Source organism: Salvelinus alpinus, chromosome 6 (genome assembly GCF_045679555.1).
Source record: "Salvelinus alpinus chromosome 6, SLU_Salpinus.1, whole genome shotgun sequence".
Lineage (NCBI taxonomy): Eukaryota > Metazoa > Chordata > Actinopteri > Salmoniformes > Salmonidae > Salvelinus > Salvelinus alpinus.
Genome location: NC_092091.1, coordinates 43,205,988 through 43,278,076, shown reverse-complemented (window position 1 = coordinate 43,278,076; position 72,089 = coordinate 43,205,988). Strand labels below are relative to the sequence as shown.

The following is a 72,089-nucleotide window of genomic DNA, read 5'->3' as shown; positions in this document are numbered from 1 at the left end:
AAGCAAGTCAGCCATATCAGCTCTGTTTTTTAAAAGGCAGTAAATTAGGCTGAATGAACTGTTTCACTGCCAGACAAGGCTACGCTGATAGCCAGGTGTAGCAGTGGTAAGATGTTGGGACTGCTGTTGGGACAGCTTTATGTAGGCCGTTTGTGGGCACCGTCTGTCACCATTATAGTGCAATTAATGTATTGTGTTGTGTAGTGGCTTTGCTGGCATACATCGCACTTATTTTATGTTTTTGCCCCACCAAGATTTACATGCTGAAATCGCACTGCTGACTTTACAATAATATTTTATCTAATTTTACAATTTTGGGCCTCTACAGTCATTATTAACTGCGTTAGTTCATAAAAACAATGGTGATCTAACATCACCATGCACCTAAAACAAAACTACACATGATATTTCTGTCTAGGCATTTTCCAGGTAAGGAATACTAGGCTCATCATATTTTTTATAAAGCAACAACAAATTGTTGGCAACAGTACAGTATGGAAATGTAATTGGAAGTGATTGAAATGTTGCCGAATTGTTTCCATAATTGCAACAGCATCAGAAGTCTAACTAACTCATCGTCAGAAGGGATGTAGCTCCTTCTATTTTCTGAGGCTTTAGTGGCTGTTTCATGCAGGCCCCCTTGACACCATGTACCCTTCAACAGTCGATCACGGCGCACACTTTCAGATCCAAAGATTTTCCCTCATCGTCCCCAATCCGGATAATTTGGTTTTGGAGCCAGGAGAATCCGGGTAAAATATGGCATATGTATGCATCAATAGACAAGAGGAGACTGAGTTCAAGGGTCAGTAAAAGTCTAATGACGAATATGCTAAATTCATGCTAAAGAATGACAGTTTCCTTTAAACGGATCCTTCGGGATTTTGGTAATGGGACCCTCTATCCACTTCACCAGAGTTAGATGAACTTGTGGATACCATGTCTCTGTGTCCAGTATGAAGGAAGTTAGAGGTAGTTTCAAGAGCTAATGCTAGTAGATACCCATAGACTTCCAGTCATTGCGCTAACGCTAGTTAGCATTGGCCCGCAAAACGACCTATAACTTCGTTCATTCTGGACATAGAGACATAAACATGGTATCCACAATTTCATCTATCTGACTATGGGGAAGTAGATAATAGTGATTGTAGAGACATTGTCTCAAATGCAAACATTAAAATGGGCTGGACATATGCTACCCTATTGCATGCTGTCCATCTCATTCGATATAAATATCCAAGTGGGGTTATGGATTTGTGTTGGTATATTCCATTTCTCATGTTGCGATCACCCCATGTATAAATGTAATCAGATTAGTATAGCCCTATTCACTGCAATGGGATAGCCAAAAATGTTATATCAAAACGACACCACTAACCCAATAAATACCAAACTTCCACATAAACCTAAAAATGTGTGACCATGGCCAACTTGTATTTTATTTCCATGATTTAATTATTATTTTGACCTTTTGTATATCATTTTTTGGACAATTTAAAGAAATAGGCTATTTGTTGCCAAGAGGATTTTGTATTTGGTAATGATTTATGTTGCATGTGAAATATTATTGGTCATTTCCAATGAATGGTTTTCTCCCAAAGATCATACAGTCCAAAACGGCATGCCTGCATTTCAATATTAGATACATGGCTGGCTGTCTTTCATTTTTATGCAAATAATTGTCTGTTGAAAACTTCGATTTCAATGTAGTGTTTTTGAGTTACAATATCCATCTACAGATCTATTCTATGTAGCTGTCACGCCCTGACCAGAGTTTGCTTTGTATGTTTTATGTTTTGTTTGGTCAGGGTGTGATCTGTGTGGGCATTCTATGTTGTTTGTCTGGTTTGTCTATTTCTGTGTTTGGCCTGATATGGTTCTCAATCAGAGACAGGTGTTTTGCGTTGTCTCTGATTGGGAACCATATTTAGGTAGCCTGTTTTGTATTGTGGGTTGTGGGTTATTGTCTATGTGTAGTGTCTAGTGTCAGCACTATTTGTTATATAGCTTCACGTTCGTTTGTTGTTTTGTATAGTTCGTCAAGTGTTCTTCGTCTTCGTTAATTAAATTAAGTATGTATTCAAACAACGCTGCGTTTTGGTCCGATCCTTACTCCTCCTCAGACGAGGAGGATTACGACGAACGTGACAGTAGCTGCGCTCCTATCCAAGGTGGTGCGAAATGTGATTAATCATATTGCGTAGCCTATTAGGCTTACACCGGTAATTTGTGGTGTTTACAACCTAAACCATGGTACTCAAATAACACGTTCTGGTCGTGCTAATGTGCAACTTCAGCCCTCATCTAAATGGCAATAAAACCTAGAAACCGGGTGCGCATTGCACATACTTAATAAGACACATTGGCATGTTAATCCAGCTCACATTTAGCAGGAGGTGTCAATTTCCCACCGAGCCTCAATGGGGAACTCCGTGGGCACCCGCACAGAGCACTTTCGAGGACAGTGAGACTGGAAACATTCCGTTGGTTGTATTCTATTATAAACTGGGTGGTTTGAGACCTGAATGCTGATTGGCTGTATACCGTGGGTACGACAAAACATTTATTTGAACTGCTCTAATTATGTTGGTAACCAGTTTATAATAGCAGTAAGGCACCTCGGGGGTTTGTGATATATGGCCAATATACCACGGCTAAGGGCAGTGTCCAGGCACTCCGCGGAGCCCTTAGCCGTGGTACATTGGCCATATACCACACCCACTCGGCCTTATTGCTTAAGTAGCTATCTTGGAAATGTAAAGATAAAACAAAAGCTAATGCGTTATGAAAACAAAACAACAAGATTTCAATAATTTAAGCTATTTTTGGGGGGGTTGAACACATTATTTAGATACAAGATGGACCTAACCGTAATAGAATAGCCTAATGTCGACGCAAAGTTATTTATAATGGATGTAATGCGTGAATTGCAAGGTTTATCATAGGCCTACTGTTTTTCTCAAAATATGCCTACTAATGAATAACAACCTCACTTGAAATATCAAAACAGATTTCACTGAAATATGTCATGCATAGGCTTCAGTTACTGTATTGTTTTTAGCCTAATTGTTTCTATGAGTTAGCTAGCTAGTCTGTCTGGACGCAGACACTGTTACTTTAGGTAGCTAGCTAGATGCATAGTGAAATGAAAGGAGAGTCTCAGGTTGACATTTATTGTCATGATCCTGGAGGCAGAACTGAGCGATTGCCCCCCTTAGATAGGCCAGCTGCAAAGTCAGAATTGTCTATATTGTACAAATTTATGAAAACAAACATTTGCTTGTTTTGTCATAATTTAAGGTTAGGGTTATTAGTGTGGTTAAGGTAAGATTTAAAATCTGATTTTGACTATAGTTATGCCAGCTAGTGGCCAGTCTGCAGAGCAGCCTCCAGAAAGAGATTCATGACGAAAAACTCTAACCTGCGTCTCAATTGTGCAGGCTATCCATTTTGACTTTCCACTTAAACATTGTGTTTTTGTCCGCCAGATAGCCTACTAAATGCGGCATGAGAGTGCTTCTCCCACCACTAGTGTACCAAGTGCAGGTAGGACATATTGAAATAAAAGTAGTCTCTCAAATGTTTCTGAATTTTGACTGTCCCCTAAAACATTGTTAAATTTTTTAAATGTTCTTAGAACAGAAGTGAGAATGTCGCCTGTCCCTGGGAGAGTTTATTTTTAAGTTGTAGGGAGGTTCTTATTTTTTGTTTAAATATATATATATATATATATATATATATATATTTAAGCGTCAATTTACAGTACAGTAATTCTTCATAGATGCAGTGGTGATTTTAGCATGTAAATCTTGGTGGGGCAAACTCAACATTCTTTTTTTAGATGCATGCCAGCAAAGCCACAACACAACACTAAACAATACATTAGTTGCACTATAAAGGTGACAAACGGTGCCCACAAACTGTTAGGGCCTACATAAAGCTGTCCCAACAGCAGAGCTTTCTTTTCAGCACCATGGAGTGAATCCTTACTACCGCTACACCTGGCGATCAGTGTAGCCTTGTCTGGCAGCAAAACAGTTAATTCAGCCTAATTTACTGCCGTTAAAAAAAACATAGCTGATATGGCTGACTTGCTTAAACAAATGTGGTGTCTACTGACAGTTGAGATGTACAAACTATGACATAAGTGAACGATGAGCGGATAAGAGGCGATCCGTAATTTCTTTCAAGATATTAATGAGAGAGCTAAGACCGACGTAGTCAATATATCTATTTGTTCAGCACTTTTGAAATCTACAGCGGCATAATTCAGAACATGGACCGTTCTTACAGTATTCCCCCTGTACACTAAGTCAGAACCATAGGATAAATAAAAAGGGCATATAAACAGACAATGAAAGCTCTTACAATACTCAATGACATTTCTCTAAAACAGGCTATAGGCTACATGTGCACCACCAAGTCAGGGGAGGGTTTGCACCACTGGGTTAGGGGAGGGTTTGCACCACTGGGTTAGGGGAGGGTTTGGCCGGCAGGGATGTCCTTGTCCCATCGCGCACTAGTGACTCCTGTGGCGGGCCGGGCACAGTGCACGCTGTCCAGGTCGCCAGGTGCACGGTGTTTCCTCCGACACATTGGTGCGGCTGGCTTCCGGGTTACTGGGCATTGTGTCAAGAAGCAGTGCGGCTTGATTGGGTTGTGTTTCGGAGGACGCACGACTCTCGACCTTCGCCTCTCCCGAGGCCGTACGGGAGTTGCAGCGATGAGATAGGACTGTAACAACCAATTGGATACCACGAAGTTGGGGAGAAAAAGGGCAACAACAACAAAAAAAGAACGGTGGGCTAAGTTATGAGTAGAAAAGTGACCAAATGATTAGGGTGAGGCACATGGGCCACTAACCGCTTACTACACAACATACACTTAGTATTACTTTCTTAGCTACAGTATACATATCTCTCTGGCAGTGGCGATTTTAGCATGTAAATCTTGGTGGGGCAAAAAAATGTATGCATTCCAGCAAAGCCACTACACAACACAACACTAAACAATACATTAATTACACTATAACGGTGACAAACTGTGCCCACAAACTGTTAGGGTCTACATAAAGCTGTCCCAACAGCAGAGCTTTCTTTTCAGCACCATGGATTGAATCCTTACCACCACTACACCTGGCGATCAGCAGAGCCTTGTCTGGCAGCGAAACAATTCATTCAACCTCGTTTACTGCCTTTGTAAAAAAACATAGCTGATATGGCTGACCATATCTCTCTGGCATATTGCATCATTTATGCAGCAGCATATAAGACATTTTTGGACTCACCTTGTTTTGAGCAGCGGGCCTTCGTTGACAAAGTATGTAATCAAAGCAAAAGATTTACAATTCCGAGTTGGATGACCATTCAAAACGTATTTTCCCAGTCTGACTTCCAAGTTGAAATGCTTGTGGTTAGCCACTGTCACGATTTCCAATTTGTTGTGTTATGTTTATGTCCAATGGCCGATGAGCACCGATACATTTTATCTATAATTTATCTTCATTATTTCTCTTCATATGACAAGGATTAAAAATGATTTGCCAGTAGATTTACTTGGTTTATGATGATGACTGCTAACTAATATTTTGAAAGATAGATGTTGACATCAGTCCAATCAAAGCTACTGTAGATATAATGTGATTTGACGTAATTTTATCTGTGGCAAATGACCTTGAGCCTTCTTGGAAGGGAACTTCTAATGTAACTCTATGGCAGCACCCAAAGGGCTCACATTCTTGATGTCTACCCTTACTAAAGGTGGGTGACGTAGTGTCCCCATGAGTGACAGAATACTGAGCCAATCACGGTGCAATGCTGAGCCAATCACGGTGCAATGCTCCTATTTTCTGCTGGCTTGCCCAACCACAACAGAAAGCACTGAGCTAGGCTGAAACACCTACATTTTGGAGCTGCCTGTTTGTATGAGGCTTTATTAACTCAATTATATATATTTTTTTTTACATTGTTCACAAACTGATATGTGACACGTATTAATGCCAAAATAACATGCAAAATAGGCAAGCCCCCCCCCCCAAAAAAAAAAAATTGGGGTTGATATATTTATTTATTTATTGAAAAATAATTATCTCTGCCCCACTTGAACAGGAAGGTGGCGCGGCTGTCCTTGTGGGTACATTTTGTCATCAAACTTTGTCATCAAAGTCTGGCTTTCTCTGGATTTATGGTGCATTCAAGACAATTGGGAACTCTGAAAAAAACAAGGTCGAACCATGACGTGATCTTCAGGTCGGAGCTCTAGAAAGAGGCCCGAGTTCCCGACTTGGAATTCAGAGTTGGATGACTGTTCAAAATGTATTTTCCCAGTCGGAGCTCAACTTTTTGGGAGTTCCCAGTTGTCTCACTGAAGTCTGAGATTTCCCAGTTCCGAGATTCCAGTTGTTTTGAACACGGCAGAAGTCATGTTGGATTGACAGCATGCCCAATGTATTCAACCTTTTCTGGCCCATGGTGTTGCGTGTGAATGTTTATCCTTTTAAGCTTGGGAAAGAGACCCTTAAACCCAGACTTGAACCACAACCCTCTCCACCGAATACCAGGGGAAGCAAAATAGTGATTGTTTTGCAAAAATAGTGATTGCTTTGCAATGCTTAAAGTTAGCCACTGATTTCTTCCAAACCACGCATTGTTGAATTTGTGATTTCCAACTTGTTGTGTTATGGTTATGTACAATGGCTGATGAGCACGAATAACGTTTTATCTATCATTTCTCTTCACATGACAAGGATTGAAAAGGATTTGCCAGTAGATTGTCGACATGATTCATGATGACTGCTTGTCTAGCTTGCTAGCTGAGATTTTGAAAGTATGATGTTGACATCAGTCCAATCAAAGCTACGGTAGATATAACTTGATTTGACATCATTTTATCTGTGGCCAATGACCTTGAGCCTTCTTGGATGGGCACTTCTAATGTAAATCTATGGCAGCACCCAAGGGGGTTTGAACTTTCTAGCTCTCCCTGTAGATTTTGCAGTAACGTAGTGTCCCCATGAGGGACAGAACACTGAGCCATTCATGGCGCAACTAGAGATTACCAACCCCTACGCTCTGTATTTTCTGCTCGCTGCCCCTCCACCACAGAAAGCACTGAGCTAGGCTGAAACACCTGCATTTTGGAGCTGCCTTACTCAAGAAAGCAAAAAAGAGATTGTTTGCAAACTGATAAGTGACCCCGTATTAATGCCAAATTAACATCCAAAACATGTTGGGCTTAAAAACAGGTGGGGCTCTGTCCCATCTGTCCTGAATGACGGGTTGCCAGTGCATAGAGGTAGTGGAAACATCCTTATTAGTATCATCATTATTATTGTCCAGTTCGCCTACCCATTCCCCAAACTACCTTGAGTCAGTATGTGTGATCTCCAACAGCAGTGGGTCTGTTCAAACCCCCCCTGCAGTGAGGTTCTGAGAACGTTTTACTCTGGCTCCTTTAAAGTTTTCCTGTAAGGTTTTATTAATGCTATGAGAACGGAAATTAGGTTTTTATTTTGAGGTGTTTTTTTTATAACTTCCTTAACTTTCCCTCACTGTTTCAATCAAACGTTTTATTAACACTGCTAGCTTATTTGGGGTTAACTTTTTTTTAAACTCCAAGCACAGATAGGACACATGGAAATTAATTTCCTTAGGCATTACTCATGCAAACACATTTTTTTTAATTTATTGTGACATGTCATCAGTGAGATTCGACCCTATAATCTTTTGCTGTAATTAATCCACTAAGCCACCAAGATGATGCTAGCATGCCATGTTTTTTTTTACACATATAAAGCTGTTAATTTTAGTCTATTCAAACAGACCCCATTTCAAAGGAAACAAGTACTCATTAAGATCAGGTGTGGTCAATTAGTGGGCGTGGCCAACACACCTGAACACACTTAACAAGATAGAGGATAGAGAGAGTTTTGTTGATGAGAACGGAATGTATATGTTTTAAAATAACATTCTTAGATGTTCTCTGAATGTTACCAAAGTTTTCTAGTGTTTTTTTATGGAAAGTTTTCTTTAAATATTCGGGACAATTTGGGAATATGATCCTATAGGACCATCGCATGTTCAGGGCCTGGTTTCACAGAGCCTTCGTAGCGTTAAGAATGTCATTAGAATCTTCGGCAACACTTTCCTTGACATAACACGTTATGACATATTCATAACCATGTCATAATATGTCATAACAGCTGACATAACTTCTCATAATATGGTCATAACATTTTCATGACCCATATATTTACAACTGTTGCGACATATATTGCGTTATTTCATGGCTGGTTATGCAGCCCAGCCTCACATTCAATTCGCGCATATATGTACAAAATGTATTTCAGCAGATTTCGTGCGTTTTTGTGCATTTTTGGGGTGGTTCAAAAATTTGAAAATACACGAATTTCTGTGCTACTTAATTCGTGCGAAAATACACGAATTTCTGTGCTACTTAATTCGTACGAAAAGACACGAATTTCTGTGCTACTTAATTCGTGCGAAAAGACACGAATTTAACCAGTAGGCGACACACAAGCCGTTGCAACAACCATAGACGCGATCGCCTGTATTTATTTATTTTACGTTATGAATATATAGATTGTCTTTTTTTAACCATTTAACCATAAGAGGTTATATATATATTGTCTTTATTTAATCCCTATTAAAACATTGTGGTTTTATGCCTATATGTACTGTTTTCGATTTTTCTGAACAGACTTTTCAGGATAGAATGAATGTAAGCAATGCATGATGGTTAATGGTGTTTTATTCGGTTGTAGTTCCATGTATTTCTTAAAAAATAAACGTGTAAACCATTTTTATTGAACAGAATGTAACTGAAAATACAATGGCAGCCTTGCCATTGTCCATCAATAACAAAACTTTTTTTTTTTCGTATAACATTTGGGGAAACGTATGCAGTCATTGTAGTCTTACATTTTGTTGGCCAACCAAAATTACCAAAACGTTAACCCGTAATAAGGCTAGGGTGGCTGAGTGTAAATACATGGCTCTGAGTGTAAGCACCTTTTCACTAGAAACGTTCTTGTGTTAAAATTACCGTCAGTGCGAAATAGCTAGAAAGCTTTCGTATTTCCACTTGGCTACACCTACGGTTACGATAACGATAAATCAAGTGCAATACCTGCGTCGACCTGTGTCGAGCAGCAAAACACCGGAAAGCTTCTAGCCTACCGGAAAGTTACAAGAAGAACAAGAATAGTTACCTCATCCGGTCATGTGACACTCTGGATGCCCCCTAAAAGCAATTTCAACCGTTTTGAAAAATGACGCCTGGTAACCCCAAAAAAATACCAGGTGCATGAAAAGTTTGGACTTAGAATATTTTTTGAAAACCTCCATAAATCACTCAGGCCAGCACCCATTGATTTGGGGCGGTAGTATAGCGCTCCCAGAGCGGGTATGGAAGTCTGGATCCCCCCTAAAAGCATTTAAGGCTCTGTGTGTCTTTAAGCACCATACTTTTTCACTCCATCCTTGCTGTGTGTGTGTGTGTGTGAGCTTTTCTTTGACATCTGTTTAGCGAAATTACTGATTTACAGTTCATGAGGGTTGACCGATTCACACATTTAAAGTTTTGGAAAGATCTGACTTTTTTAAACCTTCGAAACAGCACCTATTACCCCATTTTAAGGCACTTCCGGTTGGCACAGGAAGCTATAAGTAAATACATATCCTGATCGGGGTATGCGTTTACAGAATCCTGAGTTAAGTCTATACGTTAAGAACTGACTGATTTACACAGGGTTGAATGCACTATATATCACAAGCTGCTGGTTGGGTATGGCAAAACACTTTTAGGGTGATTTTATCACTTCCGGTTGCTCCAGGAAGCTTAGAATCAACACAGGTAGACCTCATAGTGGCTTGATGGATTGTCATTGAAGACAGGTTCATAAGACATTCATAACCCACATAGGCTTCAGGTTGAATTTAGGGGTGCAGGCAATGTGTTCCTATGGGGTGAGATGTCATTGTAAACTGTTTGATGTAAACACCTTCTTTTAATTGTTAAGGGTTAATGCCACACGGTCAATGTTAGGCTTGCACAGAGACCTTAGGAACGTTCCTGAGGTCAAATTGTGCTTCTAAACCTTAACAGTTCTCTCTCTGTCTCCCAAAAGCAAAAGACTTGAAATGTAGGTCAAGGGTCATCTTCTTGTCACTGTCGCTGCGCTCAGACCGAGCAAGCTACGGTCAAGCGGGGCATCTCGTTGAACTCGGCACGGCTATGGTGATGTCATTTTTAGTGGTGATTTCAGAATGCTATTTTGGTGGTTTTTCACTGTTGAAACATATTGCAAATGCACAAAAGTCAACTAGCAAGTCAGTGTCCATCAGCCAATTAGATATTTTCAGACACCAAACTGATACCATCTGACTCCAAACTCACTTTTTACAACTCGTTTAGATGCCAACTATCACATATTTCAGAGCAAGCCCAAAATTCACAGCGCCTTCCATTTAAACCATAATAAAACAAATAATACGTAGTTATGTTCTAGCTGCGGGTCCAGTTTTCACATTATGTTTAGCCCTATGTGAGGCGACCTCGAATCCCAAGTTCCGGCTCGATAGGTCATTTGGTGCCCGAGCAAAACCTTAATTGGTGCTGAAATTCCACTTTTTTCCATGCCTTGCTACGGGGTCCTTGAATGAGCCATCGGACAGAAATGTCGGGGTCCGTCTCTATGGGCCGAGCCGGTTTCAATGCACCTAGTCTTGCAACTCTGGGACTTTTCTAAATGTCACCATTTTGTAATGCTCAAAATGAATTGAAGTCAATGCAAATGCACCGAGGCTTTTTATCGGTCCGAGAACCTTCTAGAGCCACATAACTCACCGTGCTTAATCGACCTGAGCTCTAGAACAGGTTTGTAAAGTTTCAGAACTCTAGGTCTGACGGTTCTTTAAAAGTTCAAACAAAAGTAACTATTGCAGGCACTGTCTGCCTCTAAGCCCCTCAGTGTGTCACTCCATCCTTTCTGTGTGGGTGTGTAAATTTTTCCTTGAAATCTGATGGGATGAATGACTGATTTACAGTTCATGAGGGTTGCCTATTCACATATATTAAGTTTTGGAAAGATTTGACTTTTTTTAACCCTTCGAAACAGCCCTTTTGACACCAATTATGGCACTTCCGGTTGGCACAGGAAGCTGAAAGTAAACACATATCCTCATTGGAGTGGGCTTTTACAGAATCCTGAGTTAAGTCTATACGTTAAGAACTCACTGATTTACATAGGGTTGAATGCACTATTTCTCTCAAACTGCAGGTTGGGTATGGCAAACACCTTTAGGGTGATTTAACCACTTCCGGTTGCTCCAGGAAGCTTAGAATCGACACAGGTAGACCTCATAGTGGCCTGATGGATTGTCATCGAAGACAGGTTCATAAGGCATTATTAACCCACATAGGCTTCAGGTTGAATTTAGGGGAGCACGCAATGTATTCCTATGGGGAGACATGTCATTGTAAACTGTTTGATGTAAACACCTTCTTTTAACTATTAAGGGTTAATGCCACACGGTCAATGTTAGGCTTGCACAGATCGGGAGGACCTTAGGAACGTTCCTGAGGTCAAATTGTGCTTCTAACCTTAACGGTTCTCTCTCTGTTTACCAAAAGCAAAAAAATATGAAATTGAGGTCAAAGGGTCATTTGGGTCCTTCTTCTTGTCACTGTCGCTGCACTCAGACCGAGCTAGCTACGGTCAAGCGGGGCATCTCGTTGAACTCGGCACGGCCTGGAGATAATGGCAATGCCATTGCAGGCTTTGTGTGTCTTTAAGCACCGTACTTTTTCACTCCATCCTTTTATCCCCTTTTCTTCGTGGTATCCAATCGCTAGTAATTACTATCTTGTCTCATCGCTACAACTCCCGTATGGGCTCAGGAGAGACGAAGGTCGAAAGCCACGCGTCCTCCGAAGCACAACCCAACCAAGCCGCACTGCTTCTTAACACAGCGCGCCTCCAACCCGGAAGCCAGCCACACCAATGTGTCGGAGGAAACACCGTGCACATGGCCCCCTTGGCTAGCGCGCACTGCCCCCGGCCCACCACAGGAGTCGCTGGAGCGCGATGAGACAAGGATATCCCTACCGGCCAAACCCTCCCTAACCCGGACGACGCTAGGCCAACGGACCTCCCGGTCGCGGCCGGCTGCGGCAGAGCCTGGGCGCGAACCCAGAGACTCTGGTGGCGCAGCTAGCACTGCGATGCAGTGGCAGAGCTTCGAGACCCACTTAAAAAATGTTCGTCTGAACACACTGCAACTGGATCTGTAACTTTTTCATTTTTTTTTACTCCTTTTTGTGAACATGACCAATTTGTCAATGTACGATTTCTCTTAAATTACGATAGATAAATGGCTGGTTCTTTTTTTCCTGACACCGTATGCTTATGTACTTTGACGTGAAGCGGTCAAATTAGCACCCTACTTTACGTTTTTGACCTTTAATCCCAGAAAAATGGCCATAACTCAAAAAGCGTTGAGGCCTCGACGCCATCTTGTTCGGGGCCAACTGTCCATTACGTCTTCGAAATATTTTCCGTTTAGGAGAAAAGGCCACATGCATTTGCAATGTGCTTGTGCATTTGCAATATTATTTATTTTCCCTCTGGTGGGAATTTCCTAGACTGCGGAAAAATGACCAAAATGTGTTATTTTTATAAAACGGAAACCGAACGTCCGAGAGATTTAGTTTGATGACTTCCTGAAAGATCTCCCCCGCACACGGCCCGACGCCGTCTGCGAATTTTAGAAACGTTGCAGGACGTCTAGTAAGGGACCTTACATTTGCAATGTGGCGTTACTCACTAACCATATGGCGAGTGCTAAAATGTTCCCTTAAGGTATGGAAAGGCCATAAGTGTAAGCCAACATAATTCATTATTTTACATTAACATGTAATACATGCATTATGAAGAAAATTGTGTAATTTAGGCTCCACGAAATATGAAATGGGTTATGAAGAAAATCGTGTATGGTTGCCTACATGACAAAAAGGCGTTCTGATTACAAGTGCACCAGTATCCAAAGTATTAAGCGAAATCAAGCACAGAAAACAGCATTGGCATTAATAAAACAATATTTCCCACGAATTAAGTCGCAGGTAAATGTGCGTCTTTTCTCAAATTCTGTTCAGCAAGTCTAAAACAGTACATATAGGCATACAACGACACATTTTAAAACATGGTTAAACAAAGACAACATTTCTGTATATTCATGACGTTGAATTAACCATTAAGAAGAACAAAAATGAAATACAAATTACCGCGTCTACATGGTTGTTGCAACGGCTTGTGTTTCACCTACTGGTTAAATTTGTGTCTTTTCGCACGAATTAAGTAGCACAGAAATTCGTGTATTTTCAAACGAATTGAACCACCCCAAAACACCCCAAAAATGCACAAAAACGCACGAAATCTGCTGAAATACATTTTGTACATATATGCGCGAATTGAATGTGAGACTGTGTTGGGTTATGACACCTATGTAAGTATCAAAACCCACATTTATTCAAATTAGTTTTGTCCCTGCCAAGAAGTTTCCTATTGTTTAAAAGTTTGTTTCTTAAATCCTTTGATGTTTTAATGAATTCTTTACAGTCATGTTTTTTCATCATATTTTAAATAACTTGTAGAAAAGATACTTTACGACACTGTCATGAAGCATTATTACCATCCTGTTTCACTTTACTTGGACTAAGAAAATACATTTTAAGACACTGTCAAGAGGCATTATAAATGTCTTAATCATATAAGCCAGATAGGCATATCACGTACATGCCCATATATCAGTCATCTGTCAAAAATTGGGTGTCTTGTCCTGAAATGTGCTCCTGCATTCATCCCAGTCATCAGCAACAGAGCATCGGAGTAGGTACATGTCTGACATTAATGTGTGCGCAACTACAATGATCATTTATTAGGGTCAATTAAATATATACAATGCATTCAGAAAGTATTCAGACCCCTTCACTTTTTCCACATTTTGTTACGTTACAGCCTTATCCTAAAATGGATTAAATAAAAAATGGTCCTCATCAATTTACACACAGTACCCCATAATGACAAAGTGAAAACAGGTTTTTAGAAATGTTTCCAAATGTATTAAAAATAAAAAACAGAAATACCTTATTTACATAAGTATTCAGAACCTTTGCTTATGAGACTCAAAAAATGAGCTCAGGTGCATCCTGTTTCCATTGATCATCCTTGAGATGTTTCTACAACTTGATTGGAGTCCACCTGTGATGAATTCAATTAATTGGACATGATTTGGAAAGGCACACACCTGTCTAAATAAGGTCCCACAGTTGACAGTGCATGTCAGAGCAAAAACCAAGCCTGAAGTCGAAGGAATTGTCCATAGAGCCCCGAGACAGGATTGTGTCGAGGCACAGATCTGGGGAAGGGTACCAAAACATTTCTGAAGCATTGAAGGTCCCCAAGAATACAGTGGCCTCCATCATTCTTAAATGGAAAAAGTTTGGAACCACCAAGACTCCTCCTAGAGCATAATGCACTCCGCCAGACCAAACTGAGCAATCAGGTGAGAAGGGCCTTGGTCAGGGAGTTGACCAAGAACCTGATTGTCACTCTGACAGAGGGCCAGAGTTCCTCTGTGGAGATGCGAGAACCTTCCAGAAGGACAAGCATCTCTGCAGAACTCCACCCATTAGAGCTTTATGGTAGAGTGGCCAGACAGAAGCCACTCCTCAGTAAAAGGCACATGACAGCCCGCTTGGAGTTTGCCATGTAACCAAGATTGAACTCTTTCGCCTGAATGCCAAGCGTCACGTCTGGAGGAAACCTTGCACCATCCCCCTACGGTGAAGCATGGTGGTGGCAGCATCATGCTGTGGGATGTTTTTCAGAGGCAGGGACTGGGAGACTAGTCAGGATCGAGGGAAAGATGAATGTAGCAAAGTACAGAAAGATCCTTGATGAAAACCTGCTCCAGAGCGCTCAGCACCTCAGACTAGGGGCGAAGGTTCACCTTTCAACAGGACAATGACCCTAACCACACAGCCAAGACAATGCAGCAGTAGCTGCTTCGGGACAAGTCTCTGAATGTCCTTGAGTGGCCCAGCCAGAGCAAGGACTTGAACCCGATCTAACATCTCTGGAGAGACCTGAAAATAGCTGTGCAGTGACCCATATAACCTGATCGAGCTTGAGAGGATCTGCAGAGAAGAATGGGAGAAACTCCCCAAACATAGGTGTGCCAAGCTTGTAGCGTCATACCCAAGAAGACTTGAGGCTGAATTCGCTGCCCAAAGGTGCTTCAACAAAGTACTGAGTAAAGGGTCTGAATACTTATGTAAATATACTATTTCAGTTCATTATTTTTTATACATTTGCAAAAAAAAAAAAAAAGTTTTGCTTTGTCTAATGGGTCTGGATACTTTCCAAATGCACTGTATATATACAGTACCAGTCAAAAGTTTCGACACACCTACTCATTCCAGGGTTTCCTTTATTTTTACTATTTTCTACATTGTAGAATAATAGTGAAGACATCAAAACTATGAAATAACACATTGGTCTTTTACCAAATAGGGCTATCTTCTGTATACCACCCTTACCTTGTCACAACACAACTGATTGGCTTAAACACATTAAGAATGAGATAAATTCCACAAATGAACTTTGAACAAGGCACACCTGTTCATTTAAATGCATTCCAGGTGACTATCTCATGAAGCTGGTTGAGAGAATGCCAAGAATGTGCAAAGCTGTCATCAAGGCAAAGGGTGGCTACTTTGCAGAATCTAACATCTAAAATATATTTTGATTTGTTGAACACTTTTCTGGTTATTACATGATTCGATGTGTTATTTCATAGTTTTGATGTCTTCACTATTATTCTGCAATGTCGAAAATAGTACAAATAAAGAAAAACCCTGGGATGAATAGGTGTGTCCAAACTTTTGACTGGTACTGTGTATATATAACATAAACATACTGTTGACACCTTTAGACTATGGTGTAATGGAATGTTTTGCCTTGTGTGGTAGGTTTTGTTGGTTTTGGCGCTCTTATGTAGGTGTCATAACCAGCTATAAAATAACTACCTGGTAGGTTGTGTGGTATTTTACGCTCTTATGTAGCTGTCACAACAAGCCATAAAGTAATGCAATATATGTCACAACAGACGCTGAATGTCAAGTAAAGTGTTACCGAATCTTATTTTGATGTATCTTTAGTAGCCGAGGTGTTTCCCAGAGTCTTCGTTAGTAACGTGCATGGCTCTTAAAAACCTTTGCACATCTATGAGTGATCCAGACCACTCCTAGAGCAGCCGAAGTGCAGAACCTCAATACATGCTTTTTTTTGCCTTCATTCATAGATGATCTCTCAGCTAAACATCTTGATTCTATCTGTCCGATTGTGACTGCCGATCATTTCAGAACGAAGTTGCCTACAGATACAAAAGTTGCCAAAGTATTTGCAACAGTTACAAACAAGTGAAGGGTAAAATTATGCTTCAAATGAAAACCGAAATGACTACATTAAAAGATACATAGCCTATACATGCCCATGTAGCCTATTTCAATCATATTGAAGTCAATTTCATGTTCAATCAATTGAGTTGCATTGTGTAACTAGGCTACTGTCTGTAATTTTTGCCTCTGTGTTTCATGATGTCTGATAAAATGTGCACAATGATGTGCACAATGATGTGCCCAATCTGTGATTTAGTGCGTTATTATTGGGTGAGCGTAATAATCAGCCTCAATAGCCTATTTGTAGTCATATGTGGTAGGCCTAATATCTCTCTAGGAGCTGATCCGTCGACAGTAGGCTTATTGTGGAATAATTCTAGGTAAGATTTGAATGGAGACAGCTGATCTGAGAGCAGCGCTGCTTTTCCTTTTGATCCTATAAATATCGACACATGGTATAACGACGCACCTAGCGAATGTTCACTCTACTTGCTTGTTTGGGAAACAAAGTTGGCTTGTAAATAACGATGCACCTGGTACGATTATCACAATGCTTAAGTTACAATGACCCTGGGAAAAGAGGCCCTGAGCAGTAGGAAAGGCCACAATTTGCGTGTGTGCGTGCGCGCAGGCTTGCGCAAAAGTGTTGTGTGTCTTGATTATTGTTCAACATGCTGTAATCAGATTCTCTAATCGCTGGTTTGAAACCAACATGCCTGAATATCTCCACCAGGCGACCAGAAAAATTAGAGACCAAAACTAGAGGTCTTCTCAGGTCCAAAAAAATGTACCTGGACCAGAACGGATCAGGACCCGAAGATCAGATCAGGACCCGAAGATCAGATCAGGACCCGAAGATCAGATCAGGACCCGAACAGACCTGATATTTTTTTTAAAGGGGGACCTGAATCCAAACGGACCCGAGAACAATAAGACCCAAACCCAAATGGACCCGAGGACGACCCGACCTGTACCCTACAGACCCGATGGGAACCGAGTGAATTATCTTTATGAGCCAAGTTGCTCTTCTGGTTAACGACTAGGTCTTTATGTGTTGGCTAGGTCTTCTATAAGTGAAAAAATGCACCTTATTAGTGTAAAATAAATATGATATGGGCTATGCAGAGCCATGGTCGGGGCCATTAGGGTCCACTCAGGTTGATCAGCTGTAGTTAAATAGACCCATGACCCCATGACAATCAAACAGGACCCAACCCACCCCTGAGGGACAGGTTTTAATTTTGGACCCAGACCGGCTCAGGTCCCAGGTCGGTTTTCGGGTATTCGGGTTCGGGTGTACCGTGAAGACCTCTAACCCCAACCGTTCATTCTGACTCCCGGGGACAATCGCTACTACTCCCTGGCATTCACCATCATGAATGGGCAGGCTCTGGAGCAGAAGACGTTATGTTTCTTTGTTGTTTTACATAAATGAAAGTGTTTACTTTTCTTCAGCCCCATTCCTCAGCTTTAATTGGCAGGGCTACTGTGATTTTAAATTATGAATTGTGCTTCTACATTTTTTGTTAATTTGTGTGTTCCTTATTTGTTGTTTATCTTTTGCATGACTTCAGTTTGTAGCTGGAAATGAATAACTGAAAATGTAAATTTTTGTGTTTTAGCTACAATTTGTCATGATTGGCCATATGTCATTAGAAGAAATTCATAGACTGTGTAGTAACGTTGCAACATTGTTATTGCTAGAAGTAGTTGTACTTTTACAAATGATCAGGTTCTGTAATAGAGAGAATGTAGAAAAATATAACCCAGCAAGAGAGTAAGAAATTACCCACTGCTGGGTAAATAAAAATAAAATAATGATTACCCAGAAAATGAAGTCAAAAATAACCAACTGCTGCGTCAAAAATGAATAATAATAACCTTGAGTACACTGAGTGTACAAAACATCAGGACCACCTGATTTCAATGACAGACTGACCAGGTGAATCCAGGTGAAAGCTGTGATCCCTTATTAATGTCACCTGTTAAATCCACTTCAGTCAGTGTAGATGAAGGGGAGGAGACAAAATATAGGATTTTATGCCTCGAGACAATTGAGACATGGATTGTGTGTGTGTGTGTGTGTGTGTGTGTGTGTGCCATTCAGAGGGTGAATGGGCAAGACAAAATATTGAAGTGCCTTTGAAAGTGGTATGGTTTGTGTCAAGAACTTCAATGCTGCTGGGTTTTTCACGCTCAATAGTTTCCCGTGTGAATCAAGAATGGTCCACCACCCAAAAGGATATCCAGCCAACATGACACAACTGTGGGAAGGATTGGAGTGAAGACGGGGCATTATCCCTGGGGAACGCTTTCAAAACCTTGTAGAGTCCACGCACCGATGAATTGAGGCTGTTCTGAGGGCAAAAGGGGGTGCAACTCAATATTAGGAAGGTGCTCCTAATGTTTTGTACACTCAGTGTATATTTCGTTACAAAAATCTGTCAATGGATTTGTCAAATGTTGAGGATAAAACGAAAAACGACACTCAAATGTCCTATTTCAATGCACACAAATTGAGTGAAATTAACTTAAATTTCAGACAATATTGAATAAATAACTGAAAATATGATGCAACTTAAAATTGTTATTTTAGGGACCAGGAGGACATTATCTATCAAACGGTATGGAAGAAGAGCAATATGGAGCAAATTCATGCATCGAAAGTGAAGGCCTAGAATCATATTGTTATGTGTGATATTATCATGATCAATTGATCATGTGTCCATAGCAAATCCATTTCATATCCATCACCAATGCTGCCAGCTTTACATTTAAGGTGTTCTAACTCATGTGTCCATTCGATAAATCAGCCATAGACCAGTTTACAGGCCGTGATATTACAGATTGTCCATGTTGTTTCCTCTTGGCTTTTAACAGTATCATCCTGTCATTTTGTATTTTGTATAGGCCTACCAAAGCAATTTTGTCGTTATCATTCCGGCGCATCTGCAGAGCGCGACACACATTCTCTGTTTTGGCCACTTTAATGCATTGTTATGACGGTGCGAGGCTCTGCGATGATTCTACAGAAGGGACGGTTAAAAATGGGCTACATCATATTGTTTGACAGAAAGTTGCAGCTTGATAGAGTGGATTCTTCAAGGGGGTGAAAATGGCGAATTCCCCCCAAAAAGGAACGGCTGAGATCCTGCCTTCTGGTGGGTAGCCTATAGCCTTGAGGGAATCACGGTGTCTACCGTGACAAATCTAATTTGAGATTGCGTTTAAATTAAAAGTATATTTTTTTCACTCAAGTAGCCTATAACATGACACCTCCCATGGCACCTTCCTTTTTCCTTTTCCTAGATGAAAAGAACAGTTTTCCAGAGAGTGGCACGCGACGAACTGATCATTCGGCAGTGATGTAAAATAATTAACATAATAGCCGTAATTAAAAGCCCGCTAACAATGGCATTAATTTATCATACCGTTTTACTCGCTTGCTGCCCCCAACTGCTCTCCGATAATTAATTAAATCAGTTGCCTTTCAAAAATCTGTTTTTCAGGAGCAGCTCTTTGCACACGTGAACAAATTCTAACTTCGCATTTTTGCTGTCATCTTCCTCATTATAAAAAGGGTTATTTCCTGCACCTTTTGTTTACCCATTGAACACCTACATCCTTGTGGTATCACACTCTGACAAAAGGCCCCTCATGTTATTAGCGAAATGGACCCATTTTTATAAATATAAGATCAGTGGCCTAGTCAAACTGCACAAATCGTTAAATGAACCTTATCGACAATACACTGCTATATCAACCAGAACACCAACTGGAAATATTTTCAAACCAGTCGTTGGGCCAAACCAACATTTTCACGTCAGATTGATGTATAAAACCATCTTGATTAGAGTGGTTACAATAATCTCAACCTTAGATTTAAAAAAAATCTCAAAATACAGTCTGAAACGCTGAAACGAAACGTGCTGAACGCCAAACAGACTCACAAGCATCAGATACCAGGAGCCATAGACATTAATCTGCGGCAGCTCCAGCTCCACATTTTACTGGAAGGGAAGGCGTTTAAACAGAGGAGAGAGCATCCTTTGATGCTGCAGCCACCACTAAAGCCATTATGCACAGCTCACCAAGAACGCGCGGAGTCTTCTGATTATTTTTCCTCTGCAGACAATAACACATTATTCGATGTTTAGGATGTTTTAATTGTGTATGATATTAATTAATAGTGGAAATAATGTAGCATTATGGCGTATACAAGTACAGTGCAGAAATATATGGCTGTGCGTAATTAAATATGTAGCCGTGCGTAACTGTTACGCGCCGTTCTTGCTTCAAGTGCAGCCTTCTACAGCCCTTCCCGTTTCCATTCTAGGAATGTATTTTTCTTCAGAGCACACATTCTCTCGCTCTCTCCCTCTCTCTGCCACACCTTTCAATTTCATCCTTATCTTTTTTATTTAAGCAATTTAATTAGGCAGAAATTCTATACGGTTTTGCCGTATAGGGTGGTATTTGTTTCTGACCTTGCTTGGTAATCACATTGCAACGCAGCGACGCGGCGACTGTACACGGTCTGTCAACTGCTATCTGCTATCGCTGCTGCGTCCTCTAATGGTTCATAGTGAGAGAGTTAGCGTATTATTCTAAAAGGTTTTGTCGGGCTAAGCCGTGCATGTGCTTAAATGTAGGCTACATTTTATTATTAAACTGCGAAGGTATAAAAGCGGATTTATGAGGCTTCGAAAGATCACAGCGAGGAGGGGTTTGAACCCCTTTTGGTGTAATATCGTAATAACCCATTTACGCTGCCTGTCTTTCACAACATGCTGCACCTCGGATTTTAGAAAAAGGAGCGATTTAGGATAGCCTATACCTGTCTCTAAATGTTTCTGAGATGCCCAAATCTAGTCAATAATGCACAAATAAAAAGAAAAGCACCCCCCCCCAAAAAAAAAAAAAAATGATATAAACATAAAAACGACCTAGTGAAAAGGGAAACAAACATGTTACGCAAATAGTTGTGTGGTGTCATTGTTAGCTAGATAGGCTATAGAAATGAGTTGGTGTGCTGTAGCAGCTCAGTATTGATAGACTACACATCACACAGGTCACCGGATGCTTGCAAGAGCAAGAGATTAGCTGAATGCATGTCTAATCGGAGGGCCTTGTCCCTTTTCACTATGACACAATTATTAACGATATGATTGAATTAATCCGAGTTTTATTCAACAGAAGGAGCAGCCGCGTCATAGGTGCAGCACTAGGCACGAGCCCCACGTGCCAGGGAGAATGCCAGGGAGAATTAAAGGATAGAGAGAAGACCGAGGTCGCGGCAGCGAGGCGCCTGTTTTCAAGATTAAATATCATCCAAACCCTCGATAACAAAATACAGGCTCGGGAATGAGGAATCTAATGATGCCAGAAATTATGTAGCCTAATATTAGACCCTCAAATTGTAGAATAGGTTTCCTTTATGCCTTGGTAAATGTCTATTTTCGATTTACGTATAAGAGCATATTGTTTGAAATAAAATAATTTGGACGGTTTCTCGACAAAAAAATTAAAATATAGCCTATAAATATAATGGTTATAATATTGTAATAATATTGCAAAATTATAACGTTAAAATAATAATTAGGTATATTATTATTAACAATAGGCCTAATTGAGTATTAATAATAGTTTCATTTTAAGACCTAAATAAAGATGATGTACTCTACATAATAGTGTTTTATAAGCAAATAATCAAAGTATTAGGGTTATGTGCTGTCTGAGGGAGTTGCAACGCCAATGTGCACAGATTGCTGTTTAGCTTTTCAATGGAGGCCAGACGAGGTTCTTTGAACTGAGCGAAATAGACCTTGTCATGGTTAACTGCTACTCCGTTCCCATCGTAAAGTAATTTACACATTTTTGTTAGTTCTAATGGAGGGGTGGTAAGAATAATTGATTCTGTTGTCAATTAAATATATTTTCATTAAGGCAGGAGGTGGGTTTCAGACCGAATCAATAGGACTTTATATTGCTTGTGCACATAGAACATGTAAGATAGGAAGACTCTCCTTTTAAATTTCTTCTAAACAAACCATGCAACGGCAGACCTACTAATAAATGAGCAATGGACCATTCCTCTTTTGAATAGATAAACAGTGCTATTTGTCCGACCATCATCAGGCTGTTTGCACGCTATTATCAGAACATGGATGGTAATGATACAGACTTCTCCTGATCAGCCCCATCCGCTCGCTACAATGACATAGGGCAATATTTTCTCATAAGACGCCGGAAACTTCTCTATTCGTTTCTACATTCTTTCATGAGAACAGCCCACATATATGGCGCATCTTCATGGTTGTAAATGGAACTTTTGCGTTCACCCGGTCCCGTATTTCCTACTTATTCATATGCTAACACTTACAATGATTAGGTCGTTAACACCTCTGGCAAAATCTGCTAACAATTCTTTATTTATTATTTTCCATTGTTGTTGCCTAATACCCTTCTCACCTTTGACAAATCCACTGAATTAATCGACTGAATATTTGCCATACATTATCTGGTTCTATTTGCAAAATCCAGCGTGAAAGTGGAACTTGATATTTTTTGTAGGCCTATAATAGTTTTTCTTATAGACAGTAAAATAAGTATGTATTTGACCAAATTAGTCTTATGCCTAAAGTAATATTTATGCGTAAAGTAATGTAAGTACTGAGCAAGAAATGATAGACTAGCCTATAGCCTATTTCCCAATGAAATAACATTATTATATTCAATGCAGACACAACAATAACTAGAAGAGATTCAATTAACTTAGCTGTCGACGTTTTCATTCGGCAGCTTTCAACACAAGCTATTTGTTTTAAGCAAAATTGAGATTTGGATTTAGCGCAGCCCGGAGTTAATGCGCATCAGATTTTTCAATCACGCAGGCAAATTTTATTTTTTTCTTCCCCCAGCTACGGTTAAATTGTCTATGACGGACGAACACAGCCAGAAAGTGGAAAGCAGCATTACTGTTGTCCCTTTGTTGACAAATCCATGAAACAACTTCAGTTTGCATGGCTTAGCAGGGGGACGTCTGACGTCACCCAATCACGTGGCAGGACTGATAGTATATCTTAAACTGAAAAAGTAATCTTTCAGACAGTCCTTAACATAGGCTTTAAAAGCACTTGTCATCTAAACTTCGCACTCAAAAAATCACTCTTACTATGAAATAGCGGTTGAAGGACATCGTGGCGTGAAGCGCACCCACACCAAAACCCTAAAGAAGACGCTTCGTAGCCTAGTAGACTGGATAAATATTTTCAGAAGTTTAAGTTTCTCTGGCAGGCCGGTCTGACCTGCATTTAGAATCCGGCGACATCTGATCTAACCGCTACGTGCCGCGTGCGCACCCACGCACCTAGATCCCTGGTTGTTTCTCCGTAAAGTAAGTTGTGATGACCCTGTCTGGTGGCAACAGTGCCAACGACATGTCCGGTCAGACAGTGCTCACTGCCGAGGATGTGGATATCGACGTGGTCGGCGAATGCGATGAGGGAATGGAGCGGGACAGCGACTGCGACAGCCAGGGGGGCATGCACGACCGCTCGGAGGAGGTGGAGGAGATAGAAGTGAAGGAGAGGTCCGGGAGTCCATGTGAGAGCGCCGGGGAGGGAGAGACCAAAGCAGACAGCACGGAAAGCGCGTCGGGTTCCATAAGCAGCAAGCCAAAAAACAGCCTGGTGAAGCCACCCTACTCCTACATCGCGCTCATCACCATGTCTATACTCCAGAGCCCGCAGAAAAAACTCACACTCAGCGGGATCTGCGAGTTTATCAGTAGCCGGTTCCCGTATTACCGGGAGAAGTTTCCAGCCTGGCAGAACTCCATCCGCCACAACCTGTCGCTGAACGACTGTTTCGTGAAAATCCCCCGGGAGCCGGGCAACCCTGGCAAAGGCAACTACTGGACCCTGGACCCACAATCGGAAGATATGTTTGACAATGGCAGCTTCCTCCGGAGGAGGAAACGTTTCAAGAGGCACCAGCCAGATATTCTCAGGGACCAGACAGCCCTCATGATGCAAAGTTTTGGGGCTTACAGTATTGGGAATCCTTACGGACGTCACTATGGAATTCACCCAGCCTACACCCATCCAGCAGGGATGTACCCGTACATGCACCCGGTAGGTCCCATGCTCCCCCCGACTGTCCCTCTTTTGTCCTCCGCTGAGCTGAACAGAAAAGCCTTCAACTCCCAGCTCAGCCCCAGCCTTCAGATGCAGCTTAACAGCCTTAGCACAGCGTCTATGATCAAGTCCGAGCCCTCCCTTAGACCGTCTTTCAGTATAGAAAACATCATCGGGGTATCCACTTCCTCGAGTGCACAGACTTTCATGCGGCCTCCGGTGACTGTTCAGTCTGCGTTGTTGAGCGCACATGGCCTAACCAGGACAACAGCAGCTATTGCACCGATTCTTAGCATGCCATCTAATATCATGTCGGGACAGTTTTTACCCTCAGTAACGTCAGCAGTGTCCAAATGGCCTTCTCAATAAAATACTTATATTTTTCTAGAGACTTGGAGGGACTGTACGCAGCACGAAATAAGCTGACTCTGGACTCTGACGTCCGCCAGTCTGTAGCCATGTAAAAACAACAAAAAAAGAGAGAAAAGGAATGCTTTTTTGTACAGGTAATATTTGTACATATTTGTAAAAAATAAAGAATTTGACTTGTTTGATCTTTACCTATTTTATCTTTGGTGTTTGAACTGTACAACAGTTGTAGTTATACGAGTTTTCCTGATATTATTTTCTATTTTCTTTTGTATGGGAGCTCACTGTTAGTTCAAAAGAATCAACTATTTTGCTTTGATTTTTCATACAAGATACAACATGCTCTTATTCTAAGTCTGGACAAATAGTCTGTTTATAAATTCAAATATATGTATTCTATGTAGCTCTATTGTGTTGTAAAATGGATTCATTTGTTAATAAATCCCCCCAAAAAGAAGCATTAGCAGTATTCATTTTCTTTATGTAGTTTTTGAATTATCTGATATAGATCTGCTGTGTGACAATTACTATTGAAACGTCTCTAATTGAAACCATTTTAATAGTTGGAAATAATCTGAAAGTAGACTTGGATATGAAGAACTATCAGTATGGATTTGTAAGCAAATAGCCTAGATAAAAATGTAAAAATATTTAACAATTAAAACAGATTGGAAACCGGTGCATTTAATTTAAGGCCAATAATAAAGGTAGGCCTCTATCCTTTCAATATTTCTATTGGCATGCTTATGATAATTAGGTGAGAGTGTAGTGACGTGTTTATTACCTCGAGCAAGTAATAAATTAGTAACTTAAAACACAGGTAATTTCCTAAAGTTAAAATGTAATATCGATATAAAATATGCCTATTGATATTACAAATTAGGAAATCTTTCATTTAATTTAATATCCCTTCATTATCAATATCAATTTACAGTTAGGCCTAAATTCATCTGTCTTTAAAAGTAGTTTGTGGTTTGTTTATTATGATATCATCTTATAATTTGGCATGACAATAACTATATCATTATAGCCTATTTGTGCTAGTGCCTTATGATGGCTTATTTACAGATGTGAAAACAATTAAATATATTTGAACAGGAATAGAATATAGGCCTAAACACAAATCAGAAATTAGGCTACTCTGATGTCTTGAAATTATAAGTCCATAGAACGCTCGATTCAACATTCTGCCTCCTTGTTATATTACTACCTGGGGCGGCAGGTAGCCTAGTGGTTAGAGCGTTGGACTAGTAACCGAGCTGACAAGGTAAAAACCTGTCCTTCTGCCCCTGAACAAGGCAGTTAACCCACTGTTTCTAGGCCGTCATTGAAAATAATATTTTGTTCTTAAAACTGACTTGCATAGTTAAATAAAAAGAAAACTTGAAACAAACATATAAGCATTAGGACCGGTATGCAAATCATTTTGGTGGCTCAAAAATAGTAAAATACTTTATTATCAAATAAGTTGTTTCTAATGTTTTCACTAACATTACTAACATGAAAATGAAACTGGATTTCATAATGAGGAAGCTTATGCAGTGCAGATGCTCTAGCCTAAACAGGTAGCCCAGACGCCGAGACATTAAGGTGTCCTGTTACAAGAGAAACTAAGGAGATATAAACATGTTTGCATGTTGCTACTATAAAAGTAACACTTAGTTTCACAGTTGTGTCTGGCTAATCAGTTTTACACAAACAGCAAATGGTGGATGGTGTGTGTGGCCGGTGCAGTGGACAAGGGTTAGGGGGGCTATTTTGAACTGATACTCGTGTGAACAGAGAAAGGGCTATCTGTTTGAATTCACTTTCAGTCTGAAGAAGCTGCTGAGGCAGAGCTTCTCAATGACACTGGATAACGGGGCGCCCATTCCACGACTGACTTCTTAGTCATTCAGATGAGACTACATTGTCATGCGCATTGCTCCGATTTGATATCACATACCACCGATGATTTACAGGACGTAGCGATGCAGAGGCGTCTCTTAGAAGACATATATCTAATATGATGCCATATAAGCCCAGGTCTACTGGCTTTCGAGGAAAAATACTGTAGTAAAATGTAGACCTTGGGACGTTCGTTGTGAGTGGAGATTTGTAAGGCCTACAATCACTTCGATAGGCGATTGTTGATCCTATATTAGGCTATAATGTCATGTCTAATTGAAATTTGTGTATTAATAAACGAACTCTTATCAACCGACGGTTGTTCATTAAAATGTTTATTTTTAATTGGCAAGCTGGTTATTTCCCAAAAAACTCTGACTGACGCAATGTGGGTATGTGTCTCATAATTATTACCATGTTCTCTATTATGTCTTGAGTAAGAGTGATACATTTTAATTAAGCAGGCAGTATAACAATTCATCTCTAGCAAAACAAAAACATCAGCAATTGAGAACACTTAAGCCTACATAGGTCTACAGTCTATATTGTCATGCAATACCGGTAGTCTATTAGTTTGATAAGAATATGGCTTTTATTCGATGGAGCCATTCCGCCCCTGTCTTTTTCGGGTTCTGCCTGGTCTGTATTCACCGTTAAGAATGTAACACACAATAACACACACATAACCGTGTAACAGCAATGACTGGTGAACATCGCTAGGTGGCGTTTATTGACACCTGTATTCTTGTGCAAAGCAATTTAAACACAGAGAAACATAAGGCAAGTCCTAAATATCTGCCCTGAATTGTGAATTATGGGTGACTTTCTTCAGCAGCTACTGTTCTGTTAGAATGAGTAGGTTCATATACTGGGGTGGTTTGGTAGATCTTATTTATCTTGGAATAGGGACACTGTGACATTGTTTAGATTCAACGGGATTTAATAGTGTGTCTATTTTAGGGGCAGCTGGTGGGAAATAGTTGACTCTTTAACAAGTGCAAGGTTATAATAGATCCCATGCTTTTTATATACCTGACGTCAAGTAGTAACCTTCGATGGGCATTGCAACCGGGGACCACCAGAGCTCCTTAAGCAGACTGACAGGGGCTGCCAACTCGTTTTGACAATCACAATCCTCAAAATAATTGGCTGCATAATGTAAGCTTAAATATCAGGACAAAGTTACTTTTTTATTCTTGTTGCAGTCTCAGGTTGCTTTGACGAATTGTTGTGCACAATATGTAAGTCTTTTCATATTGTGCACAATGAAATAATTGTCTTTCCCATAATACTTTCTTAGAAAAAAAAATCGGAGCCGATATGAAAAATAAGCTATTATAATGAAACTATTTTGACTTGAAATAAGACGAAAAAACAAGCTTAACCTATTTATGGACAACAATAACGATAATATGTATTGCTATTAGTTATATGAATAAACTTCAAATTGGTATTTAAACATTCATATTTATTACAGGTCTCGATCAAATACGTTTTTGGATGGAAATGACGCATCCCCCACAAGCCTGGTTTAGCCATTTGAAGGTTTTAAGATTTTGCCGTATAGATAGGGTATATAGGCTAGTAAGCTACTATATGTCAAATATGATGAATAGGCTAATAATCATACTGACATAGCCACGTCTTCTCCGACGAAATGGCTTACAACACGGGAAGAATGATCACCTGCGCACAAATGTTTGGACGCGTTTCCGTTTTAGGGTGGCCTAAAAAACCTATTGAGCTCTGTTGAAAGTTGCTGCGTTTAGTAGATTGCGCGGTGCTCACAATCACACACGACGTTGACCTTTTGCAGCTGCACCTGTTCTCGCGCCCTGCGCAGGTGGGGTGTATGGATAGCGAGGACAAGCGGTTCCCACAACCCCTTAACACACTCTCAATACTGACAGCACAGTCAGCATGGAACACCACAGAGATTCTCTCGTATACTTGACATAATAATTTAAAAAAGAGTCTTGCATTAATACAGTAGGCCTATATAAAATCAAATTTGGGCTGTAAATGAAAGCTTAGCTGAGTATACAGTATATAGCAAGGCATTTTGAGTGAAGATTGAGTAATACTAATAGCAATATTACAGAATAGCCTCACCTATTATTTACGTTTATTTACAGTTGTGTCTGTGTATAAATGTGTTCTAAATGTTTGTATTTGACATGTACTAGGCCTACAACAGAGAAAACAAGGAACACATTTCCCATATAGTTGCACATAAGGGCCTTATACTGGCCTATGTCATCTGGTTGACACAAATTGACTCACCATATAAAATGCATTCTCTAATATGGAACTCGCACCTCTACTATTGCAAATGACACATTCCCATGATGATCACTCTGTTTTGTACTGCCTACTTTATTAGCTATACAAGGTGTTTCAGTTGGGAATGTAGGCTACGTTTTGTGTAGCCTATTTGTATACAACGAAGAATACTTTATTGATCCATTTTCCAGATGACACATAGCTAATATTCCAGGTGACATTCCCAAAATAATATCTCTGTTTTGTAGGCCAATTTCCCACTGTTTCTTAAAAATGAGAATACTTTATTGATCCATCTCCAAGGTGTTTCAGTTTATCCGAAGTGCAATTTACTGGGAATGTGTATGTGTATGTATGTATGTGTGTGTGTGTGTGTAATGAGATCTACAAATATATTTCAATAATTACCTATGATCTATGGCAAATGGTCAATAATTATATTAACCCTGCAAACAAAACAAAATGGTTGCATATTATTATTATTATTATTATTATATCATTATTCTTATTATTAATATGGTTGCGTACCTGGTTGTTGCATTTAGCTACCACTGCCATTGTGCCATTACAATGTTGTTATTGTCATAACACTGTGTTGTAGCAACAACAAGTGTCACCTATTGGATAGAGTTACTTCATTACTTAATTGATCCTTTCATCCCCTAAGGGCAAACAGACAGGCATCCACTAGAGTCCAGCAGCAGCACCTTCAGTCATTGGTCACCCTGATGATGATGATGATGATAAGAGTACCCCAGCTTAAGCTGTTTTCCGTTCCTTCGTCTCCTGCTCCACATCCATTCCCCACTCTATTGGATTGGTAGAAAACATAGGTATAGTAAAAAACCATATGGACTCAAGTGGCAATTGGCAAGCAAAGAACAAGGCTGCATTGCCTCATCTCCTTCTCCACAACCATTGCCTACTCTATTCTATACATTCGAAACACGGGTAAAGGAATAACCAACGACTGGGTCTGCATTTGAAATGGCACCCTATTCACTATATGGTGCATCAGGGAATAGGGTGCCAGTTCAACACAGTGCATTGTCAGGCAAGACCTGGAAAGCCTTCAATATAGAATTATAGCAGGGGTGACAAGCCAGGCCAGATCATAGACAGTAAATGTAGATACAGCAGTTACTGAATATTTAAAAGGCACAGAGATGAAGCAATAAATGACAAAGTAAAGCTGGCACACCAGGGTATTAATAACTAATGGCCATCAATGAGTTATAGGCTTCTCATTGTAATGAAAGTCATTGCAAATCAGCAGTTGTCCAAGGTTATTATTATTTATAAATAATTGATGGGTGAACCACAAAGAAGTGCTGTGTTTTATCCAATACCTTCTTACCCCTCAGAATGGAAACAGAGACATGGTTGTAATGTAGATGTCACTGGATTGAAAGGTCATTCAGGATGTGCCTCTGGCAGAAAGTAACTGGGCTGGAGGTGACAACAAGCACCTTGGTGATACAGTATATTCTGCTACAGTATTTTGACATTCATAAATGACCTCATATTTTTGTCACATATTGTTGTGATTAGCCTATAGCCTCTCTCCTTTATGTCAATCCTCCAGAGAGAATCATGGCTGTCATAGCACTCATCACTGAAGTTTCAGGCTAATCATTTGTATAAAAATAAGTCAGTCGAATGTTCAGACTAGGCATTCGTTTATCATTTGGACCAACACCTGGAAACGGTTGCTAAGCGTTCAAACTCATGTTCAAACTGGTTCCATAAATCTACAAATCACAAATGAACAAACAAAATGGATACATCCTTTACTATCTCTGCTTTTTCACCTCTTACCTGTGCATATTTGACACTTGATGTGAACATGTCGGTTTATGCCACTTTTGATGGGGATCGAATATTCTATATATCGACCTCATTCAGCATCATCCATCTCTAATCAAAAAGGCACCGAGAGGAATAGAGGTACGTCATCACCCAGCGCCTGCTGTCACGTGTTCATGAAGTGTAAACAACAATCCTGCAGGAATCTGCAACATGCACCGAGAATTAAAGCATTTCGTTGCCGATAATAAAGCTATTTTATGCTCGCGGGCATGGAGAACTGGAGTCTTGTATCCCTTTGTGTTTTGCTCGGTCTTACGGCGAGATGGGCTGTATCCTTGAACTCGTATTCAGGTAGGAAGTGGACTAGCTAGCTTTATTTGTGCTAATGCTGCACCTGCAGTGCTCACTGACAGCTCTCAGTTTCAAACATAGCTAGCTAGCTAGCGTGGCGTTGTGAACGTATCAAATTGCTGATTTTGAGTGGTGAAAGGCAGCCGGTATTTTGGTGCAGTTATTATGGCCATTAGACGAACAAAAATATGAGAGTCAGCTTGCTGCCACTGTTCAGCAGCATGACTATGCTCTCTTCCTCTGCATAGTATTGCTGTAGCTAGCTAGTAGTTATTATCATTTAGCTGCATATTCACACATGTATCTTATTTCCAGGGGCTGGCAAACCACCTATGTAAGGGGCCTACGAAACTCAACGGCACTGGCAAGAAGTGACATATAATCTGCCTGTTTATGAATGGTAGGCAGGCTGGTCTAGATGCACCTGTCCAATAGCCTATGCTATTGTCTTGTATTTTTATGGGTTTTTAGCAATAGCTAAGGAACTCAATCTTTCTTTATCCATCCAGGTACTTCAACAACTTGAAATGCTGGGGTTTAGACTGACCCCCCCTTCCTCCTAACAGCCTAACATAGCCTACTCTGTGCTCATGTCTAAGTCTGTTTGTACACACACACACACACAAGTTATTTCTAACACTATGTCACCATGTGTATGTGCTTCCCTGCAGAGCCAAGCTGATAAACCCAGAGTGGGTGGAACTGCACACGTCTCAAGGTTATGACAGCTTAGCCCATAAGATGTTTATGAGAGCCACAGCTAAGACTACTGAAGGACAGGTATCAAACAGCTGTTAACCCCCCTGTGTGGTTTTCAAGATCACCAGCTACTATACATTTTACATAAAAGCTCTATAGGTGATTATTTGTTTACTGGGTCATCCCAATTGGCTCATTCATCCCCCTCCTCTCCCCTGTAACTATTCCCCAGGTCGTTGCTGCAAATGAGAACGTGTTCTCAGTCAACTTACCTGGTTAAATAATGGATAAATATATATATATTTTTTTTTTTAATCCACGAAATGAGTCCCTTTTGGGTAGTGTAACTTGGTGGGGGGGAAAAAAACGTATTTCACCAAATTATTACATTCTGTCATAAAGAGCACATGTTCAATTGAAGAAAAAACATGTTTTCCCATATCAAGAGGTTACATTTTGTTTTAGTATGTGCCACATAAAGTAACAGGTTGACAGTAAGAAGGTTGACTGCAACAAGGTTGACGATTTATCTTAAAATCAGCCATAAATCCCCTTGTGACAGGGGGAATGGGAGCTTGTTGTGTGCAACAGGGAGGGGCAATTGAATGCAAGCTTCACAACAACAAAAAATGCAATTGTTAAGACATTTCTAGCCTGTCTATCTATTGGTAACAGGGTTGATGTGTTATGCTCGACCCACTCAGTTTTCCACCACAAAATACCAGAAAATGTCCAAAAAGAGTAGAAACAGCTCACCTGCTTTTACACTATGATTAGACTGTTAGATGTTCAATGTTGTTATTTATTTTATTTTTTTAAAGGGGAATAGTTTCATATTAAAAGGAGAGCTTAGTTGACGTAACAGGGTTGACCTTAAAATGGCAGACAGGTGTTTTATTTCACCTTAAAATGAGTCACTAATCACATTAAATAAATAATAGTCTTCAGAAATAACTTTATCAAAGTAATAAAATAACTATGGCTTTACAATGATGGTGAAAACTTAGGGGATATTTTGGTGTTAAGTGGGTTAAAATCATCTTCCTAGAAGTCACAGAGAGTGCACAGAGGGACATGTCAAAATGCAGAATTTTGGCAGTTAAGCAAATCTTACTCTTCATTTAATAGAGCTCCAAAAGTATTTGGACAGTGACACATGTTCTGTTGTTTTGTCTCTATACTCCAGCACTTTGTATTTGAAATGATACAATGACTATGAGGTTAAAGTGCAGACTGTCAGCTTTAATTTGAGGGTATTTTCATCATTCATCTCTGTGAAACCCGTTTAGAAATTACAGCACTTTTTGTTCCCCCCATTTTAGGGTCAAAATGTGAATTAAAGTAGTAAAATGTTTAGTATTTGGTGTCATATTCCTAGCACGCAATAATTACATCAAGATTGTTACTCTACAAACTTGTTGAATGCATTTGCTGTTTGTTTTGGTTGTGTTTCAGGTTATTTTGTGCCCAATAGAAATTAATGGTAAATAATGTATTGTGTCATTTTGGAGTCACTGTTATTGTAAATAAGAATAGAATGTGTTTCTAAACACTTCTACATAAAAATAAAAATAAATACAATTTTAAGTCAGTTAAGAACAAATTCTTATTTTCACTGACGGCCCAGGAACAGTGGGTTAACTGCCTTGTTCAGGGGCATTAATGTGGATGCTACCATGATTATGCACAAATATGATATTTGTGAGTCTGCAACTTTCTCACTCGTCATTATTAACGATTCATTCTGGATTATCCGTAATCATGGTAGTGTCCACATTTATGTAGAAGTGTTTAGAAATGATTTACCATTCATTCATTTCTATTGGGCACAAAATACTCTGAAACACAACCAAAACAAACTGCAAATGCATCCAACACGTTTGTAGAGTCCCAAGCTTGATGTAATCATTGCGTGCTAGGTATATGGGACCAAATACTAAACATTTTACTACTTTAATTCACATGTAAGTGAATTTGTCCCAATACTTTGGTCCCCTAAAATGGGGGGATTATGTACGAAAGGGATGTAATTTTTAAACGTTTCACCCTGTTATGGATGAAAATACCCTCAAATGAAAGCTGACAGTCTGTACTTTAACCTTATAGTCATTGTATCATTTCAAATCCAAAGTTCTGGAGTACAGAGACAAACCCAACAGAAAATGTGTCACTGTCCCAATACATTTGGAGCACACTGTATATCAGGTTTTTAAAATACAATATTGGTGCATTTTTTCTACAAAAAAATATCAAAGGAATGCAAAAGGGACTCATTTCATGGCTCGATATAAAGAATCTGCTTTCTTTCTGCATATTCCTATCCTGTCTGAGAATATATATACTGATTGTACTGTATGCCATTAATTTATCACAAGAAGAAGCAAAGTCTTACATCAGATAGCATTACGACTCCCTCTGCATTAACCTTTGGTTGAGGGATGAGTGTCGAATAGTTGTTGGAAGACGCCACCTGTCGGAAGACAATGAATAGGATGATTCACTTATTATTCATTTTTGGGACTGAATAATACATTTATCTTTTCTCAGTTCCTGTTGCAGATCTGCTGATATATGTTCCTGCTGTTGTGCTTTACTTTTTTTTTTACCTCAGTGAAGGATCAAACAAGAGAAGGTAAGGCAGATTTCTGTCATTTACATGTCCTCTGTTTGCTTGTAACTAAAACGTTACTAGAAAAACAAAGATACTAAAACTATAAAAGCAAAGATACTGTAGAACTAGAAAAATAAAGATACTAGGTCTGCACAGTCCTGTATCCTGCACTATCCAGGCCTTATTCTCATCGACCTCGGGCATTTCCTGTGTCTTTTAAAAACCAAAGCTGTCTCTATCACTGCACTACAGATTCTGACAAACCAACATTAGGAACTTTATGAGCTGTAGCCCTTTCCACTCGCAGCCCCTGTCATCCCATATACGGGTTGAAAATGTTGTCATTGATAAGCGCCTAAGTTGGAACGCAGTGGCTGTACAGCAACATGGTATACAGTACATGACATCAGAGGTCAGGTTCTCCACTTCATAGTTCTGTATGGGTTTTGACTGACAACCGTTATAAACTTGAGCACCGCTCGCGACAAGAAAATGCCCCCTATCCCTCCCTCTAATCGGGCTACTCTTGCAAATTTTTTTGTCTGAATGAGGGAATTGCTGCAGACGTTGAGGAGTATAATAAATACTGCTTTGACGTCATACAAGCAAACCACACACCCCTGAGCCCAAATGTTAACAGTTCCATATTTGAAAGCTCATGTCATTTACAGTATCAACGTTTTATCATCGCTGTGATTGATCTACAGTTATAAGGATGACGTGTGTTATACCCTGGGTTGTCCTGAACACAATGAGCCTGTGTTTGTCGAATTGTGAGGAAAATTAGCCACGAAACACACACTTGAATGCACTCACATGAATGCACTCAACTCCATTCTATGCGCACCAAAATTACAATCTGTTTGTCTGATGTGCCTTTGGAAAGCCTAACACTGTAAGATTGTATTTTATAACATGTCGGCAATAGGATAAGCGGTCAAAAGATTGCGATTTATTTTGTGATGGTGGGGACACAGGGCTGTGTTACAGACAAAGAACGACAAGTGTGCTTCCTTTAGTTCCTCAATGGCAAAGCTAGGAGAGCTCAAAAAAGCATCTGATAGTTGAAGGCTCTTTCATTGAGTCATAAAAGTGCATTGAAATGACTTACTGGGCACACTTTGGAGAGGTGTGTGGCCACTTGGAAACACCACTTAGACTTGTCATTCTTGTTTTTTTCTTATCTTGCACCCACTCCAACATTTCAAATAATATTTGTATTATGTTTCTGAATGTATCCAGAGTATTTTCCGATTTCGCTATTGACAAATGCTGTGAAAAGTACATTAAATGTAAAATGCACAAACAATCAACAGTGTATAATGTTTGGATTCAGTCTTGTGTCAGGTGAACTGTTGTGTCTTCACCTTTGGTCTGATCCTTTCTACATAATCTCCAAAGTGTTATCTTTCAATTACTACCATGGTCATGCATATGCTTTTTATAGTTCTTCTGTTTGAAACATTTCAATTTGTCCCTATCCATATAGTCCAATTTCCACGTGTATTCGGGGTTAACCGTATCATCATGTCTATATTCTTTAAGCTGGCGTCAAATACAACAGTATAAGCCTGGGGCTGGCCCTATGGGGTGTGGTGGGTCTGGGTCTGGGCTGGGACATGCTAGGCTCTCTGGCCTTCGTCCTGGCCCTCAACTACAAACAGATGGAGCTCTACCACTCCCTGCCCTTCTTCTGCTACTTACTGGGCAAGTGTTTCAAGCAGGGCCTGGCAGGCCGAGGGTGAGTTAGCTGACTTAGACTTACACCCCTGGCTAAGGAGGTTTGTGTGTGGAACGATATTGTGTGGGAGCCAGCAGAGAATGTATGATTTCACTGAATAAAATCAATCAGACAATCAGTTTACCATCAAGTCTGATGAAAAAAAGCATCAAAGATCAGATTATTTTCATTAACTCTGAATCACAGAATTATTATTTTTAAAGAAATACTATGAATCCACCACTTCCTGTAGCCAGTGGACAAAACATGGCCCCATGAAGTAGCCTACACTATGTCCACTCTGCCACTCTCCCAAACAGAGTAGCGGAGTTATTGAGGCGAGGCAATCCGATTGGATGACTGTTACTAGTGTCCTCACATTTGTTTATCTAGTAACAATGTACCAAGGGCATCTGGTAGCAAATGGATAGCTGGATTAGATGGGTAGGGGAAGATATGTCCAGATGACACTATCGCCATGCCCAAGCTCCTCAGCTATTCCTGTGTGTGCAACTTTACCACCACACAGCTACTACAGCTGACCTACTGTGAAATACTTCTCGCCGATGCATGGTTTTCACAACATACATTGACTAACTTGGGATGCGCGAACAGTCATGTACACAGCTGTTGTCTTTTGGAGTCCGCTACATCAATCTTAATTCTCAGAGGAACATGTGAGAGAGAACAACAGAGAGAGCTGAGATTCAGCCTATGAATAATGTTGAAAATATGTTTTTTTTAAATGTTTTACTGCTTTACAAGTGCATTTATAGCGAGTAATGGTTAAGGGCTTGTAAGTAAGGATTTCATGGTAAGGTCTACTACGCCTGTTGTATTCGGCCCATGTGACAAATAAAAATGGATTTGATTGAGATTTTATGTACAGACAGTGCCCGAGTGTTTATGTTTTGTGTATTTGACAGTTTTAAAGTGATACTTCAGGATTATCCCCAGAGTCAGATGAACTCGTGTATACCATTTTTATGTCTCTGCGTGCAGTTTGAAGGAAGTTGCTAACTAGCTCTAGCGCAATTGCAAACTAGCGATAGCGCAATGAGCTAGCAGATACCCATAGACTTCCAGTCATTGCAGTAACGCTAGTTAGCATTGGCTTGCGAAACTACCTCTAACTTCCTTCATACTGGACACAGAGTAATAAAAATGGTATCCACAAGTTCATCTGACTCTGGGGCAGTAGATAAAGGTCCATTTAAAGCTTTGGTGTACTTCATCATTTGTCTTCTCACCCACCTTCTACCGAGGTTGTTCCTGCTAGTAAAGATCGCTGTAACAGTCCTGGTGACGTTTGCTGGCTGCCATTCCTCTCTGACCCCAGCCAGGCTCTGTACCCCCTCTTTCCTGTGGAGTAGGGCCTCTTCGAGCTACATACTGTGTAATTGATAGTGACCCCAAAAGTTTTTAGTGTTCAAGCCAATTAGTCATACTCTCAAGTTTACGTTTTACATAATTAAGCAGACGTTCTTATCCAGAGCGACTTACAGTACTGAGTGCATACATTTTTGTACTGGTCCCCCGTGGGAATCAAACCCACAACCCTGGCGTTGCAAGCATCATGCTCTACCAACAGAACCACACAGGGTCAAGTTCTTTCCCTAATATTCTGCGACGTGAGTCACCTAATGTTTCTAGAACAGGTCAACAACAGGCAGCCAAAACCGTCCCGTAAATTATGTTTTTTGGCATCCCAAAGTTTTAGATAAAAAAAAATACAAAATTCACCAGGATTTCAGCTAAACGTGTTTAATTTAGGAAGTCTGTTCACCATGTATTCCCACAAATAAAGCAAGAGACATGATCGTGTCTCAATGTAATCAAGGTATCAAATGATTGTTATTTTCAAGTACAGTCTATTTTTGGGCAATTTGCAGTGTGCAAATAATTATAATTATGTTCCGGTTCTCCAACTAAAATCGTCCCACGGCTGAATCTAGATCCCTGTTCTAGAATGTTTTGGTGACCAAACCAGGTTCTTCATCCACAACCCAGTCTTTTGACATAAAGATGGATGTAAGTCATGGGTTTTCACACTTTTGTTGCCTAGGGACCCCCACCCAGTGGTGGGAAAAGTACACAAATGTCATGCTTGAGTAAAAGTAAAGATATCTTAATAGAAAATGACTCAAGTAAAAGTGAAAGTCCCCCAGTAAAATACTACTTGAGTAAAAGTCTAAAAGTATTTGGTTTTTAAATATACTTAAGTATCAAAAGTAAAAGTAAATGCTATAAATCATTTAAAATTCCTTTTATTAAGCAAACAGCACGATTATCTTCTTATTTTTTTACAAATAGCCAGGGGCACACTTCAACACTCAGACATAATTTACAAAAGAAGCATTTCAGTTTTTTTGAGTCCGCCAGATCAGAGGCAGTAGTGATGACCACACTTTCTCTTGATAAGTGTGTGAATTGGACCATTTTCCTGTCCTACTAAGCATTCAAAATGTAACAAGTACTTTTGAGTGTCAGGGAAAATGTATGGGTGTAAAAAGTGCATATTTTCTTAAGGAATGTAGTGGCGTAAAAGTTGTACAAAAATATAAATAATAAAGTACCCCAAAAAACTACTTAAGTAGTACTTCAAAGTATTTTTTACTTAGTTACTTTACAACACTGCCCCTGCCCAGGCAAACTGGTAACATAGGGACTCCCCCATCATATGTTAGCAAAACACTTTTTAGTATTATCATCAGGTGAATGATAATGGAAAGGAGAAGTAATCAACATTTTAATATGACTATATTTGGTGGATAGCTTTTCATTATTTTGACATCCCCACAGTTCTAGAATTGGAAGACAAAGTGTAGTCTCTAACATAGCCTATTAGCTAGAAAGGTAATATAACTCCAAACACATTCTTGCTAATAACAGCCGTTAGGCTGGTTAAATAAAGGTTAGCCATGTTTTGGTCGAGAAAGCAGCGGCACATGCCACGACTAGTGAAACCCGGGTGCTTTTTCAAAGCCTATGTCAGATTACTCCAGTGTAATTAGCTATTAAGTTGACATCATTATAAATAAAATATTCTCCTCTTTTCTACTGTAGGTATGTAATTCAAAAGGTATTTATTCTCTTGTTGCTAGTGATATTCATAAAAAAAAAAAATTCAGGATCCCCTACAGTACCTCTGCTGCTCTACCCCTGTATGAATACCCCTGATTTAGGATGTAGAGGATGCCTACCCATCGTTTAGGACACCGTGATCTACAGTGATAACTGCGTTTTTACCTGAGGGACCACAATATCTGCCAAGTTAAAATCAGTTGGTGGTAGAAAGACGATGGGGCTCAAGGTAGTTAACACAGTGCTGCCCCTTATAGACAGGAGTGGTGCGCTATACCCCCTGTCCTTCAAAGCACAGCCTACATGCTCTCTCTCTCTCTCTCTCTCTCTCTCTCTCTCGCACACACACACACACACACACACACACACACACACACACACACACACACACACACACACACACTCAATTCCTCTGTGCTTAGCCAATTGGAAATGGATCCCATGCAGGATCGTAGAAAACAGAGGAATAAAATGTTGAATGTTTCAGGGGGGGTCATTGTGACGAGGTGGGGGGATACAGATAAATCTAGCTAATTTACTGCCAGGGTCATTTCAGCACATCATTGTGGGGCCATGTTTTAGCCATGTGATGTGATGTGGTGCCAGGGTCCAATGCTATCCGTGTCAGAGTTCATCCATTCGTTGTGCAAAATGTTGTCAGCCAAACCGCTGCGTCCTTGATAAGTGAACTTACACGTGTGTATGTACACACAGCGAGGCCACTCTGAAAGAAAAGGGAGAAGGAACGAGGGAGGGCGGGAGAGGGGGGGAGGAAATTAAAGACGAACGGACAATGATGGATCACACAGGGGACATTAGTGAGAGTAGCATCGCAAACACTTCCGCGGCACCGTTGAAAGCGTGTCATGATCGAGGTGCTGAGGTAAAGTAACACTGTTATGGGGGAGGAGGATGAGGGGGGGTCGGCAGCTGAGGCCAAGGCTCGCGGCTCAGCTTTTTGAAACCTTCCCCATGCCCGCCGTGTCCTGTAGACCTATCCATTCCCGGAGGTGGCACCCAAGGTGCGGTGAAGTGAGAAGTAATTGAAAATTCTGTGAGGGTGGTCAGGGTGGCAGTGTGCATGGCAGTTATTTGTTTATGAAACGATGCAAACATAATACACAGGGTGTGAGCGACTCTATAGCCCTATGGGCCGCGGTGCGAGGGGCTCCAGGTGAAGCCTGTCTGAACTAATTGTGAAATTGTGTAAGCGGAAGCCGGGCCAAGAAAAGCGGACATGGCGAGAAGTGGTGGGAGGGTGAGGAGGAGGGGATCGGGGGTGAGGAGGGGCGGGGCGGGAGGGTAAGTTGTAAGTTTACCCATCAAACAGCACTCTGGCCATCTCAGTTTTCCTGCTTCACAAAAATGGCACCAAATGCTGCCGCCTGTGAAATTCCACACTGGCTTATAGGTGAGGAGCGCCACCAATGGCACTAACCCACATTTGCTGCCGAACCCCATGGTTCATGTGTTGACCTCAGCCCAGGCGGCATTGGGGGGACATTCCGGTAGGGTACTTATTTGGCGGGGGTGTTCGAGGAGAGATGAGGCCTAGATGTCGTCAGGACGGCCTGCCTGCTGACTGGGCCTGTCCGTAACCTCCACACACACAGCTGTGCTCTGAGCAGCTGTAGCAAGGCCCAGAGGACCTCGTAGAAATTCACACTATAGAAGGAACCACACTATTACAAGACATGGTTAGACCAGTGTTTCCCAACCCTGGTCCTCCAGCACCCCCAACAGTACACACTTTTGTTGTAGTCCTGGACAAACACACCTCATTCAGCTCCTCGTAGGCTTGATAATTACTTGTCAGGTTGAATCAGGTGTGCTTGTCCAGGGTTACAATACAAATGTGTGCTGTTGGGGTACTAGAGGACCAGGTTTGGGAAACCCTGGGTTAGACTGATCTATGCATTGCATTTCTACATTGTTTCATATCACAGAAACAGCAGGGGGCCTTATTATCTGATCCCAGAACAACTTCTAGGGCACTTAAATCACATTAATCACAATGGTCCTAACTCCATCTGCCTTAGGTGGGTGTGGTGGGTGGACACTGTGACACTACAGTGGTCTTCTATGAGGTGGTCTGAATGTGAATGTGCCGAAGTATGCGGAAGTTGTTGTAATGTGATTATCTTTTGAACATTTAACCCTGTGTCCCCAAGTGTACAAATAAGTGCATCGCTTCTAGTGACATCCCATTCCCTGGACCCTGGCAGGGGCGATTTATGAGGCTGGTAATGCTTCCCGAAGCGCTCCTGTGTAAATGCACCGTGGAATGCACAGAAGGGATTTTTATTGCACTTTCAGTTGGGCCATTTCTACTTGGAGCAACGCCACTTGTTTGCTTCTCTTCAAAACAGAATGCTTTTTAAAGCGGCGTACTGCAATACCATATACAGTGGGGAGAACAAGTATTTGATACACTGCCGATTTTGCAGGTTTTCCTACTTACAAAGCATGTAGAGGTCTGTAATTTTTATCATAGGTACACTTCAACTGTGAGAGACGGAATCTAAAACAAAAATCCCGAAAATCACATTGTATGATTTTTAAGTAATTAATTAGCATTTTATTGCAAGACATAAGTATTTGATACATCAGAAAAGCAGAACTTAATATTTGGTACTGAATCCTTTGTTTGCAATTACAGAGATCATACGTTTCCTGTAGTTCTTGACCAGGTTTGCACACACTGCAGCAGGGATTTTGGCCCACTCCTCCATACAGACCTTCTCCAGATCCTTCAGGTTTCGGGGCTGTCGCTGGGCAATACGGACTTTCAGCTCCCTCCAAAGATTTTCTATTGGGTTCAGGTCTGGAGACTGGCTAGGCCACTCCAGGACCTTGAGATACTTCTTACGGAGCCACTCCTTAGTTGCCCTGGCTGTGTGTTTCGGGTCGTTGTCATGCTGGAAGACCCAGCCACGACCCATCATCAATGCTCTTACTGAGGGAAGGAGGTTGTTGGCTAAGATCTCGCAATACATGGCCCCATCCATCCTCCCCTCAATACGGTGCAGTCGTCCTGTCCCCTTTGCAGAAAAGCATCCCCAAAGAATGATGTTTCCACCTCCATGCTTCACGGTTGGGATGGTGTTCTTGGGGTTGTACTCATCCTTCTTCTTCCTCCAAACACGGCGAGTGGAGTTTAGACCAAAAAGCTCTATTTTTGAATCATCAGACCACATGACCTTCTCCCATTCCTCCTCTGGATCATCCAGATGGTCATTGGCAAACTTCAGACGGGCCTGGACATGCGCCTGCTTGAGCAGGGGGACCTTGTGTGCGCTGCAGGATTTTAATCCATGACGGCGTAGTGTGTTACTAATGGTTTTCTTTGAGACTGTGGTCCCAGCTCTCTTCAGGTCATTGACCAGGTCCTGCCGTGTAGTTCTGGGCTGATCCCTCACCTTCCTCATGATCATTGATGCCCCACGAGGTGAGATCTTGCATGGAGCCCCAGACCGAGGGTGATTGACCATCATCTTGAACTTCTTCTATTTTCTTCAATTTTCTAATAATTGCGCCAACAGTTGTTGCCTTCTCACCAAGCTGCTTGCCTATTGTCCTGTAGCCCATCCCAGCCTTGTGCAGGTCTACAATTTTATCCTTGATGTCCTTACACAGCTCTCTGGTCTTGGCCATTGTGGAGAGGTTGGAGTCTGTTTGATTGAGTGTGTGGACAGGTGTCTTTTATACAGGTAACGAGTTCAAACAGGTGCAGTTAATACAGGTAATGAGTGGAGAACAGGAGGGCTTCTTAAAGAAAAACTAACAGGTCTGTGAGAGCCGGAATTCTTACTGGTTGGTAGGTGATCAAATACTTATGTCATGCAATAAAATGCAAATGAATTACTTAAAAATCATACAATGTGATTTTCTGGATTTTTGTTTTAGATTCCGTCTCTCACAGTTGAAGTGTACCTATGATAAAAATTACAGACCTCTACATGCTTTGTAAGTAGGAAAACCTGCAAAATCGGCAGTGTATCAAATACTTGTTCTCCCCACTGTATGTGAGTTTCTACATTTGAAACCCTTGGCTTGTAATGAGTTTTGTAACACATTTTATTGATTCACGTGGATTATAAACGCTTCATTAAAAATAAAAAGTATATCAGCATAGGAAGTGAGCTATTTTCTTATTTAAAGGTGTGTGTGTGTGTGTGTGTGTGTGTGTGTGTGTGTGTGTGTGTGTGTGTGTGTGTGTGTGTGTGTGTGTGTGTGTGTGTGTGTGTGTGTGTGTGTGTGTGTGTGTGTGTGTGTTGACAGGATAAAGTGGCCAACACATGGGTGCAGCTTGAACGGCCTGATAAAGATCAAGACCATCCTGTCCACTGATACCCAGCACTACCTCGGGTAATCCCCCTGTCCATCTCTTTATCTTTCTCTCTCGCTCCATCTCATTATCTTTCTGTCCCTCCTCTCTCTCTCTGGCTCTCTGAGAAGCCACACACGAGAGCCTCACTGTGTTATAGCAGAGTGAAATGAAGATTATCCCTTGTAATAATATGCGAGAGCAGCTTCTGAGTACTGAGCACTACCAGCTGCTATGGGCTTTTATCGGCCCTCTGACAACTATTGGCAATTTGCCGATGAGATTTCAGATTTGTAAATCCACAATAAACTATTTGAACCATTTCTGTTTTGGGGGGGGAGCAAGATATAGCTAACTTTTCTGTGGCGACGTGAAATGTTATGCCAGTCAAAGATTATTCTCCCCTACGGTCCTCATGAATGAGGAGAGGCTACAGTCAGTCATAGAACCCTTCTCTTGTCGTCATGGTGGTGTGTGCTTGAATAACCCGTGGGGCTATATTTAGGGGTGTGCACTCCGAACAGGATGGACGAGTTCCTGCCAGACTGTTAAGACCAGGGATTAACCGGGAGTTCTGTGACTGCAGCGTATTTAACACAAATGAAAACACTAGATATCGTTGGTCATGGGTGAATATTATAATAACTGTATGTTTTGAGGGGAGGAGGGGTATAATGTCTTTCTATGGCCTGGTATCACTGGTCACCTTACTGTTACAGTTGATGTGAACCACTGTGTTGACTATTTATGGATGTGGAATACCACTAAATTGTGCTCAACAACCCCAGAAAATGATCTGTGAACTGTACTCTAAATCACCCTGACCCTCCAGCCCACTTCCATAGCCCACCCATCCATTACCCCTCTAAGCACTCCTCTTGCCCCATGTTGGGGCTCCTGTTGTCCCTTCTCCCCAGGGGCCCTTTAGGCCTTAATGGGGCCCATGACACAGCTGCCCTCACCTCTCACTCATGCGCTGCCCTACCTTACCCTATCCCTACCCCTTCAGCCGGAGTGGAGGTACCCCTCTGGTCCCCTCCCCTCTCACCCCTCCCTTCCTGTGTCCATCCCCAGTGAGTGACAATGACGGGTTAAACTAATGCTGGGGTGCCCTAAGCGGGCCAGTATTTGATACATTTCCTACATAGCTGGTGGTCTTATGGGTGGACCGTGCTGGGGTTAAAACGAGCCAGCAGCCGCACAGTTCGGTTTCACCATGAGGTTTAGGTTTCTGGGCTGGGCCATTCACTATTTGGTCCGATTTATCATAGCATTGTTTCTATGAATGATGATAGATTACTTAATTCTTCTCTGTCGTTGACTTGTTTTCAGTTTGGCCACCACTCTCCTGGCTATCCTACCTATGTCAATCAAACTATGGGTGAACACTATGCTATGGCAGTTCAAACTTTCCTTGGTAAGTGATTATTTCTGTCTTGTTTTCTGATGTTTGATTCCATTTTAGGTGAATTCCTCTCTGGCATTCTTCCTCTTCTCCTTCCAAGTTCACGGAAACTCAATCATCCTGCCTGCCTTGTGAGTAGAGGGGAGTAGGGGTGTGCGTGCTCGCATGTGTGTGTTTGCCTTCCTGCCTGCATGCGGTTCCTAATCATTTACCTCACCAATCGCAGTGCAGTATATAAAAAGCAACAGGCAGCTAGCTGTAAGCGCTAGGTTATCCAGGTTTTACTGCACAGTGGGACTTGGTTTCAGATTTTGCTGATCTGTTGCTTCATTAACGATTGAGTTATATCTCTCCCACCTGTCTGTCCCCGGATCAATCAGTATTGCATGTCCATAGCTTAGAGAGGAACGCCGGGATGTGGAGCAGAGGAGGGCGTTGTTTGTGGTTGATCAATTATTGGGGCTATAGGAATGAGTGAAACTGGATACGCAAAGAGTACTACTGTAGTTAGACAATTGGGGAGTGATGGTTGCGTCCATATTGGCACCCGAATCCCTATGTAGTGCACTACTTTTGACCAGGGCCCATAGGGTGTTTATTGTTCAATAAAGTGTGTATAATTGAGGGGTGTTTAACCTTTTCTCCTCCAATTCTTTCTGTCTGCCTCTAGGCCAAGTATGCCTACTACTGAATGACCTCCCTCTGCCAGCCATCTGGTTTTTACAGGCCTCCCAGTTCACGTAAGAAGCTACAGTAGGGGAACCACTGATGGAGAAAGTATACTGGCCAATAATAGCAGACCAACAGACCAGGTTAAAGGTCATAGGAGAGACTATTCAAAAAGTACAATCCTGTACATTGAATACAAATCCTAAAAATCGCTGTTAGAAAAATCCTTGGAAAGTATAGGATGCTTTGTCAGATGAATGTTTGTGTTGATATTCTATGGACGATTTTATTCCGGAAGAGTCAAGTAAAGATTCAAATGTAGTCAGTATGAAGGGAACAGTTGGAGAGGAAGCGAAACTGACTAACTTTCACCAGCTGTCGTTAAATTCTTCCAGCAGTACTAATTGTTGTGCGTGCGGTTTAGTATAGGGATGTCTGTGGATTACACTGCATTGCCAGCATACCTCTCCTCTAAGCATGTCTTGTATGGGGACAGCAAGTCATTCTGTATATCAACTCTAGTACAGTCTAACTGACAGGGCCCGCATTGTGCATCTCCACTCCACCCATTGATGGAGACATACATCTTTTGTTTGGGTAAATTGAAGACATAATTGCATAATTTAGTCCAATGGTTTCTTAAGCACAGTTATTGTAACAGCGTCTGAATGTACTGGGTTTGTTGAATTGGCGAAGTATGTATTTAGAAAAGAAATGTGATGGGTATTTATTTTGCCAATGAATAGATGGGGTTTTGTTGGATTTAACAAGGCCCTACTACGGCTGTCTGAATTGTAAACACACATCTTTGTGTGGCAATAGTCAGAGTTTATTGGATGGAGATATGTGTTTCTAAGAGACTACATTGTTCTTGTACTCCCCCGCTCCCCCCCCTCTATCTTTCCGCTGCAGTATGCTGCCATTGTTACTGAAGGATGGTTTGTTGGTGCCGTACATGGTCACCTCCCTGGCCTTCCTGTTCGTCAGCGTATACCTGCTTTTCCGCCTGGAGCATTGCTCAGAAGACGAGCTGCGTCTGGGGCCCTACCACCGCCCCATCCGTATGCCCAGCATGGACCTCGGGAAGGGTCACCAAGTGGAAAGTAAGCGTAGCCTAGTGGTGTAAACATATACCCTTTCACATTGCACTATCTCTATGTCTCTCTGTGATAGAAGAAAATACTAAAGTATTCATTCATCCATTCATAGCAAAAATATTTGTCCGATTGCAAAGACAACACAGATTGCGTTCTTTACCAGGCAGATAGTTGCAATGTTGTCTGTTCTAGTAGTGGGTAGGGCAGGGGTTGCCCAATATTTTCTTTACCTTACTCAAGTTACTTCAGATAAGTAAAGAATGTTCACAGCCACCTGGTGGGAAGATGAGCTGGAGGTTTTTTGTCACAGTCATTTCATAGTCATTTCAGAAGGTTGTTGTCACTAACCACGTTTCCATCCACAGCGTTTATGTAAAGTCATACCGTATAAAAAAAAATCACGACAGCTGTGATGGAAACAGGAAGTTTGGTGCCGGTCTTTTTGTGTCTATAAAATAAATGATGTGCTAAATGGCGGTGGAAACGTCTTTATGCGCAAATATTAATAATATAATAACCGTTCATATCGAAGTAAACTTGGAGTCACGCGATGATATCACAGGAGGTTGGTGGCACCTTAATTGGGGAGAACGGGCTCGTAATGACTGGAGCGAAATCAGTGGAATGGTATCAAAAACGTCAAACACAAGGTTTCCAGGTGTTTGAATCCATTCCATTTGCTCTGTTCCGGACATTATTATGAGCTGTTGTCCACTGCAAAATATGGTGTGTAGTCCTCCCACTATGACTCGGGAAAGCATGCAGTTTATTAGGCTACTGATGAAATAAGTTACGATGAGCTGCACAGAGTGGTGAACGTGTTCTTGACGCTCTTTTCCAATTAATACCGAGGGTCTTATTCTGGTGACATAATGATCGATGCTTGACTGCCGTTTGACAAATAAAAATATTCTCACTCTTATCCATAATAATCTCATCATGTAGACTAGCCTACCAGCACAGTATCAGCAAGCTGTTGGCTAGAATGCACATGCCAAGACCAGAGTAAACACATTTGCTATTTAACCCCCCCCCAAAATTTTTTTGGGGGGGGTACAATGGAAACACATTGAACTTTAATTATTATTTTTTTTCGTACATGAAAAATTAAGTGAAAAAGTACATGTTGTGTGCACTACGTTATCACGCACTTATTTAAAAAAATCTGCAACAAGTTTGTTTTGGTGGAAACACCACTGGTGGGAAATGCGCATATTTTCTTTATGCAGATTTTTGAACATTTGCATGAAATTCTGTCACCTATTGGATGGAAACCTAGCTACAGTAATTTCATAACCTGAATTGCATCAACGTGAGAAGATACATATCTCTCCAACTGTATAAATAAATATAATGTGCCATGGACTGTAAGCTGTGTAAGCTGCCTGGGATGAAAGCCACTGCCAGGCCCCAAGTATTATTTATCACTTATTTAAGATACAGGCGTCTGAAATGGCTTCCTGGCCCTGCCCAGCTCTACAGCTGCAACCTCCCCTCCCTTAGTGACAGAATGGGATGCATCCCAAAAGGCACCCTATTCCCTATAGTGCACTACTTTTGACCAGGCCCCATAGGGCTCTGGTAAAAAAAAAGAAATTGTGCACTGTATAGGGTGCCATTTGGGATTGGGACGTAGCCAGGGACACCGCTACTGGGCGGTGCTGTGCGGTGTGGGAGGTCATGAGAAGGAAGAGGTGTCTTTTTATAGAGTCATTAACACAGGTTTGCCTAGATATATTTATTTACACAAGAGGCATAAATAAGGAGGCCCGGCGTTGGGGCGAGGGTTTAATAGGGTTGGTCTCATACGGAGGCGCTTACGCAACCTACCCTCACTGATCCCTGGGTCCGCAGGTCCCAAATAGACATGTTAATGTTGATCCTGCTACCAACACTGTTTGCCTTCCTGTTCCGGGACACACCGGCCGAGGCAACATAAATGTCAGCTTGTGATGAGGGAGTGTCCTGTGATGTGGGATCGTCATGCAGTGTCTCTTCATTTTATTTTTGATCTTGTTTACTTTGCATTGTTGTTATGATTAAGCCACGCCCGTCCCACTCACGTTAGCAGTTCAGAACGAGAAAGTGTAAGTAATGAAGCAATGAGGATGTCTACCAGCCTAATCGAGTTGTAGATTACATCTCACATTCCAGTGTTCGTACTGGAATGGAGATGTCTCTTCATGCTAGTTACTCCGTGCAGCCAATTGCGATGTCTGCTTTAGGTAAAATGCAGGGTGCCACTTGTAGATTTGACCGATCTAACGCAGTTCCACCTCCAACACTACCAAAAAAAACCCTGCTATGCTGGTATCGGCTTTCGCGGATCTGATAGAATCCAGCCCTTAATTAATCTATAATGTAAAATGTCATTAGGACATTATCAATTTCAATGGCACGTCAAATTCAGTTTCTGATTTGACTTGAATTTAAATCCAATTGAGCCCAACACTGGGCTATGAGAGGGCCTTGGCTCATGGTCTAACTGTGATGGCTTAACTCCCTTAGAAAAATATAGACCTGAAAAATCCCTCTCCATCTCTCTCTCTCTCTCAATCTCTCCTGCAGTTCTACATCTCCATCGTGGCCATGGCTGGTTTGTGCTTTATGAGCATGGCGCTGGCCCCTCTGGCCATGCTGCCTGATTTGTTTCCCCTCCTGGTGTCAGTGTTCTTTTCCACCACTTCCTGGGCCTCCTCTCCTACTTCAACCTTGTCCAGATTGCCGAGCCGCCTCCACCTGGGAGTAAGAATCAGAGTAGTCGCTACCCGGTAGAAAGAAAACTTACTGAAAAACAAACTATGCATAGTGCCTCAGTCACTGACCACCAAGAACCAATAGGACTTATGGAGAAATGCTACTAGTCTACAATCTTTATTCTAGAGATAACCCTCCTGTCAACATGAATGGTTGGTGTTTTGTCAATGCCTAATTATGTACATCAAACTTAAAACATGTTATTTTTTCACTTTAATTGTTTTTCAATATTTCCAAATGTTTGTTCCATCATTACAATTATTTTGTACAAATTGTATTTTTCTTGAAAAAGTAAAATCACCTCATATGACTTTTCGATGAACCTCGATTTTTACAGCCGTATTGCCAGCACATATATTAGATCCGTCCGAAGCAGTTTCAAATAACCCCCTCGTAAAGTGTCCATCTTCTCCAAGTCTTCAGCTAGCTAAATCACTGGCGGTAATAGTGTTGCACTGTGTCGTAGCCAGACAATAATTAGCCAAACCATGTCTTTCAACCATTTTAATTTAGCTTCATAAAATATTCATTACAATAGCTAGATACAAGGAGAGTCCACACAGCACACAAAGGGCTATGCATTTAAACACAAAAAGCAGTGACAGGTCAGACAGGCCCTAAAACTAGGATGATGGAAGATTACATATCTGAACATAATGTCATAAAGTCGAAATACCACAGAAAAAATGGTACAAGCAATCTTTTTCCCCCTCTGCCTGTGAGTTAATGACAGGCATAAAAAAAATCCATTACAACGATAAATGTTATCGGGTCACTGAGGGCCGGCTGCTATGCTGTGTATCTGCAGCCGCTGGCCCTGCAGCCAATAACACTAGAGATAGGAGAGGGAAGGGCGAGATATCCAGAGGCCTGTGCCTTTAGAATTACTACTGTGGAAGGACTGGGAGGAAGGGGACAACAGATGAGGATATGGAGTTAAAAAAAACAAGTACAAACGTCTATAGCCATTACCAAAACGCTGTCATTTTCATAAATGCATACTAGGCCTATTGTATTTATGACTAGAAATGACATATAGAAAATTGTATAAATTCATAAAATCATGCACCACATTCAAAGCATCGCCATAGTGCTGGCCTAAGTGGCCTGTGTCATGATGGGTAGTGGGCTGGAGACGGGGGGTGAGATCGAAGGAAAGTGGGACCCTCGAGGAGGAAAGGGTTGGTGGGGTCGAGGTCTAAGGTGATACGGGTAGGAGCCAAGCCGGAGGTGGGTTGGATTAGCGCGAGCGGTGGTGGGTGGGGGGGTGGCGGGGGGTGTTGGATCGCCAAGGGCCCCTTCTCCCACCTCCAGAGGGCCAGTATGAAAACATTAGTTTTGTTTATGGGCGTGCTCACTTTGTCCTTCACATGGCCTCCAAGGGTGATAAAGTGAGAGTTATATGATCCACCTTGGGCAGAAATAGGAAATGTGTCTGTGCACACCAGCTGTTGCTTAGGTCGCTCGGGCTGCAAGAGGCCTCGGCCTTCCCAGGCACAGACAAATAAAGAGCCGGAGACTGAAGTGTGTGCCTGAGTGTGTGTACACTATTGTAGCCTCTCCTCGGAGCCCATATTCATGTTTCTTTACTTTTCCAGGTAGCTAGAGGAAATGGTGGGGGTGGATTTCATACAGCATCAGGTCTAATAGGACGAGGGGGTTCGCTCACTGAAAGAAAATGATTTTCGCAGCGCTGCGTCGCGGCCGTTATTGTAGAATCAACATTTGTCACTGGTGAGGGAGAGGCTTTCTCCAGCAGACAGGGCTCAATGTAAATATGTCTGATGTCTAATGCTGCCTTTTCACTTTCTGACACGTTCCCCCAATGACTGACAGGCAACCTCCGAGACGTCTCTCCGCCTCACGACTGACAGCTTGGGTTCTATATTCATCAACCGGCCATCTCCGAGGAAGAGGAGAGAGTAGCTATTCCAGTTGCCGTCGGTAACCTACAGGAGGATATCAGAGAGGAAAACATGAGCGTAACCCTGCTGTCTGTCACACAGTAATATCACCACGTTGAGATAAAGTTGTAAGCTCTATTATACTCTTGAGGTTTTTTTTAACCTTTTATAAGGCCATTAATGATTTCATAAAATCAGAGGAGCTGCCAGACAATACCTGTAGAGAACAAAATGTTATTAGATACTACTTCACATTTAGAGATTAAATACAGTTACTGCTTTCAGAGGAAAATTACAATTGACACTGCAACTCACATCCCAAACGGACAAATCTGAGGGCCCAAGTGGTTGGATTTAGCAGCGAGATAAATATCTTCATTTTTAGTTTTTAAATACTCACCTAATTGACTACAGTTTTTACAATAAAATCAAATCATAATTCTCTTTCACTGGAGAATTGGAAAATACAACGACTTAGTCTGTGTCAGAAATCATGTCTGAAGGAGTGCGTAGTCTGAAGCCTCTGGGGGGCGATCGAACTAAAGGCTGCAGCTCTGCAGCCAGGCTTAAGTTTCACTAAAATAGCCTCTAAAATAATATACAGCTCTGCTCGTTTTTGCAGCTGTGTTTAATCAAAAAGCATAAAACTCCTCCCAAACAGGTGGCATGGGTCTGAGGAGGAGGAGAGAGGATTGATGTGGCAGATAGTGGTGAAGCCTGGGCCTTATCCCTGGCCCTGGAACACCAGCCCATCTCATCGCTTTTATTACATTTAAGGAATCCTTTCTTTAATACACCCCATTACTGCTGACATACAAATCTTCCCCAACATGGACCCATCTATGGCCTGATCAATTTTTATACTGCTGAGCCGTCCCCTTCTCATTTTGTCATCTGAAAATTCATATTATATAGGGTTTTCTTATGGGAAAATGGCAGTAAAAATCGGTTACTGCCCAGAAGATGTCCACACGTTGGTGGGTTGCCCGTGACTAAATATTTCTGAGAAACTAAAATGTGTTTCTGTAGTAAGCAGAACTGTTTAAATGTTATTTATTTCTATCCTCCTAAGAAAATATATTGTGAAGTGCAACATCGATTTTGAACATAACAAAGTCTCTGTATGGGTTGGAGGGGGAGAATTTATTCATCCTTTGCACAACTCCTTTAATTGAATTTTCCAAATCTTACCACACACAAATAATCAATACCTTCTGCTGAGGGGAACTTATCTCACAATGATTATGGCCTTCTCTTTTCAATTATGTAGTTATCAGCACATACAGTACAGGCAGGTGTCCTTCCTCCTGGTGTATTTGTTAAAGACTAGGCAAAGCCTGAATGCTCACGAAAAGTGACTTCTCCAGAATGCTTACGAAACTTTCTTTAACCTGAAAAGAATGGCCGTAAGCGCTTCTCAACACCACGGCCGGGCACTTTGAAGAAAGAATATAAAGTGAAGTGAAGTGGCTTCAGAGGTTTGGCCATCAATGCTCAAATATCCTTGTCGATTGACTCAGCTGCCTTGGCAGTATGTATGTCCTGCCCTGGCACTGAGCTGCTTGAGGCTTTGCTTGGCCCCTAAGACAGTGTCAGGGTTACAGTCCAGATCTAAGAGCTTGTGTCATCTCCACACGGCTCAGGTAACACCGAGGTGACTCTTCGTCTCCAGGGCTGGCTAGGGTTCTCTGTAACACTGTAGATATACACTGAGTATATCAAACATATACTTATTCCTAATATTGAGTTGCACCGCCTTTTGCCCTCAGAACAGCCTCAATTCATCAGGGCATCAGGACATTCATGGCATACATGAAGTCAACATGGGCCAGCATTCCTGTGGAACGCTTTTGACACCTTGTAGAGTCCCTACAAGGTGTCAAAAGCGTTCCACAGGGATGCTGGCCCATGTTGACTCCAATGCTTCCCATAGTTGTGTCAAGTTAGCTGGATGTCCTTTGGGTGGTGGACCATTCTTGATTCACACAGGGAACTGTTGAGCGTGAAAAACCTAGCAGCGTCGCAGTTCTTGACACAAACCGGTGCGCCCGGTACCTACTACCATACCCCGTTCAAAAGCACTTTTGTCTTGCCCATTCACCCTCTGAATGGCACACTCCGTGTCTCAATTGTATCAAGGCTTGAAAATCCATCTTTAACCTGTCTCCTCCCCTTCATCTACACTGATTGAAGTGGATTTAACAAGCGACATCAATAAGGGATCATAGCTTTGACCTGAATTCACCTGGTCAGTCTATGTCATGGAAAGAGCAGGTGTTCTTAATGTTTTGTACACTCAGTGTACCTACATAAGACAGGGATCTAAGCTTACTGAACTCAGTGGGCATTTTCTGTGAATTCTGTGAACTCTGAATTAGTCAGAGTTAACAGAACTGCATCGTTTTGACACAAATGGGTCCGTTTCTTCTTCACTAGAACTGTTTGTTTGCTTTATAGCAGCCCAACAGCTTTTCCTGGAAAGTGCAGGCGGAATAATCCATTCACCAAATCAGATTTGTATGCCATTGTATTCATTGTGGACTAACTGACTACATGAAAGGCTAACAGGTAATTAGAGGAGATCAATCATTCTGGTGAGGTCCTCGGAAAAGCTGATATTACGTCACATTGCCTTGCAAGCCGCTGATCCCGCAAGCTTACATGAATGTCCGCTGCGTGGATATCCATGCAGAAAACATTCATGTAAGCTTACAGGGTCAGTGGCTTGCCAGGCTAATACTACTGCTATAAGTACTATATTTTACCCATCTCTTCCTGTAAAAACAAATACCCAAACCTTCAGTAACTCAGAAAGGCTGTTCGTGAGAGGCTCTCAAGTTGACAATCTGTCACAGCAGTTGCCATCTTCAACAGCCATCTCTCCCACTGGACACAGACGTCAGATCAACGCCTCCAATGTGAAATCAACAACAAACCAAAAAAAATGGACTTAGGTTAATAGTTGGGTGATAAAAAGACGAAAGGCCCTGACGTCGATGACTTTTTGCAAATCCAATCGGTTTCCCACATTGATCCAACGTCACGGCGTAGATTTTTGTTGTTGAAATGATGTGGAAACAACGTCGATTCAATCAGTTTTGCCCAGTTGACCAAATATAAAGCGCTTGAGTGCACTCTTAAATGTAGCCTACGGGTCATAACTGAGTTGTCAGTCACGTCTGCTAAATAAATCAAAATAGCTATAGATGTGATGCAGGTCCAGAAGAACGCAGTCAGCCTGACAAAGCAGTTACCCTTTTCAACACAGCTTCTTACACCTCTCCATGCATTTAGCACGTGAACCCATCGCCTGAATGCCTCAAGCGTCAAGTCTAAACAAACATTTTACACTGGGCAGCAGAACCGTGCCTCCGTCAGGCTCCATGACACGATCACCGTCATCTGTCTGGATTTCATGCTCCCTCCACAGCACAGATATGTGCCAGCACTCCTCTTCCTTGAATAACAGTTTGTTTATTTTAAATGTGTGTCTCAAGGCAACAGAGGAGCGATTCTCCTCCCTGAGCTATCGACTTTGACGTTGTAAACTTTGTTGTTTGTAAGGGGGGTTTATGCACAAACGATAAATGTCATGCTCCACCATATAATATATATATATATTGTTTTACATTTGACAAAGCAACACATACACTTCATGACCATAAGTATGTGGACACCTGCTCGTCGAACATCTCATTCCAAAATCATGGGCATTAATATGGAGTTGGTCCCCACTTTGCTGCTATTACAGCCTCCACTCTTCTGGGAAGGCTTTTCACTAGATGTTGGAACATTGCTGCGGGGACTTGCTTCCATTCAGCCACGAGCACTCTACGTGCTTCAGCACTCGGTGGTCTTGGTCTGTGAGCTTGTGTGGCCTACCACTTCGCCGTTGTTGCTCCTAGACGTTTCCAGTTCACAATAACAGCAGTTGACCGGAGCAGCTCTAGTAGGACAGAAATTTGACGAACTGACTTGTTGGAAAGGTGGCATCCTATAACGGTGCCACGTTGAAAGTCACTGAGCTCTTCAGTAAGTCCATTCTACTGCCAATGTTTGTATCTATGGAGATTGCATGTGCTTGATTTTATACACCTGTCAGCAACGAATGTGGCTGAAATAGCCCAATCCACTCATTTGAAGGGGTGTCCACAAACTTTTGTGTATATAGTGTATGTTAGACTTCTTCACTGTTAATAATTAAAACAATTTCTAACGACCTTATCGGAAAACAAGCCCAACTTCCCTGACAATCCCCCTATTCATTTTCCACAAATCACCATTATGTGATTGGAGCACAAGTATAGCTTTTCCGGAGGCATAATGTGTGCCTAATAACCAAATGAATTATCTGCCTGGGAAATCGACAATGACAAACAGCAAATGACTTGTTTGTGTTACGAAAACAAAATGTTGTTTTTCTCCAAAGATAATTTTTTGGAAAAAGAAACACATGTTGGGATTAAATGAATATTGAGCCAAGGAATAGATCAGACCAAGGCCCAGTAGATCATGTCTTAGAACCCTCAGCCTGTCCAGTGGACTGCATTCAGAACCATCACACCCCTGTCATCAGTCAGTGGAACCACCACAAAAAAATTCACTGTCCCCTCATTTATGGAATCAGGTCACCATCATAATAACAATCTAATTTGAACCAATTCAGTTAAGGACATAACTGACCTGAATGTCATGGACAAAAAAAATTGATACAGTGCAACTATTAGTGTTATAGGTGTTGTTATCTGATTGGTCAAAAGGAGAGGCGCAAACACACTGTTACACTTTTTTTATTTTAAATGCTGCTCATGTTTTGGTCCTACTGTCCTTCCTCGGAGCATATCTGATCATAAAATGTTAATTAAAGCTGTAAACACCCCCGAACACACTTTGAAGAAAATATTCTGAGACAATATGATTGTGTCAATAAAGTATTGTTTCCCCTAAACAATATTTATAAGTTTATTGCACAATTAGAGTACCAATTACCTTGCAAACAACTCTGGCCAGCATCATCCACTCTGAGACAGGACTCTGCTTTGGATGCTGAAAATACATGTTCCAAATTTCATAACAAATTTGCACAACAACAAGCACACTGACAAATAGAAAGTGAGGTGAAATCAAATATTTTACAACCATTTATTTGCCCTAACTAACCCCTGGCCCCGACTAACTACTCATGAAACACAAAGTAGCTAAATCTAGTTTACAAACTAAACTAAACATTTGCCATGTACAGATGTAGGATCTTAATTTGATCACTATTTTGTTGCTGAGAAAATGCAGTTGAGCATCGTGATTTACACAAATTTCCTGAACCCCCCCCCACACACACACACGGTTATATAAACAGTATCAGTGATTCCGCTACATTGTAGAATAATAGTGAAGACATCAAAACTATGAAACAACACATTTGGAATCATGTAGTAACCAAAAAAAATGTTAAACAAATCAAAATATATTTGATATTTGATATTCTTCAAAGTAGCCACACTGCCTTGATGACAGCTTTGCACACTCTTGGCATCAACCTGCTTCACCTGGAATGCTTTTCCAACAGTCTTGAAGGAGTTCCCACATATACTGAGCACTTGTTGGCTGCTTTTCCTTCACTCTGCGGTACAATTCATCCCAAACCATCTCAATTGGGTAGAGGTCGGGTGATTGTGGAGGCCAGGTCATCTGATGCAGCACTCCATCACCCTCTGTCTTGGTCAAATAGCCCTTACACAGCCTGGAAGTGTGTTGGGTCATTGTCCTGTTGAAAAACAAACTATAGTCCAACTAAGCGCTTACCAAATGGATGGCTTATCGCTACAGATTGCTGTGGTAGCCATGCTGGTTAAGTGTGCCTTGAATTCTAAATAAATCACCAACAGTGTCACCAGCAAAGCACCCCCACACCATCACTCCTCCATGCTTCACGGTGGGAACCACACATATGGAGATCATCCGTTCATCTACTCTGCGTCTCACAAAGACACGGCGGTTGAAACCAAAAGTCTCGAATTTGGACTCATCAGACGAAAGGACAGATTTCCACCGGTCTATTGTCCATTGCTTGTGTTTCTTGGCAAGTCTCTTCTTATTGGTGTTCTTTAGTTGTGGTTTCTTTTCAGCAATTCGACCATGAAGGCTTGATTCACGCAGTCACCTCTGAACAGTTGATGTTGAGATGTGTCTGTTATTTGAACTCTGTGAAGCATTTATTTTGGCTGCAATCTGAGGTGCAGTTAACTCTCATTAACTTATCCTCTGCAGCAGAGGTACTCTGGGTATTATTTTCCTGTGACGGTCCTCATGAGAGCCAGTTTCATCATAGCGCTTGATGGTTTTTGCGACTGCACTTGAAGAAACTCTCAAAGTTCTTGAAATGTTCCGCATTGACTGACCTTCATGTCTTAAAGGAATGATGGACTGTCATTTCTCTTTGCTTATTTGTTCTTGCCATAGTATGGACTTGGTATTTTACTAAATAGGGCTATCTTCTGTATACCACCCCTACCTTGTCACAACACAACTGACTGTCTCAAACGCATTAAGAAGGAAAGAACTTCCACAAATTAACTTTTAACAAGGCACACATGTTAATTGATATGCATTCCAGGTGACTACCTCATGAAGTTGGTTGAGAGAATGCTAAGAGTGTGCAAAGCTGTCATCAAGGCAAAGGGTGGCTACTTAGAAGAATCTCTGATCCCTGATTTGTTTAACACTTTTTTGTTTACTACATGATTCCATATTTGTTATTTCATAGTATTGATGTCTTCACTATTGTTCTACAATGTAGAAAATAGTAAAAATAAAGAAATACCCTGGAATGAGTAGGTGTGTCCAAACTTTTGACTGGTACTGTACATTAAACAAAAAATATAAACGCAACATGTAAAGTGTTGGTCCCCTGTTTCATGAGCTGAAATAAAAGTTCCCAGAAATGTCCCATATGCACAAAAAGCTTATTTCTCTAAAATGCTGTGCACAAATTTGTTTACATCTCTGTTAGTGAGCATTTATCCTTTTCCAAGATAATCCATCCACCTGACAGGTGTGGCATATCAAGAAGCTGATTAAACAGCATGATCATTACACAGTTGCACCTTGTGCTGGCGACAATAAAATCCCACTCTAAAAGGTGCAGTTTTGTCACGCAACATTATGCCACAGTTATCTTAAGTTTTGCGGGAGTGTGCAATTGGCATTCTGACTACAGGGATGTCCACCAGAGCTGTTGCCAGAGAATTTAATGTTAATTTCTCTACCATAAGCTGCCTCCTACATCGTTTTTGAGAATTTGGCAGTACATCCAACCGGCCTCACAACCACAGACCATGTGTATGGCGTCTTGTGGGCGAGCGGTTTGCTGATGTCAACATTGTGAACAGAGTGCCCCATGGTGGGGTTATGGTATGGGCAGGCATAAGCTACGGACCACGAACACAATTTAATTTTCTCAATGGCAATTTCAATGCACAAAAATACCTTGACGAGATACTGAGGACAATTTTTTTAAGGTATCTGTAACCAACAGAAGCATATCTGTATTCCCAGTCATGTGAAATTCATAGATTAGAGCCTAATAAATGCATTTCAATTGACTGATTTCCTCATATGAACTGTAACTCGGTAACATATTTGAAATTGTTACAAGTTGCGTTTATAATTTTGTTCAGTATACAGTACATATATACACTGCTCAAAAAAATAAAGGGAACACTAAAATAACACATCCTAAATCTGAATGAATGAAATATTCTTATTAAATACTTTTTTCTTTACATAGTTGAATGTGCTGACAACAAAATCACACAAAAATTATCAATGGAAATCAAATTTATCAACCCATGGAGGTCTGGATTTGGAGTCACACTCAAAATTAAAGTGGAAAACGACACTACAGGCTGATCCAACTTTGATGTAATGTCCTTAGAACAAGTCAAAATGAGGCTCAGTAGTGTGTGTGGCCTCCACGTGCCTGTATGACCTCCCTACAACGCCTGGGCATGCTCCTGATGAGGTGGTGGATGGTCTCCTGAGGGATCTCCTCCCAGACCTGGACTAAAGCATCCGCCAACTCCTGGACAGTCTGTGGTGCAACGTGGCGTTGGTGGATGGAGCGAGACATGATGTCCCAGATGTGCTCAATTGGATTCAGGTCTGGGGAACGGACGGGCCAGTCCATAGCATCAATGCCTTCCTCTTGCAGGAACTGCTGACACACTCCAGCCACATGAGGTCTAGCATTGTCTTGCATTAGGAGGAACCCAGGGCCAACCGCACCAGCATATGGTCTCACAAGGGGTCTGAGGATCTCATCTCGGTACCTAATGGCAGTCAGGCTACCTCTGGCGAGCACATGGAGGGCTGTGCGGCCCCCCAAAGAAATGCCACCCCACACCATGACTGACCCACCGCCAAACCGGTCATGCTGGAGGATGTTGCAGGCAGCAGAACGTTCTCCACGGCGTCTCCAGACTCTGTCAGGTCTGTCACATGTGCGTGTGAACCTGCTTTCATCTGTGAAAAGCACAGGGCGCCAGTGGCGAATTTGCCAATCTTGGTGTTCTCTGGCAAATGCCAAACGTCCTGCACGGTGTTGGGCTGTAAGCACAACCCCCACCTGTGGACGTCGGGCCCTCATACCACCCTCATGGAGTCTGTTTCTGACCGTTTGAGCAGACACATGCACATTTGTGGCCTGCTGGAGGTCATTTTGCAGGGCTCTGGCAGTGCTCCTCCTTGCACAAAGGCGGAGGTAGCGGTCCTGCTGCTGGGTTGTTGCCCTCCTACGGCCTCCTCCACGTCTCCTGATGTACTGGCCTGTCTCCTGGTAGCGCCTCCATGCTCTGGACACTACGCTGACAGACACAGCAAACCTTCTTGCCACAGCTCGCATTGATGTGCCATCCTGGATGAGCTGCACTACCTGAGCCACTTGTGTGGGTTGTAGACTCCGTCTCATGCTACCATTAGAGTGAAAGCACCGACAGCATTCAAAAGTGACCATAACATCAGCCAGGAAGCATAGGAACTGAGAAGTGGTCTGTGGTCACCACCTGCAGAACCACTCCTTTATTGAGGGTGTCTTGCTAATTGCCTATAATTTCCACCTTTTGTCTATTCCATTTGCACAACAGCATGTGAAATGTATTGTCAATCAGTGTTGCTTCCTAAGTGGACAGTTTGATTTCACAGAAGTGTGATTGACTTGGAGTTACATTGTGTTGTTTAAGTGTTCCCTTGAATTTTTTGAGCAGTGTATATTTCTGCCAAGATGCGCTTTTAAATGAATAGTTATTGGCTGAATGATTGGAAATCTATGGGAACAGCTAGCATGCCGCTAGTCGCTACCCTTTCACTAAACGTTTACATTTTGCTGTGGCAATATAGGTCAAATTAAGATCCTACATCTGTATATTCAAATCAAAATCTAATTTTATTGGTCACATACACACATTTAGCAGATGTTATGGCGGGTGTAGCGAAATGCTTCTTGGAACTATTGCTTTTTGAGCATATAACTTGACTTAGTTCCACTACAGCTTATTGAATTGCCCTTGTCATCATACCATATACTGTATGGTTATACTAAGTGGTTAAATCCCCGCTCTCTGTGTCTCCTCATTTTACTCTTCCGTTCAGCAGAGCCTCTCGAGAAGAAACTCTTCAGCTCACTGCTGCCCTCTGCAGCCTGATGGCGATAAAAAAAATTATCATCAATTATTCAGACCGATATGAAAAGGGTGAGAAGTTCCTTTATTAAAACTAGCATCACAAGTATAAACTCTCCATACAGTGGATGAAATGGCCTGGAAATACCAGAGCAAAACCAATGTTAAGGCTGTCATATAGACTACTGTATCTCAAACTGGAGCTACAGTATGATGGAAGTGCAAAATTTCCTTTTTAATTCATGGTGAGATTAGACAAAAACCTTTTTTAATTTACTACTATTTCCTCCAGCTCCCGCCTTGCCTTGATAAATGAGGCTACCTTTCCAGTTTAGATCTGATGACATGTTGTCTGGTCCAAATGAATTAAGGTCCAAAGTAAAGAATTAAAATCAGGTTAGAGATGTAGGATTATACTACTAAAACAGTGCAATATGGAACTTTTTAGGCGACCCGACCAAATTCACATAAAATCTGTCGTTCCCATTTAAAGCAAGTCTAAGAAGCGGTAGATCTGTTCAATCTGCATTATTTCTATGCTTCCCGTTCTCAAATTGAGTTTTTTAGTCTTTTACTTTCGGTTTTGTACACCAGCTTCAAACAGCTGAAAATACAATATTTTTGCTTATGGAAAATATATTTCACAGCTGTTTCGATGGTAAAATGATTCTCTACACCAGGGGTTCTTAAACTTTTTCAGCCTGAGACCCAAATTACAAATGTTGTGTTTCCTTGGGACCAAAGCTTATGAAAATATGCAACTATTCGTAAATATTGGTACATTTAATTTCCCTTATGTCTAAAACAACAGCAATATAGACAAGAACAAATAACAATTAAATGAAATACCCATATAAACAGCTATTCATGTTTATTTTTCCCATTAAAAACACTCTTACATATCTGTCTAGGTTGAAACTGATGCTGTTAAAACACAATAAATCATTTTCATTCTGAACTGGAATAAACTGATTGATCACATCACACAGATTTAGAACAGAAAACACACACATAGGCTCAGTTTTTGATAGTGCAACCCTAAGTAACAGAACAGATTAAAAATGATCAGGCCTACTGTACTGTAGAAAGTATTGTTGAAAAAAAAGTCTAAGTTGGAACTGTTGCTGTTAAAATACAATAAACGTGTTTATTCTGAACTGGAATAACTATTCTGGGCTCAGGTTTTGACAGTGCAACATGGAGGTCATGCTCAGCATGGAGTCTGTTTCTGTACTTGTTTTTTAAGTATGCCAGAATTGAGAACCCTGACTCGCATAAGTATGTGGTGCCAAACTGGATCAGAACATCTACTGCTTTCTCAGTAAGGCAGGAGAACGCTTCCTGCTGTAGATGAGCAACCCAGAACTATGTGTGTTTGCCTCAAAAAGCATCTCGCTTCAATCATTTTATTCAAGTTCAGAATAAAAAGTATTACTTGTATTTTAACAGCAACAGTTTCAATCTAGATTTGTTTTCAACAATAATTTCTACAGTAAGATGTACAGTAGGCCTGATAATTTCTCATCTTCATCTGTACTTACTGTAATTTACAGTTGCACTCAGTAGCTAGCTAGCTTACTTGCTTTGGCTAACGTTAGCTATTAGCTGTGTACTAGGCCACGGGATTGTTTGAAAGAGAAACTCACATCTACTACTATGAGAGATAGTACTCCCTTATTTCTGCTTATCATCACCTGTTCTAAAATGACATCAATGCCTTGCTAGCTGACTTAGCTACTTTTCCACTGTCAAAGCAGTGTTTCCTGAAGCATTCTGCCCTGTTCTGAAATAACTCCCTGGGTTTACCGTCATGCTGAGGATGTTTGGTAAGGACGCGTCGTTATATTCATTTGTTCGTTTGAGACTCATTTCCAGTGGCGATTTTAGCATGTAAATCTTGGTGGGGCAAAAAAAAAAAAAAGTGGAATTCAGGCCAGCAAAGCCACTGCACTGCACAACACGACACTAAACAATACATTCATTGTACTCAAACGGTGCCCACAAACTGCTAGGGCCTACATAAAGCTGTCCCAACATCTTACCACTGCTACACATGGCTATCAGCGTAGCCTTGTCTGGCAGTGAAACAGTTCATTCAGCGTAATTTACTGCCTTTAAAAAAAACATAGCTGATATGGCTGACTTGCTTAAACAAATGTGGTTTCTAATGACAATTGAGATGTACAAACTATGGCATAAGGGGACGACAAGCGGATAAGAGGCAATTCGTAATTTCGATTAAGACAATGAGCGAGCTAGCACGGACGTAACGTTAGTCAATATAACTATTTGTTTAGCACTTTTGAAATGTACAGGGACAGAATTCAGAACATGGGCCGTTCTTACAGTGCTCTCCCTGTACACCAAGTCAGAACCGTAAGATAAATAAAGGGGGCATATAAGTAGACAATGAAAGCTCTTACAATATTCGATGATTACATTTCTCTAAAACGGGTTATATGCTACAGTAGAACAGTCAGAACAGTAGACGAAATTAAGAGGGGTAAATAGACCAAATTATTAGGGTGAGGCACATGGGCTACTAACATCTTACTACACAACATACACATAGTATTACTTTATTAGCTACAGTATACATATTTCCCTGTAGCTTATGCCTGTCATTACCATAACCCCAGCACCCCCATGGGGCACTCTGTTCACAACGTTGACATCAACAAACCACTCGCCCACACGACGCTGTACACACTGTCTACCATCTGCCCGGTACAGTTGAAACCAGGATTAATCGGTGAGGAGCACACTTCTCCATCGAAGTGGCCATCGAAGTTGAGCATTTTCCCACTGATGTCGGTTATGACGCTGAACTGCAGTCAGGTCAAGACCCTGGTGAGGACGACGAGCATGCAGATGAGCTTTCCTGAGACGGTTTCTGACAGTTTGTGCAGAAATTCTTTGGTTGTGCAAACCCACAGTTTCATCAGTTGTCCGGGTGGCTGGTCTCAGATGATCAAAACTGCACTTTTTAGAGTGGCCTTTTACTGTGCCCAGCACAAGGTGCACCTCTGTAATGATCATGCTGTTTAATTTGCTTCTTGACATGCCACACCTGTCAGGTGGATGGATTATCTCGCAGAGGAGAAATGTTCACTAAACAAATTTGTGCACAACATTTGAGAGAAATAAGCTTTTTGTTTAGGTCATGAAACATGGGAACAACCAGGGCCAAATTAAGAAATCATAAAGCCCGGGATTCAGATTGTACAATATTAGGAGAAAATATATATACAGCATATATATCATATGCTACAGTAGGCTACTAAATACAATTTCCAGTTGCACACTGACTCACCTAATGATGAAGATGAAGCCAATGTGATGGCTGATGCTCTCGTCGTGGCAGTAGTCTATCTCAAGATGAGCTGCTTTGAAAAACAGTGCTGCTGTTAGCTAAAAATTGGGAGTTGTTGAGAATTTTTTTCCTTCTATTGGTTCTACAGACAGATTAGTCTTCTCTTTATAGCAGTAGGCATTTGCTTTCCAAACTGTACGTTTTATCCCCCAATTGTATTTTGAAATCCCATAAGGCAAACCAACAGCTGCAACCAACCATAGAAATATAATCCATAGATGTCAGTTCCTATTCAAGTCAGGGCTAGCGTCCATTGCTATTGTACCATGAGTTTAACAGTCAAGTTGACAGGGCAAGAGGTTACAAAACCCTTCTATTGATTATATGTCTATGACCACAATGCAACACGCTGTATATTTGACAAGCATGCTGCCTAAACTGCAGCCTTCCCGTCTGTAGGCATACTGGTTACTGCCAAAATAAAGGAAACACTTGAGTAAACAAAGGATACAAAGTTATAGTGTGGGGTGCATGTTATGGGGTGGGGTGCATTTTCCTGGCATGGTTTAGGTCCACTTGAATAATCTATGCCAAGGTGCATTGAAGCTGTTCTGGCAGCTCATGGTGGCCCAACACTCTTTTAAACACATTTTATGTTGGTGTTTCCTTTATTTTGGCAGATACCTGTATGCGCTTGCGATAAAACTTAGTCCAGAGTTATTTTTTTATAAACTATTGATCCTCTGTGGCTAAGTTGGATAAACAATTATAATGAATAAAAAACTTTATTTATTTAACATTTTGCCTCAAGAGCCCACCCCCTGACTAACAGAATTGACCAGTCACATTTATTTATTATGCAGTTTTTATTTTTATGAATCAGTTCCCCAATCAAGACAGGGCCCCCCCAGTTACCCATGTGGGCCCCCTACCTCCTCTCCTCCCCCCATCTGATGATTAGCAGAGTGGCAGCAGGCAGCAGCAGGCTGTCTACACTCATTGAGAGAGGGCTCCTGAGTAAAAAAATAAATATATATATATACTACATATACTGATATATTGTATATATAATATATACCGTATATATTTAATTATTTTGCATTTTTTAACATTTATTATATTTTATTACACTGAACAAAAATATAAAAGCAACATGTAAAGTGTTTCATGAGCTGAGATAAAAAATCCCAGAAATGTTCCATATGCACAAAAAGCTTATTTTTTTCTAATTTTGTGCACAAATGTGTTTACATCCCTGTTAGTGAACATTTCTCCTTTGCCAAGATAATCCATCCACCTGACAGGTGTGGTATATCAAGAGGCTGACTAAACAGCACGATTATTACACAGGTGCTCAATGTGCTGGGGACAGTAAAAAGCCCCTCTAAAATGTGCAGTTTTGTCACATAACACCATGCCAAACATGTCAAGAGTGTGCAATTGGCATGCTGACTGCAGGAATATCCACCAGAGTTGTTGGCAGAGAATTTAATGTTAATTTCTCTACCATAAGCTGCCTCCAAAGTCGTTTTAGATAATTTGGCAGTACGTCCAACCTTTAAATTTTTATTCAGTATGTTATTTTTTTTTGTATATATATATTTTGCTTCCTTTTGGGCCCGGGCCCAGGGGCTTCAGGCCCAGTAAGGCCCTGCATTAATGCGGCCCTGGGACCGACATTTTACATGTTGTATTTATATTTCTGTTCAGTGTAATATGCCGTGATGACAGAATGTCTAGTCTATCAAATACATCATGACCATGTTTAAAGGGTAACATTTATATAGATCCCTCTTAAATGACTGCGCCATAAAATACAAAACTAATGCTTTTCTTGATTGATATAATTGACTCAAAAGGGGTATGCTTTGGGGAAGGAAATGGCTCTCGTCTGAAACTACTCTTATCCAAGTATTTTTAGTGCTATGTAAATCACTGATAATTCGGCCAGTGATGAATCCACTTCATTGCATGTCTCCTATCATTAAATTCAGATTTTTCATAATGACCATCAGCCAAGTGTGGCAATTGAAATATCCACGGATAATAAAGGGAGACCTCCCCTTCTTTCCCAGTATCAGAATAAATAGGTTTATTTTTTGGTTCACACAGACTCAGTTGAAATATTCAACAATTAGGACGTAAATTCTATTATATATAATAGAACTGTACTATATATCGCTTCACCTACAGTAGGGGACCCCCAGACATTTCACCATTTTGTTTAAGCCCTGAACTAGCACACCTGATTCACCTCGTCGAGGGCATGATGATTAGTTGACAAGTTGAATCAGGTGTGCTAGTTCTGGAATAGACCCCAAGGAGAGGTTTGACAACCACTGTTTTAGTAGCTACTAGCTCATAAATCAATGGCTAGTGCGACATTACTAGCTGTAATGTCGGTACTTCCTCAATACCCGACTTGCAAGCGCACTGCTGTCTTCTAAACCTCCATGGCTAGTTGCAGACTGGACGTGCCGGATCCCCTATAAAAATTACCATTGGATTCCCAAAGGGAAAATCCCATAGGATTCTCATTGGAATTATCCCATTGTATTCCCATTGTGAATTCGCCCACCAAAGAAAACTTAAAACATTAGATTGTAATGGGACTCTCATTGGAAATTAACAAGAATATATTTGGGGTTTCATAGGATTATCTCATATTCCCATTGGATGTTAATGAGTTATTCATTGGATGGTCATGGGATTGCTATACTATTACCATTGGTTATTCATTGGATTTTTTGTGTGTATTTCATGGGATTGATTCAACATGGCCAAAGGATTAGAAATGAATACCTAGCTTTCATCTAGAACAAAAAAACATGATTTATTAATACATTATTTTCATTTATTTTATTCTGCTTTTGGCTGCAGTTGGGTGACGATGTCCTTTAGCTTGTAGACCATGGCTGGCAGTCCTCGTTGAGGCCTTGTCCACCCCCTCAAAACATCTCTGGACATGAGCTAAAAAGTGAAATAAAACAAAAATATTAATCATGACTGTACTGTACATCATTTGAATAATTTACCTGCACACTCTTCCATTCCTAAATCAAATCAAATCGTATTTGTCACATACACATGGTTAGCAGACGTTAATGCGAGTGTAGCGAAAGCAACGTTATAAGGGAGATCTACATCACAATTGGAATAAAAAATTATGTAACATACCAACAAGAGCGAGCACTTTGTTGCTTGACAAAGCTGGCTTTGTCACAGAATCTTGAACGATGTTTGATTTTTCTGCCCGACAGGGAACAACACCATCTCCTCCCTGGAATGGATTATCAATGATCATTTGTGTCTTTGCATCAAACACAAAAAACGAACAATTTTGAAAATCAAACAAAATTGCACAGCATTTTGAGATATCATTTTAGAGAGTGCTTGCGTTATGCTTTGGCAGAGATGACAGCACCTCCCTATTGTCCTTTGTCCTGGCTTCAGACAATATCTGAAAGAAAGAGCTGAATCATGAATTGTAATGCATGTCTTTCTAATGTCACATGTTAATACAATCTTACATGTACAATGTAATACAAAGGATAATACCATCGTGGGTTCTTTATCACTCTTACTTTGATGGTAGTTTGTTGTTCAAAATCAGCAAAACATGAATAATGATTTTCTTATTTAAAAAACATTTTGAGTAATTAACTGCTTTTAAGGTAAAAGTGATTAAGCACCCATTCCACTAGGCACTGACATCAATTCAACGTCTATTCCACATTGGTTTAACGTAATTTCATTGAAACAATGTTGATTCAACCAGTGTGTGCCCAGTGGAACATGTGACAAAACTGTGGTATTATCTTTAAATACAGGGAGTTGAAGTCTTGCATGCTTCACCTTTTTCATTGACAGTTTCTTCACCTGTTCTTCATCATCTGAGGAGAAATCTTGAGTTTTGGGACACTTTTTAATTTCTCCCTTAGTCCCCTGCCCCTGCCATGAGGGTCCTATGAACTCCCATTGATATCCCACGGTTTCCAATGGGAATCCCATGTGCATTTTTCACAAGGGATTCCAGAAGTCATATTTGGACATGCACACAGACTCTCTTAGGAGCCTACTTGAAAACTAGTTCGGATGTAGATATTTTCGGTATAATCGAAGCTTTAAGAAAGGGGTTTAATGCCTTGATATTTAATAGTCTTAGCCCTCCAAACTCATATTAGTTATATCAATATTCCTGTTTAACTTTATCTGCTTTTTCATTCCAAATAAAATGAAATATTTTTTTGCTCACATAACTTCTAAAAACATTATCCTAGAGTGGTAGAGCCCGGTGCACAACATTTGAGAGAAATAAGCTTTCTTTGTGTATGGACAATTTCTGAAATCTTTTATTTCAGCTCATGAAACATGGGACCATGTTGCGTTTATATTTTTGTTCGGTGTAATTTGCCTGTTGCTACTTTGTTCGTTAAAGGGGCAATCAGGCGTTTATACTAGAATTCAAGATTTGGCAAGTTAGCCTCTTGGCTAACACTTGGCAAGTTAGCCACTTTTTAGAAAGATAAGCATGACATTGCATGGTCTTATTGACTAAAGAACCAAAAATGTAGGTTTCTTAATGAACCAGAAAATATATACTTATTTCTAGTTGCTTCTCAAAGTTATCTGGCTAACTCACTGATCCTGCTTTATAGTATATATTGTTTACAAACAATGTTGTAAAACAAGCTTAGCATTTTAGGTTTTAATGTTTTGTGTTCATATGTAGCACCACCCTCAGCAGGCCAGCTAAAATCGGATGCATCTGGTTTTCAGGGGAAAGGAAGAGTCTGTGACATGACTTCTGATTCTGGACTTGCGCCTCACTGTTTACAGTCCCTGGTGGAAGATATAGCAGTTTGGGAGCTGGCTCTCTGAAATTGTTTCACTCTGGAATTGCAACACTCCGATCTTCTTGTCAGTACCAATTTCTTTTAGGCCTGCTATGCTAGGTTAGGGTACGACAGTTGAACTAAGCTCATGAGGCATTTAAAAGTTCGATTTTTCATTGGGTATATAATTAATTTAAATGTTTTTGCTCCTTTTAATAAAACTGGTCTTGACCTGCTTCTGCAATTCAGAACTGTTGCACAACTTACATGATCAGTGCCGTAAAAGCGCTGAGTGACCACTAGATGGTGGTGTAGAACCACTACACAAGTAAGTGCGGTGTACTGTAATGTGTAGTATAGTAGCAGTCATTTAATTGTGTGTGTGTGTGCGTGCACTCAGATAAAATGTGTCTGAGACCTTGGCATGCTGTCATAAATGTCTGGAGAACAGTGAAAGGAGAAAGAGAAAGAGGGAGGGGGGACTGAGTGATTTGCCTAGTTAAATAAAGGTTAAAATCACCACCTTGCACACTCTTGCCTGCATCTAGCTTATCTAGGGTGTAATCATTAGTCCAACAGTTGCAAACAAGAGTTTCTATTGGACAAATTCAGGTATTTTTATCCCCGTTTCGTTTGCTTCCGTTTAAGAAATGTTTTTCAACAGAATCGGCGGAATGAATACACCCCTGATCACGCATAAACACAGTTCACTTTCATTGCAGCCACATTGTATTCCTTCTCGCCTCTATGCACTCTCCTCCTCTCACCGTTCCCTTTGTTTGTGGACTTGCACAACACATCAGCTGTATGTGATCAGGCAAAAAAAACTTTCCAAGCCAAACCATGTCATAACCGCTACACACAGCCTACATCGTTGTCTCCATATTAGTTAAAGTAACGTCCTATTCAACATAGCTAATAGAACTAATGCATTAGTAAACCCGCTACAATCATGCAGTAACGTTAGGTTATAGTCAGTAAGCATAAATGAATAAAGCCAAAAGCTTACCTTGACTTGGAAGAGTTCCAGTGTTGTGTTGGATAGTCATAGCCAGGTAGCTAACATAGCATACCTCTGTTTGAGCCGGGTGTTTGAGTAGGCTAAACTAGCCAGCTGCATTTGCTAGCTAAGTGAAACTGAAAGTGGAAAAAAAGACACTCTCTCTCTCTCTTACCTCTCCTTAATTTTTGAGGGAATGAATTTGTTGAAAACTGTTCAACTATTGTCTTTCTCTCTCTTTGAGTCAACTACTCACCACATTTTAAGCATTGCAGTGCTAGCTAGCTGTAGCTTATGCTTTCAGTACTAAATTCATTCTCTGCTCATTTGATTGGGTGGACAACATGTCAGTTCATGCTGCAAGAGCTCTGATAGGTTGAAGGACATCCTCCGGAAGTTGTCATAATTACTATGTAAGTCTATGGAAGGGGGTGAGAACAAAGAGCCTCCTAGATTTTGTATTGAAGTCAATGTACCAAGAGGAGGACGGAAGCTAGCTGGCTACTGGCTACACCATGGTGCTACCCTAGAGAGTGCTGTTGAGGCTACTGTAGACCTTGCAAAACATTGTTTCATTAAATTATTTAGTGACGTGAATATATTTAGTATAGTTTTATCTAAAAAGTATAACTTTTTAACTGGTTTACAATTTATATTCTCTGAGGAGCCTCCACTGGCTGAGTGGTATACTTAAGAAATAAGGCCCGAGGAGGCATGGTATATGGCCAATATACCACGGCTTAGGGATGTTCTTATCCACAACGAAACGCGGAGCGCCTGGACACAGCCCTTAGCCATGGTATATTTATTGGCCAATCATGAAAAAGAAAATGGACTACTTCAAAATGAGATAGCATGGACATCGCCATTGAGGCTGTCACAGAAGCCTTAATGGCACAGATACAATGATGAGGCCTCTTTCCATCTCTATGGGCGACATTTCCTCTTAACTCCACATTTACTGGATTGGTTGAACAGTGCAGAAGAGAACCTCTCCCAACTGTTTTTTTTCTTGTCATGATTAGAATGTGGGGCATGTAGTTTCGGTTAGGTTTTCGTGACACTAGGCTTGTTCGACATTGCAGCCGACAGTGCAGGCGCCTGCCGACTGACTGACCTACAAATCACCTTGCATCAAAAATAACAACTCATTATTATTTTTTAGATCAGTCAGTCACAATTTACCCATGATACATCTCGGTTTTGATACTCTCGAACACGGCCCTTGTTTTTATCCATGTATGGTGAAAAGTTTGTTGAAATGGTGATCACTGGTAGCCTAAACATTTCCTTAATCGAGTAGAACGATAGCTAGCTATCAGCAGATCTACATACATACCTATTCTACATAGTTTTATCTCCGGTGTGATCAGGAGACCAGCAGTTTCCGTAGCCGATAATTCTCCTCGTACTCAGCTACCATTTTCTCAACTGCCCCACCGTTAAGCGCTCATTTAACAACACACGCAACAACTGTAGTTTAGCTATTTTCAGTCAAATGAGAGTTAGGTTTTAGAGAACTCCTAAAGTGGGTGGCAAGCCCAGAAATACACAACAGCGCCATCAGCTGGATGGGGGTTTACTATTGTGCAACACAGCCTACACAGGCCAGTAGTAAAGGGAAACGCAATAACTACATGTACAGTCGTGGCCAAAAGTTTTGAGAATGACACAAATA

The 72,089-nt window shown here is 41.1% G+C and overlaps 2 protein-coding genes and 1 long non-coding RNA gene across 5 annotated transcripts; 2 read left to right on the top strand and 1 right to left on the bottom strand.

Annotated features, from left to right (window-relative positions):
- The first annotated feature begins 23,604 nt into the window (after positions 1–23,604).
- LOC139578727 (forkhead box protein D3-B-like) lies at positions 23,605–25,443 on the top strand. Its single transcript, XM_071406702.1, has one exon. The coding sequence runs from the start codon at positions 23,886–23,888 to the stop codon at positions 24,984–24,986; it is 1,101 nt and encodes a 366-aa protein (XP_071262803.1). The 5' UTR covers positions 23,605–23,885; the 3' UTR covers positions 24,987–25,443.
- Positions 25,444–31,146: 5,703 nt separating this feature from the next.
- Positions 31,147–53,394, top strand: LOC139578725 (dolichyl pyrophosphate Man9GlcNAc2 alpha-1,3-glucosyltransferase-like). Of its 2 annotated transcripts, none has more exons than XR_011675602.1 (9): positions 31,147–31,316; positions 31,632–31,716; positions 31,988–32,096; positions 34,563–34,647; positions 43,712–43,798; positions 45,223–45,293; positions 45,833–45,902; positions 46,744–46,934; positions 51,522–53,394. XR_011675602.1 is itself a non-coding variant. In XM_071406701.1 (9 exons), the coding sequence occupies exons 6-9, from the start codon at positions 45,135–45,137 to the stop codon at positions 51,554–51,556; spliced, it is 336 nt and encodes a 111-aa protein (XP_071262802.1). In that variant the 5' UTR covers positions 31,147–31,316; positions 31,632–31,716; positions 31,988–32,096; positions 34,563–34,647; positions 43,712–43,798; positions 45,090–45,134; the 3' UTR covers positions 51,557–53,394. The 2 variants fall into 2 exon arrangements, 1 of the variants encoding a protein (XP_071262802.1); XM_071406701.1 differs by lacking the exon at positions 45,223–45,293 and adding an exon at positions 45,090–45,174.
- Positions 53,395–67,383: 13,989 nt separating this feature from the next.
- On the bottom strand, positions 67,384–72,068 carry LOC139578726 (uncharacterized). 2 transcript variants are annotated; one of them, XR_011675604.1, is made up of 3 exons: positions 67,974–71,937; positions 67,754–67,856; positions 67,384–67,546 (listed from the first exon to the last, which is right to left on the bottom strand). It is a non-coding gene; the product is annotated as an uncharacterized lncRNA (long non-coding RNA). The 2 variants fall into 2 exon arrangements; XR_011675603.1 differs by having other exon boundaries at positions 67,754–72,068.
- Positions 72,069–72,089: the final 21 nt, after the last annotated feature.

Excerpts from the sequence above, each read along its gene's own strand:
- LOC139578727 (XM_071406702.1), top strand. The coding sequence starts at position 23,886 with ATGACCCTGTCTGGTGGCAACAGTGCCAACGACATGTCCGGTCAGACA.
- LOC139578725 (XM_071406701.1), top strand. The coding sequence starts at position 45,135 with ATGGGTGAACACTATGCTATGGCAGTTCAAACTTTCCTTG. Across the intron at positions 45,175-45,832 it reads GGCAGTTCAAACTTTCCTTG|GCCAAGTATGCCTACTACTG; the intron begins GTAAGTGATTAT and ends GTCTGCCTCTAG. Across the intron at positions 46,935-51,521 it reads GAAGGGTCACCAAGTGGAAA|GCAACCTCCGAGACGTCTCT; the intron begins GTAAGCGTAGCC and ends AATGACTGACAG.